The sequence below is a fragment of the Pyrus communis genome, chromosome 3 (genome assembly GCF_963583255.1).
Source record: "Pyrus communis chromosome 3, drPyrComm1.1, whole genome shotgun sequence".
NCBI classification, from domain to species: Eukaryota; Viridiplantae; Streptophyta; class Magnoliopsida; order Rosales; family Rosaceae; genus Pyrus; species Pyrus communis.
In genome coordinates, this window is record NC_084805.1 from 5,274,315 (window position 1) to 5,334,878 (window position 60,564).

At 35.1% G+C, this 60,564-nt stretch overlaps 1 protein-coding gene and 1 pseudogene across 1 annotated transcript; one reads left to right on the forward strand and one right to left on the reverse strand.

Annotated features, from left to right (window-relative positions):
• The first annotated feature begins 9,712 nt into the window (after nt 1-9,712).
• LOC137727851 (L10-interacting MYB domain-containing protein-like) lies at nt 9,713-10,696 on the forward strand (annotated as a pseudogene).
• Nucleotides 10,697-23,157: 12,461 nt separating this feature from the next.
• On the reverse strand, nt 23,158-30,920 carry LOC137728750 (squalene synthase 2-like). The gene is made up of 14 exons (XM_068467507.1): nt 30,536-30,920; nt 30,131-30,173; nt 29,829-29,918; nt 28,543-28,618; nt 27,376-27,445; nt 26,580-26,723; nt 26,371-26,475; nt 26,035-26,181; nt 25,379-25,454; nt 24,734-24,822; nt 23,902-23,993; nt 23,764-23,803; nt 23,599-23,665; nt 23,158-23,518 (listed from the first exon to the last, which is right to left on the reverse strand). The coding sequence occupies exons 1-13, from the start codon at nt 30,728-30,730 to the stop codon at nt 23,600-23,602; spliced, it is 1,233 nt and encodes a 410-aa protein (XP_068323608.1). The 5' UTR covers nt 30,731-30,920; the 3' UTR covers nt 23,158-23,518; nt 23,599.
• Nucleotides 30,921-60,564: the final 29,644 nt, after the last annotated feature.

A 60,564-nucleotide genomic window follows, 5' to 3' on the forward strand; every position in this document is an offset into this window, starting at 1 on the left:
TTTTTGAGACCAACAAATGAACATTATAACGAAAAGCAAAAGTAGATTATATAGAAGAAGGTATGATAAAATCACCTAGAAAAAATAGGATTCCATATTTGAGAGGGTTAGAACAAATTAATATAGCTGACAATATATTAAATTTAGATAATGTAGATCCACAAGATTGGGAAAGAACGATTGAAAGATGGGAAAAGGGTTGTGTACATACAACATTAATGTTAGATTTTAGCAATTCACAAAATATGTTAGATTACTTTAAGCATACATTGGATGGTTTAGTTTTTTGATTATTTCCAGTCATGGAAAGTCCAAAATCTAGAACAGCATTTGATAGCTAAAACACATTTTAATATAGATGGTTTTGTTTCTTTGATTAAATAAGAATTTTTAGATCATAATAGGTTAAATGACAGAAGTGAACAAGAACAAATAAGGACAATTAGAAATTTAGAACAATTGCAAATTTGTAATTTACAGTATATAGCTGAGTATACTATAGATTTCTTTAAATATTTATGAAGAACAGGTAGAATTAGCGATATTAATTTATTAGATACTTATATGACAAAAATAAAAGGACCAATAGGTGAAAAGATTTGGAATGAATGGCAAAAGCATCCAAAGAAAAATGATATTGCAATAGGACCTAGAATTCAACATGTATATGATATATTTAGACAAGAATGTTGTAGTCAAATAAAAGATAAGAGACAAATTAGGAAACAATTTTACATGAGTTGTAAAAATATAGATTTACCGCAACAGTATGGATGTCATAAGAAAAATAAGCATAAGAAAATATACAAAAAGAAATATAAATCATATAAGCCATACAAACAACATAAGAATTTCAGCATAAAACCTTCAAGAACATATAAGAAGAGAAAATATATTCCAAAACAATTTAGAAAAAGAAGTGGTAGACCTTGAATTAGAAAATATAAAGCACCAAAAGATAAGAGTAGTTGTAAATGTTATTCATGTGGAGAAGTTGGACATATTAGACCTAAATGTCCAAAATCAGGAAAACAGCCCGAAGAAAAAGTACATTTAATGGAGTTGTTTAAGTTAGAAGAAGATGAAGATATATAGTCAATATATAGCTTAGAGGATTTAAGTGATAATGAGAGTATTTATAGTATACAAAGTATAAATGTAACAGCCCGTTCCGAAAATTTTAAAACGTACGCGTGAAAAGACCATTTTGCCCCTAGTGCGATTTCTTTACGTTTTGTGGTTGTTTTTGGGTTTTTGTCGGCATGTTTTGGGCCACACACACTAACCTACACCCCACACCCTTTCCCCTATCCCTGCACCCTGTCCAGAGTACCCTTTCCTTCCCATTTTCCATTCAAACGTACGGACACACACCCAAAACCCATCAAATCTTCACAGATCGAAGAAATAAAGTACATATCCATGCTCGTGAGGTCCATTGGAGTCTAACCATACCCATTTCAGGTAAGGAAACCTTCGTTTTCACGTCGAACTCGGGATACCCGATTTTGGGTACTGGTCATGCACACGTAATTTCTTATGTTTTTGGGAATTTCAAGCTTGTAGGAAGCTTGGTGAGGTCCTTAGGAGGTTCGGGGTGGGTCGTTTGAAGGTTTTGGACGTCGGGATCACGAGTTTCGAGGTTGGCCGGAGTTGGGGGTATTTTCCAGGCGAGATTTCGTGGATTTTAGCACTTGAAAGTGGTATGATCTTGTTCCTCTCGTTGTAAGCTTCATTTTGGTACCAATTTTGTGAAATTTGGTTGAAAAACGAAGAAGATATCACGATTTGAAAATTTCCCGATTTTCCGGCGCCGTCGCCGGCGCCGAAGCCTTGCTAGAGAAGACGACGGAATATTCCGTCAATTTGGACGGAATATTCCTAAAGCCGTTAACGGAATATGTTAAAGATAACGGAATATTCCTAACGGCGTTAACTGACGCCGTCAGCGTGCCAGGCACGTGCCTGTGCTTGGCCGGCGCGTGTGGCCGTGCATTGGCCGGCGCGTAGGGGCGCGTGTGGCGGTGAAAAAATATTTTAAAAATATGGGGATGATCCTGAGGTTGAGTAGATCACGTTGGTGTATTCATACACCCCATTTGAGCATTGTATGAGAAGTTATTTCTTAAGTTTGGTTATGTGCTTTAAAATTAACGTTTTTATAGTTGTTTCGCATATAGGTGAATCCTATCCCGAGGATGAGCGTGGTCACTCGAGGCAGGGGGGTTACGACCCTTCCACTTACCAGTGAGTGGGCTTTTGGTTTTCCGTATATATCTATATACTTATAGTTTCCCAGAAGTTGATTTAAAACGTTTATTCGTTATATGCCATAAATTATATTGCCGGTTGTTATGCATGGTTAGTTGCATTTATATATGTGTATGTATTGGTGTTGCGGGCGCACAAGTAAGTGTCAGGTAAGTGTAATTTATGTTTACATTCAGTAGTGATTGAGATGCATAGAGAGCTCATAACCTGCACCCCCGGTGTTAGTGCTCCCGCCCAGAGTTGGGTACAGTCCTTCACGTGATGTTCACCTCTCGCACCACACGCTCAGCTTGGATCCAAGTTAGGTGCACAATCCTGTCGTACAGACCACTTTAGGTGGTTCCGACTCGTAGGTGACCCGCGACTATTCGTCCAGCCTTCATGTGATCGTAGCACTTGAGCGTATATATATATATATATATATTACACCCAGGCCTGTCGTACAGACCACTTTAGGTGGTTCCGACTCGTGTGCAGGTCTAGTTACTGAGATTGAGATTTGAGCTCTAGATTCAGCCGTACAGGTCACGTTAGGTGACTCCGGCTGACAGTTTATATGATATTGATGCGATATTACCTGAGCACTTGCATTTCATTTTGAGGTTTTGGCATAGTATATTCTTGAGCATGTTTAGTATATATATACATATATCTATTTTCTGGGAAGTATACAGGTTTTACGACGAGGGGTTAGAACTTATTTATTAAATGGTTTTCGAAAAGCTTTGTTTTTGCCCACTCACGCTTTTGTTTTGCGCCCCTCCAGGTTCTAGTTGGCTAGCACATTTGGTGGTTTCCCTGAGGATTTTCCCGGCATATCTGACAGACGATCACCAGCGTAGGACCACCTTCGGGTGTACTTTTGTTGCGTCATTTTCTTCCGAACTGCTTTAGGCTTTATGCTCTGAACTTAGCGTCACACTTATGCTTGCACTTGTTGTTATTACTTTATGTAAGACTAGTTTTTATTTATTCGTATTGCTATTTCCATTATTATTTTTATTAGCTTCCGCACTGTGCACATGGTTACGTCACTTCCACGTGACGGCCAGCATGCCCTGATCTCGATTGAGGTGTGTCAATAAACATGATAAATTCAGACTCAGAAGATTTAAGTGACACAAATAGTGATTTAGAAGAGTATATGTGTGCATTCATAAAAGAGCAACAAGAAGAAGAATATAAATACATTAATTTAGGTTGGCCAGAAAAATGTCATAAGTGTAGTAAGTTAGTTGCAAATAAGTACTATAACACATATTCAATATTATGTGAAAAGTGTAAGAAAACACTGAAATATTAGGAAATATTGTTCATAGTATAGATAAGCCAAAAAATAGTTCTTTAATTAGCATAAATTGTGAAATATAATTAGCAAAAGAACATAAAATACAAACAACAACTATGATAGATACAGGAAGTACAAAGAGTGTCATAAGAGAAGAATTAGTATCAGAAAAATATAGACAAAAAATAGCAAAACCAGTAAAAATAATACAATTTGATGAGAGACCAGTTTACTTAATACATTGCATTAACAATGAGTTTATTAAAGTAGAAAAACAACAATTAATTTACCATTAACATTTGTTTCACAGTCAGAGTCATATCCATTCATTTTAGGTTTAAATTTTTTTAAAAGTTTACAAGGTTTTTTATTTATGAATCCTAACATAACATTTTTCAAAAGAGGTATTACAATAACTGATCAAAGTAATACTGTAGAAGCATACAAAAGCATAAGTATAGAAGACTCTAATAGTTAAGATAGTTATTATTTAGAAAACTCAAAAGAAAATGATGAGCATGATAACATAGAAGAGTTTGATGAAGAAATATTTGAACATGAATATTCGATTTTAGAAGAAGGAACTCGTACAGAAATATTACAGTTAGATAGACCAAAGAGTTTAGAAGAATTGTTACAATTAACAGAACAAACTAGGATTATAGGAGAAAACCCACAATTACATTGGAGTAAAAATAAAATATTAGCAAAATTAGATATAATTAACCCATATTTAACCATAAAAACAGCTGATATGCCTTGTAATTTATTAGACAAACAAGAGTTTGAACAGCAAATAAAAGAATTGTTAAATTTAAAAGTAATTAGACCCTCTAAGTCTAGACATAGATCATCGGCATTTATAGTGAGAAAACATTCAGAGCTTAAGAGTGGTAAGGTTATAATAGTTTATAATTACAAGAGATTAAATGATAATACGTATGAGGATAGTTATAAGTTACCAAAAAAAGACAAGGTTATAAATAAAATTCAAGAGAGTAAATATTTTAGCAAATTTGATTGTATATCAAGATTTTGGCAAATACGATTAGCAGAAGAATCAATTGAGTGGACAGCTTTTACTTGTCCAAAAGGATATTTTGAGTGCCTTGTTATGCCATTTGGACTTAAAAATGCTCCATCGATCTTTCAAAGAAAGATGGACCAAATTTTCAAGAAATATGATAATTTTTGTAGTGTTTATGTGGACGGTATCTTGGTACATAGTAAAAATAGAAATGAATATATGAAGCATTTAGAGATAGTTTTACATGAGTTTATCAATAATGAAATTGTGATTAGCAAAAATAAAATAGTATTAGAAAAACAAGACATAGAATTTTTAGGAATGTATATTAAGTCAGATACGATACAATTACAAGATCATATAGTTGAAAAGGTCTTAGAATTTCTAGATAAGTTAGAAGATAAGAAACAGCTACAAGCATTTTAGGATTGTTAAATTATGCAAGAAATTTTATCCCTAATTTAGGAAGAAAAATAGCAGTATTACGTCATAAAACTAGCAAAACAGGACAAAAGTATTTTAATAATGAAGATATTAAATTAGTCCAAAATATAAAGGAAGAAATTACTAAACTTAAGTCATTAACATTACCATTAGATGATAGTTATAAAGTAGTTGAAACAGATGCTTCATCATTAGGATGGGCAAGTATATTATACCAGAAAAAGCATAAGGAGTCACCAAAATTTGACGAACAAGTTTGTAGATATTCATCAGGAAAATTTAGTGATGTAAAGTCAACATTACCATCAATAGATTTAGTAATTTTAGGGATAATTAATTCACTTGAAGCATTTTCTTTATTTTTACATAATGAAGTATTTACGATTAGAACAAATTGTCAAAATATAGTTTCTCATTATAACAAGATACATGCTAATAAACAGGCAGCTCGAAGATGGGTTAATTTTGTTGATTCAATTACAGGAAATGTTTTAAACCAATTTTTGAACATATAAAAGGTAATGACAATACATTAGATGATATCTTATTAACATTAATTTGTTGAACATGCATGGAATATCATGGACCATCATCCTCAAATAGCATAAGACCACAAGGCAGAAGAGCACTTTTCAGTAGCACAATGATGCATCATGGACCTCCACCGTTCAATGGATTTCAAAATAGCAGACCAACATCACCATCAGTACATACTTTCAACTTTAATGGCAATATTGTTGAAGGAATCAGAAATTCAACCCTAAGATATAGGCCAAGAGTACCATGACTTTCTGATAGGCAGCATGTTCTCTTAGATAATTTTTGGAATATCCAAATCAAACAGTCAAGCATAAGGTTAGGTCATGAAAAACTAATTAGAGCCTTAGAACAAGAGTTTGATAGTTTTAATTTTAATTTCCATCAAAGCTAGCAGCATATTCATTTTCTTGAGCACAACCTTCAAATCATCTCTAGGGACCATGAGTCATTACTTCGTAAGTTTACTAAAATGAATCAAGAACTCCAATCTCTTATAATGCAATAGAAGGCAAGTGATACCCTGAAAAGAGAATTGAAAATAGGTTTGAAAACTAATCAGCATAAGAATAAAAGAAAATCGATTATTGAACCCATAGAACGAGAGGCTAATGAGCCCATAGAAGAAATTAAGATTGAGCTCTTAGAAGAAGACATTGAAATTGAGCAACATCAAAATAATGAGTAGCATCAGCTTCTGAGTGACAAAGAAAAACAAGAAATATATGAAAGTTTTCTTAGGAATATATCGTTAGACTTAATAATAGATGCTATTTTATTACAAGAAATTTCAAAAGAAAAATTAAGAATAATGCCACCAGATATGCAAAATGAGATCCTAAGCAGAACATCACAGTCTATGAAAGAGTTGTAATTACAATCACAATGTGCTTTGTATCAGTCCATCTTTGATTCAAAACTAGGGATGAATATTATTACAAAGATGTATCCATCATGTCTTTATGATAGTACAGAGAATTGTATTTGTACACCAGATGTTAGCATAGTTGTAGCCATGATTAACATGAGAGATTATAGATCATGACATTTTAGTTATGAGTATCAGGAAAAGCATAATGTGATAGAAGTTACCCTAACCTTACTATTAGAGTTTGACTATCTTGATAAAATATTTATCAACCATGTCTCCCAACTAGAATTATTTCCTGAAAAACTTTTGAAAGTAGCAGAAGATTATCTGAAAAGATGGAAAGAAATTTGCATAAGTTTTATTAGTAGTCCTCCAGATTGGTATGTACATATGCATAAGGAAAAAGCTAGGCATATAGCCATGATTAATGAAGAGTCATTTAAACTATCCCTTATCTCCTCGCACAGGTGGACTCCTTCATACAAAAATAATCTAAAATTCCGAGGGATCCAAATGCTAGCCTTAGATGATTTTGAAGATTTTAGTTATGATATGGTAATAGTAGCAGAACAAGAAGAAATGTATATTTACAGCAAGAGAAGGATTAGTCATCAGCCCTATTTGAATCCTCAAAATTTCAAAGCAGCAGAAATGTACTACAAGGTGAAAGAAGAGAGAGAAAGAGATGCAGAGCTTGTAGAAGGTGATGAACAGTACTAGAACAATTTGACAGAAGAAGGTGCAGTTTGGGATTGAGGTGATTAAAAAAAAAGCTAGGATGAAAAAAAGCTAGTAAGGATTTTGGTGTTTGGTAAACATCCCAAAACAACTTTATTTCAAAGTTTCACATAAAAAAAAGCCAAAAAGTGGAAGCTGCATTTTGCAGCTTCAAGAAGCCGTTTATTTTTCCAAAACACGGAGCTACAATACCCAATTAATGAATTTTTTCAATTTGCCAAAACTGCCCCCTCCTTTCTCCTTTCTTCTTCTCCCGATCCTACACTCTGCACTATCTCTTTCTTTCTCGCAAAAAACTCCTACGCCCCTCTTCCCTCCCGCCGCTGCACCTCTTCCTCCTCCTCATTTTCCTTTCTCTCCGTCAATCTCAGTGCCACACCGCTGTTGCCTTCCAGGTACCAGGTACTCAACTTGTTTTCAATTTTTGCTATAATTAATTAATTTAATTTTTAGGTTAGGGTTTGGCTGCTCTCTGATGATGAACTCATTTTTTGGGGTTTTCTGAAATAGGGTTTTGTGTGGCAACCAACGAACGAGCTCGATCTCATTGATTAGGTAAACATAACTCTTTCTCTCTCCCTCTCCCTCTCTCCCTCTCTCTCTCTCTCTCTCTCTCTCTCTCTCTCTCCCATCGTTATGGGAATTTCAGTTTTGGTGTTTGAATTAATGTTCTAATTTTCAGTTTTGGGGTTTGAATTAATTCTCTAAATTTCAGTTTTGGGGTTTGAATTAAGGTTATTATCATGAGATCCATGAAGCAATTTCAGTTCTTAAGGTTTGATTGGCAACGATGGTGTTGTTTTGTTTGTTGGAGTTTTATTCTTATATGCTATTACCTTAGGATAATTTAAATTAGAAAAGAATGCCCATGTATCTTTGATTTTGAAACCTAACTATATTTTTTGATTTAACTTCTTTTCTTTTCTTTTTTCAAGTTTCCTTACAAGACCAAATAAAGCTCTGTGACTTGTTAGTTGTAATTTTGCATTAGATTGATGTGACTAGTTTTTCTTCACGGAAACACCAGACAAACTTAAATCTTGGAGAAGAGCCTTATAAACCACATGTTATAGCAAAGAGGGCAAACAGCCCCTACATTCCAAGGGGGTGTTAACTGTTAATAGAACCAACCTCTTTAGACTATGACAAAAGCACACAATCACAAACACACACATCATTTTGAAAGGTATATGGTGCAGAGATAAAATCGTTAAGAGAAAATTATAGATGAGAAGAAGAGACTTCAATTGCGTAGCCACATAAATTCTTACATACGAGGACGTGGGAATTTCGATATGATGATATGGTTTCTCATAGCATTTGTTAAGTCAGGAATACATCATTTTATTAATCAGATGTTGTTGTGGCTTCCTCTGCAAAGCTTGTAATTTGTAGGGTAAAACTTTTTATTTTTAGCGTCTGACTAATCTTGTCTACTAGCCTGTGTTTTCTCATGGTATGCAGAAATTTGGCTACTACATTTTCAGTTAGATCACAAAAGCTTTTTGAAATAATTTGAAAGTGCAATGATTATATTTTCTTTTGCAAGTCTAATTAATTAAATTACATGTTAGTTAAAGGTCCAAAAGTCAAACAATTTTTTAAATTTTTGGGGAACCCAAACTTAATCGTTTAATTGACTTGTTTGTTATCCCGTATAATAGATATGCATGGATTTGCAGTTCCATAGAAAACATGCTGCTAACTGGCCTTCTCTCTTTAACCTTGTTCTGGCTTTCTAGTTTCATATATATACTTAAGTTGGCTTCTAGAAATAGATGGGAGAGAAGAGAGAGGAAAAAGAAAATTTGAGAACTAGTGATTGGGTTTTCTTCTTGTGGAATACAAGCACTTTAGCTAAGCTGGACAGTTGTATAGGCTCGTACTTTTTTTCCCAAATTGTTACAAATAAAATATTTAATACCATCTTTTACCGATATATTCTACAAACCAAACAGAGTTTGTCATTCGGGGATTGCAATTCAGTCACTAAACCCACCAAATGCTAGTGAGGAGCACTGTCTACTCTTTAACCGGTGGTTTATTGTCGTGTTTTTGGAATAGGGAGTACAAGAGTATCAGTTATGGGAAGTTTGTTTGAGTTTCACATTTACTCTATCCTTGTTCCTTGATGGAAGATCTAATGAACCCATTATGAAATTTCTAACTGTACTAAGACTTGCGAACTGTTGTGGAGATTTAGATGGCATACCATGCACTATGCAACCCCAACCCTCATGTATCCCAGGGAATTCCATTAACTCACATGGCATTTCCACATAACCCACCAGGTTTACTTCTGCTTGTGAGTTGCAATTGTAGTATCTATTAGGTTTACTATGGTGTATGCCCAATCATATGTTCCTATTACTATGGTGTCTGTTAGGTTTACTACCTTTTTTCTGCTTGCGAGTTGCTTCTGCTTATGTTAGGTTTACTACCTGTTTTTTGCTTGGTTATATTACAATATTATTTGTTCTTGTTTTAATATATATATATATATATATGTATATATACAAATCACTAGTTGGTATCGATGGCAAAGAAGGGAGCATCTTCGTCAAATCCTACTGCTACATGGAATGCCCACAATATATCTATATTTTGTGATGTATGCATCAAGGAGGTTGAGGCCGGACATTGTTCAGGCACTCATTTTGACAAAGAAGGATATGCAAATATTAGAGCTAACTTCAGGCAGAGACAGGGCATGATTATGAAAGAAAGCAACTGAAAAATAAGTGGGATGCACTTAAAAATGAGTAGAAGTTGTGGAAAAAGCTAGTTGGTAAAGAAACTGGCCTAGGGTGCAATTCGAGCAAGGGTACCGTTGATGCCTCTGAGAAGTGGTGGAATAATAAAATTCAGGTTTATGCATTTATCATTTAATATGTATTATGATATCATGCAATATGTATTAACTACTATTCTTTCTTTACTTGTAGATAAACAAAGAATACGGAAAATTGCGAAAAAAAAAAGCATTAGTTCTGAGATGGAGGAAAAGTTAGATAGGATGTTCTCGAACACAATTGCTACCGGTGAACATGCATAGGCACCTTCATCTGGAGTACTACCACCAGAGACAAGAGAGGAATCCATAGGACAGATTGATTTAGATGATGAGGAAGAAAGTGAAACTATGCAGGATCTAAGGCAAGCTACTAGGAAAGGAAAAAAAATAGCGGCTAACCAAGGAGAATTGCAAAAGAAGGTTGATAAGAAAGGAAAAAAAATTGGAGGTGCTGCAAAACTTTGTGGTCAAATTGATCGTCTTGTTGAAGTTTATGAAAGTAGGAGTTCTGCAAACTCATTGATGAGGCCGCTAAATTTAGGCAGTAGTATTGCGGAAGTGATAGCCTCTGTTGCAAAATTGCCTGGTTGTGAGCCATCTAGTAAGTTATGGTTGTTTGCTACATGTTTATTTTGTAGTGCAGAGAAGCGAGAGATGTTTACCACTATGAAAGATCCTGAAGTGCAGCTAACTTGGTTGAAATATACGTTCAACAAAGAACAATAAGGAGCTAAAACTATGAATTAGGACTGTGTGGTTTGTATTTATTGAATGTTGCTTGTACTTTGTGTTTATTGAATGTTGGATTATGATTTCTTATTAAACATTGGATTATTCTTGAATGTCAGATTATGATTTCTTAGTGATCGTTGGATTATGACTTGTGGAATGTTGAATTATGTGTTATGTTACAGGTGTATATTCAATATGAACACCTATGATGATGATGATGTTAAGGATTTGAAGGATGGTCTAATTATATGCGCTGTAGCAAAAACTGTTGAAACATATTATTTAAAATATGTCCACAAAACTCCGTGTATGAATTCTTCCCAAATAGGTAATATTTGGTTGATGGAAGTACTACAAGGACATCATGTGCGATGCTATAGAATGTTTAGGATGAACAAAGATGTCTTTTATAGATTATTCAATGACTTGCAAACTAATTATGGATTGAAAGGTTCAAGGAGAATGAGTGCAATTGAAATATTAGGAATGTTCTTGCATATGTTGGGACATGGTGTGAAAAATAGATTCGCGCAAGAGAGATTTCAACATTCTGGTGAGACTGTTAGTAGATATTTTGGTGCTATGTTGGATATCGTATGTAAAATGGCAATAGATATTATCAAACCTATGGATTCGAAGTTTTGTGGAATTCCCCAAGAAAAAAGGAGATATACAAGATACATGCCTTATTTTAAGGTAAAATTTGACTCGTCTTCTAACTTATTTGCAAACTAGAAGTGTAGGTTGACGGTTTTCTTCTATGTTATTATTTTTAGGATTGTATTGGTGCTATAGATGGAGTACATGTTGAGGCTTCAATACCACCTTCAGATCAAGTTCCATGCATTGGTAGGAAAGAAATACCGACTCAAAATGTTATGGCTGCATGTAATTTTGACATGCAATTCACATTTGCTTATGCCGGATGGGAAGGCACTGCACATGATACAAGGGTTTTTCTATCCGTGCTACGGAATCCAAATTTAAACTTTTCTAAGCCTCCAAATGATAATCTTCATACTTGCTTTGTATTATTATAACATTTTACATACTTGCTTTGTATAATTATTACAATACAAAACAAAATTTTCAATTTTCAGGAAAATATTACTTGGTAGATGCGGGGTACCCACAAATGAGAGGTTATTTGGGACCATATAAAAGTGAAAGATATCATCTCTCGGACTTTCGTAGGGGTGCTAAACCAACGGGTCATAAAGAGGTATTCAACCACATGCATTCTTCTCTTAGAAGCATCATTGAACGAACTTTTGGCGTATGGAAGAAAAGATGGGCAATTTTAAGGGATATGCCTAATTACCCGTTCAATAAGTAAGTGAAGATTGTCATTGCTACAATGACACTTCATAACTACATATGGAGGTATTCTGAACGTGATCGTCATTTTGATGACCCTAGGGACTATTGTGAAGAGAGCGATAGTAGCGATGATGATGATGAAGAATACCAAAATTATGAAGTTGAAGGATCACATGAGATAGAAGCATTAAGAAATTGAATAGCGGCAAGTTTGATGAATGCATCTAATTAGATTACTTTTAAGTACATTAACAATATTGTACTAAGGAATTCTAGCTATTCAGTCTAAAGTATTTCAATTGAAGTAGTTTGTCATACTAATTAATATTTAAGATAAAGTTTATAAATATGTTTCTTTTACAAATAAAGTATATTTAGTAATTCACCTTTATTGGTTAAGAAAATTAAATTAATGGCACATCTAGTATTATACCTTTTTTGGTCATTTTACACAATCACGGTTGTTTTAAATAAAAGTTTACCAAACACTATCATACTGTCTTTTTTTCCAAAAACACTTTTACAAAAAAGTTTACCAAACACTCTGCTGCTTTATTTCACAGCAACTTTTTTTCATAGCACAGCAGAAGCAGCTTTTTTTCAAAGCACAACAATGCCAAACCAGCCCGAAGAGCTGCATAACATCGACAACATGATGGAAGTATGAGGAGTTGGTAGCAAATTAGCATAAGTTGAATAACATAATGTAAAATAATGTATTTCTAAATGGAAATGTCAACATCATTGTGAACTCCACTATAATAATAAAAATGGCATAAGAGTAAATAAAAAAAAAGAGTTTGATCTATTAAAGACTTTTCATACACAAAATGTCATTTTGATTATGAATGAATAGTGCCAAGCCCTTTTCATTAAAACTCCCAAAAAATTATGCCCAAGGAATTTTATGTTTGAAATTGAAAGATTGAGTCACAATCGTTTGATCTTTAGTGAACGGCTAGGATTAGTTGATCTCTATGGTGGATCCTCAAATAAAGAATCCGGAGAGGATCATTAATCGACATAATCAGAAAAGGAAATTACAGGAAAGGGAAATGCAAGAAAAGTAGAAGAAATTAGAGTAAATTTATATCATTTCATTCATAGTCCCTCTACATCATAAAAGAGGTTTGAATACATATAAGGATACTTATCGTTTAAAATGTAGATGAGTCTTATGATATTACCTATATAATGGACCTAATGGATAGCAATAACAATAGGTAGTCCAATTGGTCCTAACAGAAACCCAACAGCCTACAATCGCATCAGTCCAGCTTGAATATTACGAGATAGGGCAAGGGCAGCATTTTCCATCAATGTTGAGAAATTAATAAGAATATTTGTGAAGCTGTAACATCATATAGTTTTTATGTTCATGCGTGACTCTAACCATATGAAATATATGATAAGTTGACCATCAAAACAATGTATTTAGACTCAAGATGAGCAATTTTGGAATTTTCGGAGCAGCTATATATTAAGAAACTGGCTACAATTGTAACAAAGACAAATGTTTCAAAAATTTGCAATCATAAGAAGTTAGATATTGGAGGAAACTAATACTTTATTTGCCTTTTGCTTCTTTTTTTTGGTCATGGAGCTTTTTGGCTAATCCTACTAAAGTTTCTCACAATGATAAAGCCTGATATTAATGAGGAATGAGTTCGAAAAACCAAACACTGAACCAATGTCCAATAAAACGAATTTGAATTAGGCAAACCGAACCAATCTGGTTGATTTGGTGGTTCGGTTTCAATTGCAAGGGTTCAAACACCGAACAGACCCGAACTGATTCTAAAACCAATTAAAACGACGTCGGTTTATGTCTCTTGTCAACCCTAATTCTATTGAGCACTGTAGTGTGAACTTTGCTACAGTGCTGCTCTCAGTCTCTATGACATGGTTTCCTTTTTCTTTGTTTCTTTGTCTACTGGATTAGGTTAGATTATATTTCATAATTTAAATTACAACGGTTGTGAGCTGTAAAAAAATGGTTGGTTTGATCGTGTTGGCATCTTATCTGATCTCGTTTTCTTTTCTGGTTTAACTTTGTTTTCTTTTTTTTTTTTAATTTTTTTTAATTTTTTTTTATAATAATGTTTTCTTGAAGGAAAAATGCAATGGCAGTGTTTAATAAGTTATTGGAATTTTTGTTGATAAAATCCAAATTTATCAAACCCCCGAAGCTCACATCAATTGGATTTTCTAACGTCGGAGTCGCCAATCAGCACCAACCTTGAACAGATAGTCGTAGTCATCACCAGCCCTATATGCCATAGCTGCCCTCCTCCCTCACAAATTACAAATTCGACTTGGTGGTTGGGTTGGTTCTGGTTTTCCAGGTCGAATCCAAATTGGATCGCCAATTTATTCAATTGGAAGAGCGACTCGAACTCGGAGACATGGAACAAAGGGAAGAGGGACTCTGTGAAAAGGGGAAGGACAACGACTTTGTGAGTGTTCTGCTAGGAGTGATAAAATGATGGGCTGAACTGACTTTTCAGCCTGAATTATATTTCTCATCAAATTTTAAATTAAAGTTGCGAGACATTTTCAATGTGATTGAAACAAGGATGGTACACCACGTGTGATTATACTAATGGTGAAATATATGTTCTAAAAAGTTAATAACTTAAAAAATTTAATTTCCCACCACTTATATAAAAACACGTGGTGTACGACACATATTCTTATCACAATGAAAATTTTCTCCAAATTTGCAAACCAAATAATGTGTGACTTCTAAAAAAACAAGCACATTAATCGACACTTAATTAATAGTCCAATCATCTACAACCACATCATTTAGTTAGCAAATTTGGTTTAAAAAATTGGGTATCATAGTCGTCCGAAGGCCGGTACCTGTCCATCACCCGAAGGTGAAGCTGAATAACCTATCCATCACCCGAAGGTGAAGCTGAATCAAATAGCATACATCCACACCGACACTAGCCGTAGCTAATGAAGCTATCCGACACCGCTTTCGGCGGTGAAGTTGGGGGGTATATAATATATCATATTTCACTCCTCCATCATCTGTGTCCTATGGCCATAGACATAATACCCGTGGTGTGCAGATCTACCATATGATAACCCACTAGATAAGCACTAAAAACATGTCTAAAAAATTCATCTTAAATCTCGGAGTTCAAATGCTCAAAGTATCTCATAAAATCATATAACTTTCTACTTCAAACCATCATCATCACCAGGTTTGGTTGACCAAAACCAAAACAACAAATGAGCATTTCTATACAATGTCACTCCATCAAAAGGATGGTAAATACCGATGTCTTTCTTGTAATCGTGATTCCATCCATTCAAAGTTCGGTTCAACAACCATACACTACCTTAAGTCATTAGTTATTGACAAAAAGAGATCCAACTTCACCAATGATGGTCCAATATAGGAACTTTCACATGCAGAACTATCAAAATGTTGAATGGTAAAAATTGCACACAAAAAAAAAAAATCAGAAGTCCTGAAAGTTCAGACTCTAATACATGGTCATTTGTTTTACAACTGCTGTCCGCAGACAGCATATTTTGTTTCAACTAATCTAACCAAAATTCAAGATAAGTAATAATGCTCAAGAACGAGATTACCTAAATGATAGCATATTAATACAATGTCTCATAGCAGGAGGGAAAAAAAAAAACAAAAAAAAAAAACACGCATCACCAGAAAAGCCATCACTTTAACAACACAACTGTCAACTGTTAGTAATTGTCAGACTTTTGAAGAAGGAATTCCTACTTTCTACCAAAGCTGCTGTAGTGAAGCCAATGTTGACCTTTTAAAGCTGTTCAGAAAACCAGACCTACCCGACTTGTCTGACCAGACTACTCTGAACCAGCTTGCCGCCAGTGTCTTAACTTAGAAAACAATTACCCAACTAACCGACAAAGACCAGGAAACCAGTCTGGAGTCGAATAAGTATGCTTACTCTGTTTTTCTTCTTTGAAGAAAACATTATTTTGAGATTGTAAATGCTGTTTTCCAAATAAAGTGTGCCTTATTCCTAGACAAAGAGACATTTCTGCCCTTGATTTTTGTAAAGCTCCTTGATTTTATTTTCAATTTCTTGCAATCAATCATTCTCTTCCGGTGCTGTCATTGTTATTTCATTCAACTTCTTCATCCCAGTGACAAAAAATTATAATAGGGTTGCCATAACATTAGCAACTACAATTTTATAAAAATCATATTAAGATAATGTTATTACTTCACTAGAACAAATTTTTACCTGTACCAAAGGAAGCAAGGCCTGCAATACTGGGGGCGTGGAGTGAAGAGCAAGCCTTAAATACTTCACTGCATTCCTGAAACTGTCATTAAAAATTGTTGTCTGTGAATTCGTGAAATCCTCCCTATCTGTAGATTCTGGCAATCGTATGGGAAGTAACAGAGATTCCAAGCCCTAAATCAGGTATATATCACAATAATGAATAGAACAAAAACATACTTAGGAAGTTAATAAACACCTAAGAAAATACAGAGTGAATGGAAACAGTGATTTGTTAATTTTTAGTAAAAGTAACAGATGTATACTACAAACACGCACACACAATATGTTGAGTAATCGACGCATTCTGGTTACAACCAGTATCTGGTAATTGTAGTCAAGACTAACAGACTAAACAACGCATCTACTATTTTGAACTGTGCTAATTTAAATCAGCTGGAACTAGATTATAAAACTTATACCTTCCCCCTTTATAGCAACTGCATTTACAGAAACTCTTCATCATGAATATGGATGAGAAAAGGGACAATGTTTATATTTCCTTATACAAAGAAAGAAATTCAATGATTGAAAGCCTAACACATAACATCAATTGGGAGAATGCAGGAAACTAGTTACTCACCAAGGGCATCAAAAACGGGAGCATACTGCATTTCACCATCATTTTCATTTTCTGTATCTTCATCAGGGTCCGCATAAAAACTTTGGGTCCCAAAGTTTGGTTGAGAATTTTCTATCTCCATGTCATCAACCCCCATAGATATATCTCTATGTATGCCACCATCAGCACCAATATATGATACTTTATCATTCATTACAGAGGTCTCTGAACCACATTGAATGCCAGTACCAGCCTCGTGAGTATTACCAGCATAACGCCCCTCTGAGTGTGGAAGTAGTTCATTTGATTCCCTAGCAGTGTAAAACTGGTCGGACTCCCTCCATTTCATTTCATTTGGAAGATTGGAATACCAGAGTTGCTGGTATGCCAATCCTACAATCATCATTAACAGTGGTCCATTTCCAAACTCCTTTAATTGCGTGAGACTGGAAAAAAACAAACATGATTGATTAGGTGACGTCTTGCATATCGTATCTCTTAAAAGCCGCCATATTTGCAGCCTAAGTCAGATAAAAAAAAAAGGAAAAGGTAATTCAAAACTAATACGGAAAGTTGAAGACTCATTTCTGCTATCCAACAAGCCAATTTTGTCTTTCGTTTGTTAAAGTTTGTACTTAGCCAAATAAAAGTGGCAGAGAAAGTCCACCTATAACAAATATCAAGGATATAAAAACTGCATGAAAATGAATTACAGGCGTGAGATGCAAAGAGACACAACACAGACATAGGAAAATAAAATTCTAGAAATAGAGCATGAAATAGCAGGGACACAAAAAAAAGTATACATTTCCCTACTTACATAACAAGTTCAAATCCAATCAAATTATTCGAAGGGCTATTTCGCCCTTGATAAAAACACTTCAAATTCAATACCTAAGAACTCAATTAGAACATGACAAGTGGATAAGACCAACTCTAATGGTAGGCTAAAAGCCAAATTACCCCCCAAAATTTTCCCCCAAACCCACTCCAACTCAAGAGGAAATTTTGAGCTAAATGCTAAATGTTAAACCAATGTCAAATTCCCCCCAAAATTTAGCCCAGAAATCGGGGTGGACTCTACCCAATATTTATCGGAATTTAAATTTTTTTAGATTAAAATGTTCATAAAATTAATTTACGATAGTCTACATATAAATTTTTTTTTAAAAATTTAATTTAACAAAAAAAATAGCCTAAGTTTATTCTTTAATAATCCCGGGCTAAAATTTTAGGGTAGAACGGTTGGAGTAGAAAAGCTGTTTTTGGGCTAAAAGCTAAATTTTTCGGGCTAAAAAATTTGACTTTTAGCCCAACCATTGGAGATGGTCTAAATGACGGATTTTTTTCTTCTTTTTTTTATAATTGGGCTTTCAAAGTGTTTTTCGATAAAACTTATAATTATCAGAGTGTTTCTTCTAATTTACTACTATTCAATTTCAAACACCAATTAAAGCCTAGAAAGCTTCAAACTTTAATCTCATTACCCAATACTTGAACCGGTTGTTCGCCGGCGACCTTTCTTTCTGGCTGCCTTCCAACAACACGCTTAGGACTCCACTGGCTTCGACCCAGTTGCGCTGCTTGACGAGCTTCTGCATGAGCTTGGTGAGCCGGGCGCGGTGCTCGGCTCAGGGTCTCGTGGAGCCAACACCGAGGAGATAGGAGGGCTTGCTCAGGGACAAAACAATTCGTTTGAGGAGTTTTTGAACTTGGGGAGGCACTACGGGGTGAGCTTTGCCGTCGTCGTTGGACTTTCTTTTGCGGCTGTTCAGTTTGCTTGGACTGTTTGGAGTGTTTTGGTGCGGTTGTGGTGAGTAGAGTTCGGGTTCCGGTGAGAGAGCGTCGGCCATGGCGGCAACGCCGCAGATTCAGAGATCCAAGTCGCTCAAAAAAAAAAAAAATGAAAACAGAGGATTTAAGTCGGGAGGGTTTTGGGGTTTTCAGAATTGGGCTGCTTGGAGTTTTGTTGGGCTCTTTTGAATAATTAATGCATTTGCTTCATATGCCACTTTGTGGCACCATTGATCTTGGGATTTCACCTGGAGAATGAGAACCACCTCAAAATGAATTTTAAATATTTTTAATTTTCTCCAATACCTTAACACAACTACTAATTAATAAAACACTCATTATTAATTAAATCTTTACGAAACTCTACTAATTAATAAAACACTTATTGTTAACCAAAATATTATAAAATTATCAGTTTAACCCTCTAATTAAAATAGAACATGAATAAGAAATATGAGGTATAAATATAATTTCACACAGCCAAATTTTACTTTTTTTTTTCAAAACTTACATACATGTAATCTTAACATATCTCTAATTAAAAATTAAACAAATTAAAAAAAAAATTCCACTCTCACATTCTCTATCACTCTCTTCCTCTCTCCTATTTCAAAAACAAAAATAAAAAATTTTCTCACACACTTTGCCCATATGCTAGTATGTACAAACAGAACTGAAATCGAACCAAACCATCAAAACTGAACCGAAACAAAGCGAAAGAAAAACCGAATTGAACTGAATAGTAACTTTCGTTCGATTTTCAATTTCGGTAAAATAACAAACTGAAAGGAACTGAACCCACCCTACGTTAATGGGACATAGATGTTTGATAAAGAATTCAATAGTGGGTGGATTGGAAATTTGGAAGCCATTAATGCCTGAGGGTGCATGAATGCCTCACATTTGCAGTAAATATTCATTTAGCCATTACGTTCTACATAAAGACCTTTATATCCTCAAAAGTAGAAACTTTTTTAGGCGTCTTGTAGGGCCATCTCCAACCGAGGGTTGGCCAGAGGGCTCGTTTCAACCCTCTGGCCCTCTAAGATATTAATATTTTAATGAACAGTACAGGGCCATATTTGCCTCCGTCTCCAACTGAGGGCCATAGGGCTTGTGTTAGCCTTGTCACAAAAAACTGTTTCCAACCAAGGGTCAAAGGGCCAAACATAATTTATTATTTAAAAACTAAAATTTAAATTCAAATCCAACAGCTAAGTGACATCAGCTAGCCGTTGGTAGATGACATCATGCTGACATCAGCTAGCCGTTGGATTTGAATTTTTTTTTTTTTGCTATAAATAAGGTGGATATTGAGTTATAATTCACACAATTTTGAATTCAATCTCTTTCAATTCAAGTTTGCAATGAATTCCAACTTTAGATCCTCTTCGGATTCCAACTAGGGTCCTCATCCAATTCCAAATTGGAAGCAAAATGGGCGCAAATGAGACGAGAAGATGAGGAGTCTAATGAAGAAGTTCAAGTAAGGCGCAACAAACAAAACAAAGCAGCAGCCATGGCTGCAGCCATGGTGTGTTAGCCAACTGAGGAACAACCTCAATGGGGTGGCTCTGTCGCTGGTCGCTCTTACAAACCACGAAACAAAGCGATGACGCATGGCAATCTGATGAACAACTACTTCAAGCCCAACTCGGTGTACACATAAGAGGATTTCAGACATCGCTTCCGGATGAGGCGTCATGTCTTTGAGCGTTTACTTCATAATGTTTAGCAAGTCAATTCATACTTTCCACAGAAGCGGGACAGAGCAGGCCTCCCTAGTTTCTCACCTCATCAGAAGGTTATTGTTGCACTCCGAATGAAGGCCTATGACTCCCCAGCTGATTCGGTGGATGAAACCCATGGTATGTCTGAGTCTACATGCCTTGATACTCTTGAACAATTATGTGACACAATTGTTCAGATTTATAAAGACGAGCACCTCCGTGAGCCAAATCAAGAAGATTTGAATCGGCTCATTCGCAAAGCTAAAGACCGTGGGTTTCCAAGCATGATAGGGTCATTAGATTGCATGCATTGGGATTGGAAAAACTGTCTTACCGGATGGCAATGAGGCTTTAGTGGAAGGTTGAGAAAGCTAATTGTTGTGTTAGAGGCGGTTGCCTCATATGACATGTGGATCTGGCATGCTTTCTTTGGAGTCCCTAGATCCCAAAATGACATTACAGTTCTTGGGCGTTCACCCCTCTTCAACAACTCGACGGAAGGTAAAGCACCTCAACTTGCATCAACAGCCGTCAATGCAATATGGGGTATTACTTGGCAGATGGAATCTACCCAAGATGGGCGATACTTGTCCAAGCAATTCCAAACCCTAGGAATGACGCAGAAAAGTTGTTTACCATACACCAAAAGGCATACCGCAAAGATGTTGAAAGAGCTTTCGGTATTCTACAAGCACAGTGGAAGATCATCAGCGAATCGGCAAGAGGGTGGAGTCGAGAAAATTTGGACTCCATCATGATGTCTTGCATCATATTACACAATATGATAGTGGAGGATGAGCGAGATGGGTATATTGATGGAGAGTCCGATGACGACCAAGAAGATCCAAATAGGTCAAAAAGCGCTCGTGCAAAAATATATGATGGGGCTAATTTGCCTTTCAATCTAAGAACTTGTAGTATCTCTATAAATGAGTACATGAGGCACTATAGAATGATACGTTCTCGTGCCACAAACAAGTACCTACAATAGGATCGTGTTGCACATCTTTGGGCCAAAAGAAGCATGAAGTAGGCGTTTAAGTTTTATGTTGTTAAATGTTTTTTAAAATGTTGCTTAAGTTTCATGTTGTTAAATGTTTTTTTTTATGTTGTATAATTTGTATGTTGGTTAATGTTATTTAATGTTGTTTCATATTGTTTAATGATGTTTCATGTTACTTAATTTAATTTAATGTTGTATAATGGCTTAGGAAGTTATAGGAAAAAAAATATAATTTAAAAAAAATATGAAACAAATTTTGTGAAATAGAAGTTATAGGAAAAAAAAAAATTTAAATAAAATGAAATAAATTTTGTGAAATAGAAGTTATAGGAAAAAATGGAATTTAAAAAAAATATGAAACAAATTTTGTAAAATAAAAGTCATAGGAAAAAAATAGAATTTAAAAATAAAAAAAGAATTTATAGGAAAAATTTTGTACAATAAAAAATAATAATAAAACTGCATAAAAAAAAAATTTTAATGCAACAGCTAGCTGACGTTAGCTAGCCGTTGCATTTGAATTTTAGCTTAAGCATTCATGTCGGTTATAACCGATAGGCTTAATGTTTTTTTTGGCCAGCCCCGGGCTGGTTGGCTGGTTGCATGCATCCAGCCCTCCAGCCCTTTGGCCCTTTCAAATTCCGTGGAACCCTCTCAAATTCCATGAGCCCTCTGGCTCTGGCTTAACCCTCGGTTGGAGACGGTTTTCAGGCTATTTTCGACCCTCTGGCCCTTTACACCATTCGGTTGGAGATGGCCTAACTCGTTGGTTGCAGTTCCTGAGACACACACGTACTTTAGTGGCAAGTTTCAATTTTTACATTGTTCCTTCATGTTTCTTTTGCAACTAATTTGAGCTATACTTATTGTCTTGCATATGTGAATTAATTTGGTAGTAACTTAGATTAATGCTTTCTTATTTTTCCGTATAGTCCTCAAATTCAAATAAAAAGTGCATATTGCTTCATTGGATGGGTTCTGGAGAAGTGAATGGTGAAGGTTGGTGGTCGTAAGTGATCTGAACGCTTTTGTTCGTTTTGTGCCAATTGGACCACTTGCAATGAGGGTGTGGGTGGATGTTGTTAAAAAGCATCCGACTCACTTGTTCGTTTTGTGCCAATTACACCCACATAAAATACATGCGGTCAACTGTTTACAATCCTTTTTACCCACTATTGAATTTACTGCTCTATCTCTTTTTGGTTTCAGTTTATATTGTGAAATTGAATGTTGCATACATATTAACAGGTAATGAAATATATATCTATATAGATGGATAAGGGCTGGATACATATTAATAGGTAATTAGAGATACATGCCCTTTAGGGAAGGAATTTCCATTTTATTCAAAACATGGGGATTAGTTGTGGGATTCACTTCACACCGTATTTTAACGATCTAAACCGTCTATTTTGTATATCTCGATTCATAGATCATCCTTGCAAAAATTCAATTCAATCTGAAACTATTTGTCTATTTAATTATCACGATGAAATTTCAATGTTTTCTTAGAATAAAATGCTCGTCGATTTCTTTATACTCAATTAGATGCCTCAAATATTTCCGATTTGGTTAATATTTTGCAAGGTTGATCTACAAGGTGCAACTTACAAAATAGATGATTTAGATGGTTAAAGTTCGATGTGGTGTTGGCCTTAAAAGCCTCCATGAGATATAAAGGTTGCTTCTACATCATAGTTATTTTGTGTCATTTCATGTCAAGTTAACGAGTCGTGCAAGAAATTACTAGGTATATATCTATGGATTTAATTTCGGACAAATCAGACAGAATACCATATAAGCATTGCCATTATTGTATGCACGCATAAAATACTACATTACTTTCATATAAACAAGGTACTCTTTTCTTAAGTAGAACAATCACATATGAACTCCAGAGAAAAAAAAAAACACAGACTCAATTGTTTGGCAACGGTAACTATGCTAAACGGCGTCGAAAGCAACGGCAATAATTTAGGGCAACTTCATACTGAGTACATAACGGCAGCAGCAGCAGTTCCGTTATTGCATACAAATACAAGAAACTAATATAGTCAACGAGGCACGTACTTTTGTAACCAGCCATTTATGTTGAAGAATATATAAGAAATGTAAACCCTGCACAACAAGAAGAAAATTGGTGTACGAAATTAAGACTATGAAATCAGTTATGGATTGATCAACTCGACGACACTTACATTAAATTCTTGGGCTAGCAGAGAGATAAGCGTAAACGATCGCCAATATAATAAACAACGCCACAATCTGCATTCAGAATGTAGACTAATCAGTATGTGTATTCTGCAATGATTCTAGTTTTCTGAGTTTTTTTTTTTTTTTTTTCCATCTAAGATGAAACTCACCAGAGTTGAATTTTGTTCGTTGTTGATGATGTAAGATTTCCTGGTGTGGTCCATAGATACTTGTCAGATAATCAGTAAATAACTAAATATGAATGCTCAATATTCAGGAAGAAGAGCTAGAAACTATGAAATGCATACCTTTTGCTCAAAGCTCCAGAGTCTCTACATAATTTCTGTACCGCTTCCACTCTGCTCAATGTTTTTGTGGCATGAGGATCATTCTTGTCAACCTGCAGCCAATATTAAATCTTTAATGAATCTGATTGGTTTATAAAACCATAGATAAATCCATACTGGGAAAACTAGACAAATTGGCGCATCCAAAAGAGTTTATTCTAAAAGTGCAAATAGTCAGTTTAGGCGGGCTAGAAGTCTACTCATATTTACCCAATTTATAGAGTTGATAGGAATACACACACACACACACACACAAACTACGGATAATGTTCCCCTGCCAGACTTCTGTTGCTACTTGCTAGAGAGAGTTTATATTGTCAGACCTGATATGGACAAGACATTCAGCCAACCAGATCAATGGTCCAGATTCATAGTCTACACAAGATAGTCTGACAAGAGAACATTTCCAATAAAATACATTCATATCATAATTCCTAGGCCTGCTTGGGTTAAAAATTATTTACTGTGTTTGCTTGACTTTTAATTCAGGTTAAAGATGAGTGCTGTCATTGGCACTCCAAAAAACTCATTGGGCAGTCCTCATACTTGTATTTTTCTTTCTAAATAAAGAAAGCTTGGAGTGCACAATGACATTTTTCGAGTGCCAATAACAGTACCCCTAAAGATATATGTATAAAGATGTTTACTCAACTTATCAAATTCCCAGGTCGTCCACAACTCGCCAAATCTGGGTTGGTTGGGTTCATCAAACCCAACTCTCACCTAAGTTTAGTATGCAGTAAAGCTATCTTGCTACGAGATAATACATATCTAGTTTCGTGAAGCATCTTACCTTGGACTTTATAACGGAAGCAAAATCAAAGAAAGCACCATAGACATCATCCATTGATTTTGTTCGGTCAATAACTTTTGCTGTAAGACCTAGAAAATACAGCAAAGAATTGAATACTTTCAGTAAAGAGTTATGACAAATCATGTGACCAAAACCACACAACATGACAAGTATTCTATCCAAACCATCGCAAACCCCAATAGAATGAGAGAGGAATTCAAATAATTAACCAGTAGTGCATGAAGGGTTCAGAGGTGGAAGGCAATAATCAACCAGTAGTCGCAGTACTTTCATTTTTCTAACAAATAATTTTTATCATGATGTGATTTCATAGAGCATTTCCCTAGTAAATATATAAAAGTACTTGTAGTTACTAAAATGTGCTAGTCTATAGAGTAGTCTCCAACAGCGCAAGCTTCCAAAATCTCAGATAAAATCACTATACTAAGAAAACAATGTTGCTAGGATTTGTGGAATTCTTATAGAAGTATCTACCAAATGACCATCTCACGGCACATGCATACCACCGTTTTTGACAAAGCTATTCTTTATTAAATACAAGATGCAATTATTTTTGTTTTGATTATATCAAAATGTGTCAGTTATAACTGAAAGGAATACCGTGTTCATAGATTAAAATCTTACCTCTCCTCATTTTGACTACACCTCTGAAGACCTCAATGTTGTTGTAGCACAATGCTAGGGTGCCAATTGCCATGATCTAGTAAAGGCAGCACAAATCAAATGAGATTACATGAAGATGATCTTGATTGAATAATTAAACAGCAGACTATGAAGTCACAAAACGTTATATTGAATTTTGCTGAAAGGGAAAGAGAAACGCAATCTGAAGAGTTCCTGATCAAATGAACAGTTCCAATGGGAATTCCAAAGGTTTGAAAATAAAAACAATCCAGATCTAGACCACCAAGGAGGAAACAAAAGCACATCCAGAAATACTGTTGAGCCAAGACATTTTGGAAGCACTTGGATCAATTTCATTCCACTGGTCCAACTTCCAATCAAGTTTCAAGTCAAAAGGATCTCTTATGACTTGTACATGGGACAAGAGGGTCATTTTGGAAGCAACTAATCAATCCTGATGGTCTAACAGTGTAAACTTCTCTTATGGGAATGAATATCAAGATTACACCATAATACATTTGAAAATACTGTTAAAATCACTCAATTCATCCTAATAATGTTTTTATTTGTTCTATAAATCTGTAACATACACATGTCAGATTATGACACACACCACAAAAGACTAACTTTTGTGATAAAGGTGAGGAATAATCTACCTGAGGGATGGCACAAAACTTGAATATAGCAGGATCTCTTAATGCAGCCATGTACTTCAAGCAATCTTCCATATGTATCAAAGCATTAGTTACCATGTCGTTCAAGCATTGCACTGCCTTCTCTGAGTTTTTCTCATATTTCAAGTCCTGTGTTGCAATATCAAAAAATTTTATTCAGACAAAAATTCCAACTGTGTGGTGATGCATAAATCCTTACATCACCACCCCACTTCCATAGGTTTCCACTAGACTAGAAAGAAAATAAGTGACTAAAAAGGTGAACTGGTAGGAATAGCATAGGAAGCTGTTACAATTATACAAGTAAAGAAGAAGCACCTCAAGTTTATCGACATATTTACTCCAGATTTGACGTGGCCAAAACATGCGTGACTTTGGTATCTCATTAATATCCTCCAAATAATCCCGAATGATGTTTGTCTTCTGTTGTTTATCAGATCCAGACATTGTAGAATCAGAATCAAGCCATGAATAACATTTGATACTGAGAACAGATAGCATTTCTAGCTTTAATATTATTGTTAAACCTGAAGAAATAAGCCCATCGAATTTGAAAGAGAGTCTGAGGCCAAATCTTCCTTTCCAGAAGCATGGAAGAGCTTGGACAAACCTAAACCAACAAGTCCTGCCACATAGTGGCAGTATTCATCGTAGTCATCAATGGTTTCTACCTGCAAGATGAGGCAAAATACATCCAAGTCGCATAAGAAATACATCTCTCCTTTCTGCACGTAGTGCAAAACGTACACTGATAATAAGACTTGGAATATTGTAAATGGAAATCATCCAATGAAGAATAATTCAAATTTTATTTATGCTTAACAACTTCGTTGCAGAATCTGATTTCCCATAGTGTAAAAACATTAAGTAAGCTAATGTGCCTGCTTATATGCACAAATTATGGTCCGTAGACACTTATAAATTGTGGAAACCAGTTGACTGCAGAACATCTTTTTTTCTATAGTTTTAAGCTTTTAACTTTTAAATTACTTAAGAAAATCCTAGTTTAAAACAGATGCCAAAATTCTTTCTATGGTTGATGTACTTTTAGTCTTTATTTTCTTTCAATTAGCATTCAAAATAACTACACATCCACAAACATCCATAATAGCATTTACAGATCAAAATGATTATATACATATTTGTGAATATGTGAAAAAATTGGAATATATTTCACAACTATCATAAATATATGTCAATAAACAATGCAAACAATGTCAGAAAGGTTTTGAAAGGAGTTTATTTTAATTGAAGCATGAGAAACATGAAACAATAGAGCATATCCACTCTTTCTTCCTACAACATATATCATGCATCACAAACCTCCTTCAAGATAAAATTTTTCATTCCTGCACCCATTCTTTTGGTAATATCCTCAATTGCCTCCTGATAACTGCAAGATTACAACCAATCGCTTATCTAAATATTGTACAATGAAACTTCCAATCATATATGAATATTCCATAAAAGAAAAGAAGTGTATGCAGAGAGTCGTTACAACATGAAGATGAAGAATGTTTTAAAGAAACAATTCCAACAAGCCAACCGCAAAGCATGCACTCATTGAAAAGAACAAGAATTAACATAATTTTCCAAGGGCAAAACTTACTCCAAGAACCTGGATTATCCAACAGTCAGTTGGGTTGGACATCACCACTCATTTTAGGTGTTTTAATTAAAAAAATATATGAAGCACCAGAATTACCCAGTTATCAATCATGTACTACATGATTGACATATTAGAAAAAGACACTGCCCTAAATGATCAGATGTCTTATGCTAAGTAATTTGGTCAAAGTTTTCATGCATATAGCCAAAATGTTGGGGAAATTTTTGTCCCATGCACTTTCTCTTATAATCACCAAGAACACTAGGATGTGGAGCTATCATTATTAACAGAAGCGCAGACGCATTACTTAGTTGAATTTCTTGGGAAACTCTCCAGACATCATAAAGGAAGGACAAGGATTTTGTGCTGGAACATGCAAGAGAATTCAGTCAATATCAACGTCATGAAATCCATAGAGTAGAACAAATTTCAAGAATCCTATGTAAGAATCTTCAATAGAATGGGAAAATTGATGCTTATATCTGTTGAAAGTGTTTAAAGCTCGACGTCTGAAATCAGTTTTTACATTCACTAGATAAATATAATTCATGACTAGGATTTGTATGTGTGTGTGGGGTAAGTCTCTGCATATGTTCCTGCGGGTGTGTTAGCACTTAGCAGTAACTGGTATGAACCATCAAATTCATCAACCATGCTTATCACCTATGAATTGTTTATAAGCTACATGTAATAACTGAGTGGCGTTCCTTTTGGATGAACCCTCATAACAGTAACAAGTATGAAATGACTAAGAGAAAGAACCAAAAACTAGATTTCCAATCAGTCCATTGATAGAGAAGCTGCACCATAAATTATTATGAATGAACAGAAAAGATCTTTCAAATAATTGAGCAATGAAATATACAAGGATAAGAAATTACCCTTTCCCGAGTTCCAAAAAAGCAGTTGAAACATGATGGAACTCGTCCATGAGAACTTTGTAGTTATTTGTACCACCTAAAGACAAGGACGAAGGTAATTGAGCAAGCAGACAAGTCTCATCAACATAGTAACGTGAGAGTGTGCATGTATTATACCTACCAAGGATCAACAACAAACATACCCTTTCCCTATGTTCATCTTTATTATTATATATATGTATGTATGAATCATTTTTTATAACAAGAACATGAGACACGTTTTATAATGCATTGAATGTCAACTGGCAACGACAGCATCGAAAGAATAGCCTTTCGTAAGAGGCAAGTAAAGAAATTAGTCTGATTTTTTCTGGTTACTGTTCGAACTATTGCCATAAAGTCAAGCAGATCACAAATTTTATAAGGTTCACAATACTATGATGAGGGTGTAGACTAATATGAGTGTGAGCATCTCCAAGAGATGCTGTAAACAATCAAGATGTTGTAAAACAACCAAAACTCTGTTTTAAAAAGCCAAACTCAAAAAATTCATCTCCAAGAGATGCTGTAAAAGAGTCTATTATAGCAAAATGAACGGTCACACTTTAAATTTATAGCGCAACTATTCACTTGCTAAATATTAAAAATAATAAAACTCAAGGGTGGACCCTTGAGCAAGGAGAAAAGGAAGAGAGAGAAGGTTGTTTTAGAAAATGGGTGGGTTGGGTTTGAAACGTTAACAATAAAATATTCAAAGTTTGTTACTAGAGAGTGTTGTTGGAGTTGAAAAGTTAAACTGAATAGCTAAAATACTTTTTTGACCCTGTTCACTTGCTAGTTTAAAAAAAAAATTAGAGTTTCTCCTGGAGATGCTACAAGTTACTAAGAATTTCTCGATGGCATATCTATATGCATATGCACTCCTATATTCATTTCTACGTATATAAGTATAAGCTAATAAACTCTTATTACAACCCCATTCTTGGCTGTTACTTATTATATCAAATATGGGTATTCTAGTGCAATAATTTGCATTTTATTAGGACCCCTGTGCATGTTAACCCTCCAAATGATCAAAGGGCTGAATATCAAGTCCTTGATAAGATAAAATTCCACAAATGCGCTATGTTATATATAGATAATTAAATATATACATGTATATGTGCTCTGTGTGTGTGTGTGTGTGTATGGAATTTATTAAAACAGGATATTGGCAGCACAATAAGTTATATATCTTAATCTCTTCCGTAGGATACAGGACAACAGCAAACATTCAGAATGTAGTTTTGGAATGCTAAACCACTCACATGCAAAATGCCACTCGGGATGATATATGTGCTCATGAAATGCTAACAAGATAGGGACTTTGACGTCCGTTGCAATGCTTGTATCATCCTCTGTACATGTCCACCAGAACAAATTATATCAATGAAACGGTGAGTTAATAAATTAGCATCATAAGTGCCACACTGAAGAAAAAGTTAGATTACAATATTGTGTCACTTGTAACAATCACGCAGGTAATCCACAGGAACAAGACTACAAGAGGCATGTACAATTGATGGGAAAGTAAATAGGAAGACAAGAACTAAAGATAATAGAAACACACCGACAGTGTCTAGAGCTCTAAGAACCAGATAAAATATACAGATCTGCAAAACCGCAAAAAGTCAAACATTAGAAAATCTCAACAAAACGAACAAAAGATGGAAAGTCAACGAAAAAAAAGGCCTCCCTTTTTTTCTCGTAAGCAATAAAACTCTTATGTGAACCATTATCATCATCCTTCAGTAAAAATCGAGAATAAGAACACTAATAAAATTTTCAATTCTACTAAGAACAATATATCTAATCAACAGTCAAGGCCATAACCAAGAAAATTCCTCAAAACCCAGAAATCACCACTTGGAAAAACAAAAAACAAAAATAAAATCAGATACAGAAACTAACACTTCCGTACATATACATATATATATATATGCATATATGTGTATATAATATTATATTAACTTACAGCGTTGCGGAGCTCTGTACCGAGCTGTTGAATAACGAGAGCGAAACTACGAGAGACCTTCTGGAGCATGGTGTAGCAGAAAGCCCAATGGGGCTCTGCCGGGATCTGCTTCTCGACGTGCCTCGATGCAATTTTGAGCTTCAGAAGCGGGTAAATGTCGTCGGGGTGTTTGATCATGGTCGACAAGGCACCCATTTTTCGATCTGGACACGAGACCAAAACCCAAATCACAGAATTTGGAATCCGACGAAGAGAGGTTGGATTTGGAAGGTGGGAATTTTAATTCGATGATATTTTCGGAAGTGTGTTTTTGTAGTTGTAAGGGTCTGGTGACAGGAGGCTTGGTCCAAGCTGGCGTCCTTAACTTTTAGAAGTTCTTAAAGAAATAGGATTTGGAGCCAAAAGCGGGTCGGTCACTCCGTGTGTCACCGTCTTATTAATTTTCTTGTTTGTTTTTACTTGCAGCTCACTCCGTGTGTCGCCGTCTTATTCTTTTTCTTGTTTGTTTCTACTTGTATTATTTATTATTTTTCTTTTTCTTTTCTTTGAAAGCTTGTGCTGTAAAAACAAAGAGACAACTTTCTACTCTAAAAAATTTGCATCGTCTCTCAAAATATTTCTTAAGAATATAACTTGAAATTTTTTTTTTTTAACTCAAAAACTTATTTAGTATAAAATTTAAAATTATTTTAAATTTAAATTGAAAAAAAAAATTCACAGAGATGTGGTCGTATAAGGGTTATAAAGAGAAGATATGAGAAAAGAAACACTAAAAGAGAAAATCGGAAAGAGAGAGATGAGGAGAGAGAAAGAAGAAAAAAGAGAGAGAGTGAGAGAGGAGGAGATGGAAAAAAAATGGGCTTTAAGTTTAAAATTTTTTGAAACTCACTTGTGGTAATTTAGAAAATCAATTATTTTCTTAAGTTAATATTGAGTTCAGTTTTTAAAAATAATCTTACCAAACAAGTTTTTAAGATCTAAAACTTAAAAATTAAAAAAATTGAATTCAAGTAAAGTATCAAGCAATCCATTGTTATCTAAAAAGAAAAAACAAACTGTCTGTTTGGTATTCTACTCAAAAGAATTTATCCTTTTCTAAAATTTTCTTAAGACTATTTCTTGAGAACAACTTTTAATAAGATTCAAAAACTTATTTCATATAAAATTGTAAGATTATCTTTCAAAGTATTCACAATTAAAAATTAAAATCAACTCCTGGTGGAGCTGGAGATAAAAAAAGGATGGTGGATGGGAGAGAGAAGAGAGAGGAGACAGGAGAGCGGGAGAGAGATAAAAAAGTGATGAGGGATAGGATAAGAGAGAGAAAGTGGAGAGTGAATTGATTTGAAAATTTTACAAACTGACATTTTGTGTTTCTAATTTATAAGCTATTTTTTCAAGTTGGCTTGAGTTTAATTTCTGAAAAACAGTTTTGTCAAATAATAATTTTTAACTTGAATCTGAGTTAAAAAATTGAATTCAAGTTCAATACTAAATAGATTCTTAGTTTTCACATATTTATACTTTCTACGCATTTTTCTTACTTTTTCCACACATCTTTTATTCTTTATTATTAAATCGAATGAACTGGAAATTATTAAAGAACAAAAATTGACAGAAAATGTGTATAAAGTAAAAAAATAAGTGGGAAAAGCATTATTCTTAATTTTTTATAGAATTTAGGTATAGAAGGTGAGGTCATTTCAAACATGCCAAACACGAAATGCAGGTTATTATTTAGGGCTCACCCGTTTCATTAGGTATTTTATTTTCTAATTCCTTAAGTCACTTTCCACGTAACCATCAAATTTGATTTGTTTATATTTTTAGGTTCGGTTTTGTCAATGTTCAGTCATATTTGTACAACTCTTATCATATTTGTTTACAGCAAATAAAGGATTGTTTATTTTTCAGTGTCTTAATTGTTTCGTCTTTTGATTTTTTTTTTTTAACAAATGATATTATTTAATAAATAGTTGAATAATACTTGTATTTCTCTTCGAGCAAATGAGCTCATACCTCAAAAAAGGAATGTAAGCATTATTTTTTAGTGATTCTATTTGGTGTATGTGTTGATTTTGCGATTGTTCAATTTTCTACAGTTAAAAAAAGTTTTTCTATTTTTAATGAAGTAACGCATAGGCTAGACAACAAGCACAAACACTCGAAACGAATAACCTTCTGTATTTTACCCTTTCTTCCTCATATTACGCAAATTGTTATCATTGATACCTAAGAAATTATTGAGTATGTGGAAATATGGTAAAATATTAAAAATAATATAAATTTTGTAAGCCACACATAGAGCGTGTAATTATAAAGAAAACTGATAGAGAGACCAAACATTTAAAGTATTTTTTGTAGACCACATAATGTGGTGATTAATGATTGAATTTTTTTTTAATGATTTGAAAAACGAGCCTAATCATCAACGCTACGTAATATTGTCTACAAACAATGATTTAGAGATTTAGAATCTCTAGCATCACTCGACAAAAATTGTATCTTGCGTACTAGTATAAAAGAAAGTGTAAATAATAATTTGGAGAGCAATGAAAGGAATGAGGATCCTCTCCAGATCCTCTTTGTGAAGATCTTGGAGATCCTCCAATCATATATGTTCATCGTATATCGTGCGGTCAATTTTCATTATGTATTGTTTATATTCGATTTTAAATAAAAAAATTTACAATGATTTTTCACCATACAATATACGATGAACGAATGTGATTGCAAGATCTTTGAAATCTTCACACAGAGATCCCAATCCTCTCTCCAATGAAAGGGACTGAAGGGTGAGTTTTAATTGGTGGGAGTTAATTCTCTTTTACAGTATTCATCGGGCAATAAACAATTTTATATATATATATATATATATATATATATATATATATTTTTTTTTTTTTTTTTTTCATTTTGGGTGAGCCTGGGGCCTCATTTGTTTGACTAGGGGAGTGGATATGCCAAATGCGAACCACCGAAGTGTGGACTTCCAAAAAATTTGAACACTTATGTTGAAATTTTTTAATGTCAACTTTAAGGGGTTGCTTGGGTTAGGCATATATCATGCTAAGTGTGAAATTGGATTAGTTTTAGTGAAGAGTTCGGTTGTCACTTAGTATTATAGTTTAGTGATATTTATCTTTATTTGTAAATGAGAGATCTAGGTTTGTTTCTCACTAAAATCAATTTCGAATCAAATTATTATGACACTCACTCCCTAGCCATTAGTGTAAATAATATGATATGTATTTAAAAAAAAATAAAAAATGGTGAAATTTTCGGTTGATAATTATTTTATTTTTAACTTTTTGAAATTTAAAAGTATATAAAGATTTAAAAACAAGATAGTTGTTAAACAGACTCTAAATTTATTTCCTTTTTTTTTTTTGGGTTATTACAAAATAGTCCCTGAGATTTGCATGATCAATAGAAATGGTCCCTGAGATTGAAAAATCAATAGAAATGGTCTCTGAGATTGTCCACCATCCATGATTTTGGTCCTTTCGTTAAAAACTCTTTGGGCAATTTTCAAAGCTTCGTAACTCAATCGATTCTTAACCAAATTCAACCCATAATATATCAAAATGAAGATAAGAAAGTGTAGAATAAGATTATATCTATTTGGAAGCCCAATGATTGCCGGAGATGGCCGGAAAATAGCCTGAAAAGTGACTAGTCCGCGGGAAAACTGGAAAACTCGCCGGAAATTGGGTAAACTTTAAACGTTCATAACTTCTTCAATACTCAACGAAATCAAGTGATTCAAAAATGAAAATCATACTTCTCTATGAGACAAAGAGCATGGTACTTTCTTTACTGCTAACTCGCCGTGGTTTGGCCGGAAAACTGCTCGAAAGTGGCTAACTCGAAAATGGTTAGCCAATTTCGAGCCGTTGTCCGACCAAACCACGGCGAGTTAGCCTTCGAAAAAGGTACCATTCTCTTCGTCTTGTCAAGAAGTATTATTTTCGTTTTTGAATCATTCGATTTGGTTGAGTATTGAAGAAGTTATGAACGTTTAAAATTTACCCAGTTTCCGGCGAGTTTTCCAGTTTTCTAGGAGACCAGTCACCTTTCACGCTATTTTCCGACCATCTCTGGCAACCATTGGGCTTCCAAATAAGAATAACCTTATTCTACACTTTCCTATCTTCATTTTGATATATTATGGGTCGAATTTGGTTAAGAAACGATTGAGTTACAAAGCTTTGAAAATTGCCCAAAATCGTTTTTAACGGAAGAGCCAAAATCATGGATGGTGGACAATCTCAGGGACCATTTCTATTGATCATGCAAATCTCAATGACCATTTTGTATAATAACCCTTTTTTTTTGTATAATCATTTCAACCTTGAACTTGGCCATTACAATTTAGCCATCCCCTTCTCCCTAGGGTAAAAAATTTTAATGCAAAAGAACTCAGAAAGCAATTCTAATTCCCTTGGCATCAAAAGGACTTGAAAATCAGAGTACACGCGAACGAAGAAATGGAACATCAGTTCGCGAATAATACTTTATTAATTGAAACAGAATAAAACTCTACAAATTCATTAGGACGATTACATAACCTAGAAGACTACATTGCTACTAACTCACTTCTAATTGAGTTACAAAGCACTCTATTTACAGGGACTAACCATAAACCTAAATAGACAAAAAAATCTAAAACTTAACGTGTAACAACCCGGCCCGAATTTTTTGGAACATAAGGCTATTGTGGTAATTTCCTTTGGGTTAGGGGATATTTTTTTAAAATATTATTTTTGGGTTTTATAGGTGTGCCCATGAGGGGCCTACCCTTGTTTTGTTCCCCGGCCCAAAACACTTAACCTATCTCTCTCCTTCTATCCCTCACTCTCTCAGACTTCTTCTTCTTCTCTGTCGAACTGAGGCCCAAGACCCCCCTTCACAACTCATCATTCCCTTCGGCGAGCACCATAAACCACCACCATCTATGGGCTTTCTTTCATTCTCCCTATCGTGACTCTCCTTCCCGAGCCTCACTGTCTCTCTCTCTCATTGGGAAGCACATACACCGAACTTAGCATACCTACCACGCCTGCGAATGTTCCCCTTTTTTTTCCAACTAGGTAAGCCTCGAGCTTTCCTTCCTCTGTTTCAAGTTTGGTGTTTGAGTTAGATTGTTAAGTTGTTTACCGTTGTTGTGAAGGATTAACACGATTCCAACTCGAGGACTCCTCCTTAGATTTCGGTAGAAAACCCGCGAGTTTTGCAGGCATTTTCTGGCCACTTGCCCACCACGGCTGGCCACAAAATTGGTATGAATTGAATCCTTGTCTCCCTAGCTTCATTTTGGTATATTACATACTAGGGATAGTTGTGAAATGGAGCTCGATCGGAGCTCGACAATTCCCCGGTCGATTTTTGGCTTTCTCCTTCTTTGGGGTCCAGTGACCCACAAACCTAGGCCCAATTAAGTACCCCGACCTAAATGTAAACTCGGCCCAAACCCAAAGCCTAATCTATTAACCTACTTAACCCAACCCAAAACCTAGGCCCTTGGGCCATGGAACCCAACCCAAGCCCAATTCTCACAACCTTGAAATCCCAGATCTCAGCCTAAACCTTTTGGGCCGGGCTACCAAGCCCACTGAGCCCAACCCAAACATAAACCCTCGCCCCAGAAAACTAAGCCCAAACCCTAAACCCACTACCCGACCCAACCCAACCCATTTGACCCAAATAAACCAGGTTAACCCACTAACCGTTGACCCAACCATTGACTTTAATCGTTGACTTTTTTTAGGTTTTGTCCGAGACCCCTCTTAGGTTAAGTTCGACGTCCTGAATCCAATTCCCATGTCCGTTTTCCCAATTTCAATCATTTGAATAGAGTTTTATTAATTGGAACCTTTATGTGCTTAGGTGCATTTATTGTGGTGTTTCCATCTTCGCTAGTTTGCGTGGCTCCTTGACGGTGAAGTATCTGTGAGTGGACCCCTTCTAAAGTGCATGTTTTAATAGTAGAAATGCATACATGAAAAACATGATTTAATGGTTACGTTTTATGAGTAAATTAGATTTACACTTTATGATTATTATGCTTTACTAAGAATATTTTGGAATACCATCCTTCATCAAATTTATGTTATTTGTAGTATATATGATGGATGACTATATACTATTTATGAACATGTTTTTACACTCTTTGTAGTATATATGATTTATGACTATATACTATGAAGATGTTTTGAGATATATGTACTTATGTTGGAAAGATTATATTCAACGTTTTGTGCTTATCTAGTGGTCACTATTCTACGTACAAGCGATGATATATATTTGGCCTACGGGTCGGAAGATATATTATATTTGGCGTATGGGTCAAGTGATGTAGTGGCTTCGGTCGATTATGATACCACTATTTAGCACACTATATACGATATATGTTTTACGAAGGTTTTATGGCATGCTAGGGTTTTCGGAAAACCTACTACATACTATACTATTGAATTTTCATAAACTTTGGGGGTTCGTACATTATTGAATAATTATGCTAGTATTATTTATATATCAACTTGGTCCACTCATGTTTGTTTTGCCCCCCTCAAGATTTAGAATCAAGGCGTACAACCCCGGCGTCAAAGCACTTCCGCATCGGCATCTTCGAGTCCTCTCGGTGTAAGATCCCCTCCTTTGTTCATTAAATTTTATATTATTCCTTTTAGTATTTAAGATTAGTTGTATGCTCTTAACACGTTCCATAGTTGCATAATCATTGTATTTAAATATATAAGTATTGTTTATATTTATTATTTCTCCTAAATCCTAATATGGCTTCATCACCTTTAGGTGTCGGCTAGCACGTGTCTACCCTGATGTTTGGTGACTATCAGGGCCAGGCGTGTCATAACGGGTAAGGGATCCTAATTCTTGTCCCATAAGAAAACAAATAAATTAACAAAACTTATTTTCCAACAAAAGGATCTCAATGGCATCTAATTTATTTTAATTTTGTTTGCCAATAGCATCTCTTTTATTAAGCAATGCTTTGTTTAATTTTGTTAACAAGTACTACATAGCCACATGCTTATTTGGCCCACGTCGGAAAACTTGTGAAGTTTAGGGTTAATTTAATTTTCTAAAACTACCAATCAATAAAAAGGGAGTTAATTCGAATTTGATGCTTCTTTCGATAACCAGATGCTTGACAATAATTCGAATTTGATGCTTCTTTCGATAACTAGATGCTTGACAATATTTTTGAAAGAGACTAAGGCGGGGTAGGGATACTAAAGGCAAGTAATCATAGTATTAAGAAGTTGTTCTCATGTTATGTCATTGAGAAATGACAATTGATATTTTCAGACAAATATCTTAAACATCTATTATTAAATACTAACGTGTCAGTCTGTTACATATTTTTTCCACAATCTTTTATATTATAAGGCAACAAATTGCAATCCTTTCTAATTGCTTGATGTGACCGTTGAATTGCAAAAATCTTTTTAAAACCTAAAATATTTTGACTAATTAAGATCTTAGGCCATCTCTAACCGAAAGCTGGTCAGATGGCTAGTTCTAGCCATTTGGCCCTCCAAGAAATTAATATTTTAATGTACAGTGCAGGGCCATATTTCTTACCATCTCCAACCGAGGGCCAAAAGGCCACATGGCTCATTTTAGCCCTGTCATAAAAAAACCATCTCCAACCGAGGGCCAAACATATTATTTAGGATAAATTACATAGAACTACCTCAACTATTAGGTCATTAACAGTTTCATACCTCGTCTTTAAAAAGTTTCAATGTCAGACCTCATCTACGAATTTGTTACAATTTCATACTTTCCGTCATTTGTCTATCAATTCATCCATTAAAAAAAATAATAATAAATAAATAAAAACGAAACCTATATCCCATCACCCCACCCCCGAAACCACACCCCCTTCATCATCTTCATCTTCCCGTCCACCCCACCCTAAAAACCTTCCTTCCAAACCCAAAACCCCACCTCCCCCGCAACCCCCATGTTCTCCATCCCGAGCCTCCCACCCACCTCCCTCTCCTCCACTCTCTTCACCTTCCCTCCTATTCAAAATCTAACAAAAATAATAAAAATAAATAAATAATCAATTGAGGTGGTCCGACTTCGACGGGAAGGATGAGGTAGTCTGGGGAAGGAAGGGGTTGGGTGGGGTACGACAATTTGGACAATCTGGGTTCAGATTTGTTTCTGAAATTTTTTTTTTTTGGGTTAGATTTTGAATGGGAGGGAAGGTGAAGAGAGTGGAGGAGAGGGAGGTGGGTGGAAGGCTCAAGAGGGAGAAAGGGGAGGTTGCGGGGGAGGTGGGGGTGGGGTTTTGGGTTTGGAAAGAAGGTTTTTATTTTTATTTTTTTTTTGGGGGGGGGGGGTGCGCGGTGGACGGGAAGATGAAGATGATGAAGGGGATGGGGTTTCGGGGGTTAGGGGGTGGGTGGGGGTAATGGGATCTGGGTTTTGTTTTTTTTTTTTTTATAATTAATATTTTTTTAATATAAAGTGGGCCCTGCCTCATGCAACGTCAGCATTTAACGGAGGAATTGACAGACAACTGACGGAAGCTATGACATTGCAACAAATTCGAAGATAAGGTATGACATTGAAACTTTTTAAAGACAAGGTATGAAACTGTTAATGACCAATAATTGAGGTAGTTCGGTGTAATTTACCCTATTATTTAAATTTAAAAACTACAACAAGTTAAATTAAATGCACATTTACCATCTCTAATAGGAAGCTTATATTTGGGACACCTATTATATTTGTCCCACATCGAGAGAGAATTGAGCAAGCAAAAGCTTGCATATGTGGCACCCATTATATTTGTCCCACATCGGCTGTGTGAGAGGTTTGAGCAATCAAACATGCTTATAAAAGCAACATCCCCACATAGAACCAATCACCTTTCTGGGCCTTAATTAAATATTAAATATTCTTTTTAAATTTTTGGTCCAAAAAAAAAAAAATTCAAAAATAACAGCTAGCTGACGTTAGCTAGCCGTTGAGATTCAAAATTTTTAGCCCGGCTCTAGGCCGGCCGTTTGGCCCTTTGGCCTTTTTTTTGTCTAGTGGGGCCCACGAGCCCTTCGGCCTAGCCCTCGGTTGGAGACAGTTTTAGGGCTATTTTTGGCCCTTTGGACCATTCAGTTGGAGATGGCCTTAGGTTTGATTCTCGCCAAATATGAGTTTAAACAACATTATTGCTAGCCATTGTAAGGCTAAGCCGACCCCCTCCCCTTTAGTGTAGATAATATCGTTTGTTAAAAAAAATAAAAAATTGGTGTTCGAATATGCTCTCCTTGTTTGAACAAAAAGAAAAAAAAAAAAAAAATCTTCTCTTTGATTTTATTTTCCATTTACTAAAATAAGTAGTCTAAAGTTCGGAATATTTTAGAAACATTAAGGAGTGAATTAAGTCGCCATTTAGCACTACGGTCTAATGGTATTCCTCTTCACTTGTAAGTGAGAAGTTTGAATCACATTATTGCTAGCCTATTTTGAGCGTTGGAAGAGGTAGGTTTTATAGCCAAACTCAATCGAAATCTAGATTTTATTACCCAAAAATATCATTTGGTTTGCATTTTATTACCACAAAAATATTTATCTAAGTTCAGTAGGTCTTGGCCATTTAGTACTAAAGTCTAGTAGTATTCCTCTTCACTTGTAAGTGAGAGGCTTGAATCACATTATTGCTAGCCTATTGTGAGCCTAAGCCCACCCCCTCCCTCTAGTTAATACTGTTTGTTCAAAAAAATTTACTAGAACTTGAAAATGCCTCCACTCCAACCCCCAGCTGTTTATTTGCAACTTCAGTAGGCCTTGAACACTGAAATCATAATTTCCTTGGCTCCCAAAGCGATCTATCATTATTGTTCCAATGCAAAGAGCTTAATGCAATTAGTGAAACGAATTAGACTACGTGCCAACATACCCAACCTCTAATCAAATTAATCAATGTTGATGCCCCAAAAGGACAGTTCTCAGATTTTTTTTTTCTGCTAATGCCAATAAAATTCTAGGATAAAATTCGAAGTTGTATGCATTTGAATGCTAGGCGTGCCATTGTTGACTCATGCCAATATATACTTACATAGTTAAGTATTGCTTGTACCACAAGTTATCTTACTTGTAATCGGAAAATTGTGACATGAGTGGGGTATTGAACAGTCTTTATGCCTTGTAAGCTATGAGCTTAGTATATTTCTTAGTGAACCACCAATAATCCAAATATTAATTGAATAAATAAACTGGTTTCAATCGATTCATTCTTGTTTAAATACATAGAGATTGAAAGAAATCTGCAAATGAACTTAATTAGATTGCTTAAACTTGTAAATAACATGTAAACCACTTTAACATTATGAAGTGATCGAAACAATTAAGTCTTAAACCGCTTTCAAAACATACGAACTCTAATTGCCAGAAAACCCTAATACTCGTGAAGGTATCGACACTTACTTGCAAGAGTGGACATGATAATGATATCAGGGATTAATCTCTTCTCTTCTTTTAGATTGTTTTGTGTTTTTGCTTTCAATAGGACAAGCACCAGGAATGAACAATAATAATCCTTTGTCGTAATGCCTAGACCACGCAATCTGTCCACTTTCCGGAAGAAGAATTGTGCGAATCATCCCTTCCCAGAACCAGTATGTCAGAATACCGATCCTCCGTGTCTTGTCTTAGATGGAAAATCAGAGTACACGACGAATGAACAAACAAAACATAAAATCACAATTGAAATTTTATTAATTGAAACGAAATAGAACATTACCAATTCATCAAGACTGCTACATAACCTGCAACACTACATTGTGACTAACTTACTTCTAATTGAATTACAAAGCACTCTATTTATAGAAAACTAACCACAAACCTATTAGAATTCCTCTGTCCCACATCGGCCAGAAGGCTTGCGAACAGGCCCTTAAAATAGAATTACCTAACTATAACTAAAATCGAGGCCTTTTGTATTAAAACTCCACACCTGACGGACATTTACAGAATTGTCCCTAACTCTTCTAACTAGTTACAATAAAGACAATGACATATACATTATACATTCTAATTAACTCTCTTTACAATACAATCTCGATTAACCCGTTTTATATAAGTTGTTCTTCTAAACAAATTTGGTTTTTTTTTCTAATTTAGTGAGGACAGCCAGAGAGTTTATTATGAGAAACAAATCTGGTCAATAAAGCAATATTTTTATTTTTATGGGGAGAATTGATATAAATACTTTTTGTGGAGCAAAGAAACCAAACATCTGCATATTCACGATAATTCGAAGGAAAGAATCTAAGCTAGGGTATGTGGAATTGATTTCATAAGCTCTTAGTTAATGATGAGTGAGGCCTTGGCTTCATTTATATAGAGATTACATGGATATGTTTATTACTGATAATCGAAAATTAAGAGAAGTGTGTAGAAAGAAAAAAATTCATTTCATTCCTATATGCAAGATCTAACTATAGAACTTGATTATTAGAAAAAAGCAATGATTTTTTTTTTTCTCCAATGAAACTGAAATTATTGTTTGCTCATAATTTCCTTGGCTCCCAAACCAGGTCATATCTATCATTATTGTTCCAATGCAAGGAGCCTAATACAATTGTGAAACGAATTAAACTACGCGCCAACACATCCAACTTCTAACCAAATTATTTAGTGTTGATGCCTCAAAAGGACAGTGTCCCCTTCTCATAATTTTTTTTTTCTACTAATGCCAATAAAACTTTAGGATAAACTTCAAAGTTGTATGTGTGGATGCAAATTTTTTCGTTGTCTCCCTTGACGAAAATGCACCTGCAAAATAAAGCCTCATGCGCCCATGATAAATGTGGGGTAGGGGGGGCTTTGGCCGAAGAATCTCCAATACCAAAGTTAGAATTTAAGAGAGAAAGTGTTTAAGAATTTTTGGGGAGAGAATGAATTAGCTTTTTAGTGGGATGATAGAGCTGCGCCCATGATGAATGTGGTGGGGGGGGGGGCGCTTTGGCCGAAGAATCTCCAATGCCAAAGTTAGAATTTAAGAGAGAAAGTGTTTAAGAATTTTTGGGGAGAGAATGAATTAGATTTTTAGTGGGATAATAGAGCTATTTATAGGGGAGTGGCCGACCCTTAGGGTGGAGGATGGGCGGCCATATATGGTGGTATTTGGAGAATAATTGCAAGATATTATGTGAAATAATATCTTGCAATTAACATGACAATTATTCTTAAATTAAATAGGAAGTTTTGGGAGTTCTTTTGAATAAAATAAAAAAGGATTGATGAGGAGTGATGAGAGGGATTTGAATAAATAACATATTGATCACCTTTGACTCTTCATTGATTGAGCTGTTATTGTCCGTTGCATGCGTGTGGGAATTCCGGTGTTCCTCGAGAGTAATTTTGTCTCAAAAGTCTGTGTGTCACCTTCATAATTTTCTTGATTATTTTTTACTCTACAGTATGCACGATGTGCTAGGCATGCCACTGTTGACTCATGCCAACGTATACTTACATGGTTACTTGTAATCAAGAAGCTGTGACACGAGTGGGGTATTGAACAGTCTTTATGCCTTGTAAGCTACGAGCTTAGTATATTTCTTAGTGAATTACCTAATCCAAATATTAATTGAATAAATAAACTGGTTTCGATCGATTCATTCTTGTTTATATACATAGAGAATGAAAGAAATCTGCAAATGAACTTTATATTGCTTAAAATTGTAAATAACATGACCACATTAACATTATGAAGCAGTGATAGAAACAATTAAGTCTTTAAACTATGTTCAAAACATACGAACGCTAATCGGCAGAAAACCCTAATACTCGTGAAGGTATGGACACTTACTTGCAAGAGTGGACATCGTAATGATGTCTGGGATTAATCTTATTTTCCTTTAGATTCTTTTGTGTTCTTGCTTTCAATAGGACAAGCACCAAGAATGAATGATAATAATCCAAGAAGAGTTGTGTCGATGCAAATTTCAGTCATCTTCAGTTTTGTCGAAAATGCACTTGCAAAACAATCAACACCTTTAATCAAGGACCAAAGCCTCATGCGCCCATGAGGTTTTGGGGGGGGGGGGGGGGGGGGGGGGTTGTTAGGCCAATGGATCTCTGAAGCCTAAGTTAGTTTTTCTGAGAAGAATAAAGTGTTTAGGGCTTTTAGAGGACACAACGAACGAAACAATCAAAACATAAAATCACTATTAGTATTTTATTAATTGAAACGAAATAGAACACTACTAATTCACCAAGACGGCTACATAAATGGCAAGACTATATTGTGACTTACTTCTAAGACCATCTCCAATGGTGACCTAAAACCTAAAAATATTTAGCCCATAAAATTTAGGTTTTAGCCCAGAAACAGCTTTTCTACTCCAACCATTCTGACTTAAAATTTTAGCCCCAGATTATCAAAGAATGAATTAAGGCTATTTTTTTTTTAAATTAACTTTTTAAAAAAAAAAAAATTATGTAGACTATCCTAAATTAATTTTATGAACATTTTAACATAAAAATATTTAAATTCCGATAAATTTTGAAAAATCACTAAATCAATACATGAAAATCAAGATAAACCACATAAACTTAATACCAACGACATTTAATAAACCACATAAACTTAAAAAAATAAAAAAGACAATTAATAAACCACATAAACTTAAAAAATAAAAAAAAACAATTAATAAACTACATAAACAATAAAAAAAAACAATTAATAAACTACATAAACTTAATACAATCGAAAACTCATAGACTACATAAACTTAATAATGATATTCACCATCTTGACTTGGTGATGGACTTGGGTGATAGTCTTGAGATGAATCATCATCTTGAAATATACTCCTTGTGGCATTCCTTCGTAAAATTTCCTTTTGCTTACCACGTAAGTATCTCTTCCTCTCTGGAGTGTATTTGTCGAGGTCCTCCATTATCAAATTAGTTTCGTACCTTTCTTGCTCCCTATCCCCTTGTTCCTTCATGGCCAAAAGCATTTGGGCCGATTCTTCTTGCCGACGGCACTAGATTTCCTTCATTATTGCCATTCCGCTAGCAAATTGTGCATGTGTCGGATCTTGGGACTTCCCTTTTCTCTTTGCTTCCTTTTGCTTATCTCTACCCGGGGGCCTTGCAAAAGAAGAAGTTGGGGTCATTTGTTCGACACCTTCATTGTCGGCAAAATTCACACCTTCATTGACATCATTTGGGGGTGGGGCTTCATTATGAAATAATCTTCCACATTGTTGGTTCGCATCGGTTCCCCACCTCGGACAATCCTTGAGGATGTTCCAAGCATGATGCAACTTAAAAGCTTGATTTTTTGGTGTAGTTCTTGTCTTGTAAATTGCCATTGCTTTGTCACCCTATGCAACAAATACATAAAAACAATTAGTTGCAAAATACTATTATGTACATGACAACTAAAATATCAACAAATAAACTCACAATTTCTGAGGCGCCCCTTCCACTAGGCATGTCAACCATGGCTCTCTCCAAGCTTCCTTTCCACAAAGTGCACGCTTTGTTGATAATCTTCCACCGATCATAAACACCACCAACTTCCCTTCGACCGGCGTTGGAGTTTTCATGGAACTTATCAATAATTTTACCCCATAAAACCTTTCTATTTTGATTGGTGCCGACGGCACCATCTTCGCTAATTGAAATCCATGCCAAACATAAAGCAATATCTTCGTCAAAGGTCCAATTACGACCTCTAACATGCTCTTTTGCCATCTTGAAAATTCTAGAAATGAGAATAAATGGTATAAAGAAAAATTGGAAGAATTGTAGGAGAAAAGTGAGTTTTGTGTGGATGTTTGAACAAATACATAGGTATTTATAGAGTTTTTGGTTGAATTTTAAGTTAAATAATTTTTTTAAAATTATTCTAGCCGTTGGATTTAAATTTGGACCGTTAGATCTTTTTTTTTACCGTTATATGTAATTATATTTGATCTAAGCCGTTGGATTCAATAAATATATAAATATAAAACTAAAAAAAAAAAATTTGAACCTGGACCGTTGGATTAACCAACGGCCCATTAAAATTCACCATTGGATTACAAAAAGTAGCCGTTAGGCTACTTTTGCATTGAAACCGGAAGGAACAGGCCCACGTGGGGCTGTCGGCCATTCACTTCTCTCTGGCGCGTGCGGCGCGTGCGCGTCTGGAGGAAAAGAAACTGGGCTTCACAGCCCGTGTTTCACTCACAACAGGTAGGATCCATAATGAGTTTTGGCCTAAAAACGGGCTGGTATTTGGCCTTCTTTTAAGTTTTGGGTTTTAGGTTTTATTTAGCACATGGGTTGGAGTGAGTTTTGAGGGGAAAAAAAGGGGAATTTTAGGTTATAAGCCATTGTTGGAGATGGTCTAATTGAGTTACAAAACACTATATTTGTACAAAACTAACCACAAACCCAAATAGACAAGAAATTTAAAACTTAACTGGTAAGGAATCTTAATTCTTAACCCACAAGAATGTAAATATAATTTATTCCAACAAAAGGATCTCAATGGCATCTCTTTATTTTTTATTTTTTTTGCCAACGGCATCTCTTTTATTAAGAAATGCTTGTTTAATTTTGTTAACAAGTAATACATAGCCACATGTTTACTTTACTCCTCGTCGGAAAACTTGTGAAGTTTAAATTTAGTTCAATTTTCTAAAACTAATATCAATAAAAGGGAGTTAATTCGAATTTGGAGCTCCTTTTCATGACTAGATGCTTGACAATACGTTGGAAAGAGACTAGGGTATGTCCAGCTGGGTAGGTAAAGGATGCTCATCAAAATATAAATGGTGCTCATGTTATTGTCATTGAGAATTGACAATTGATATTTTCAGACAGCATGTGTTATTAAATAGTGACGTGTCAATCTGTCGCTTTTTTTTTTATCACAAATCTCTTAGTTTATAAGGCAACAACTGGCAACTTTGGTGACACTTGCTAGTAAATTTCCCTTCTGATTGCTTTATGTGACCGTTGAATTGCAAATGTCTTTGAAAACCCAAAACATTTTGCTTAACCTTTTAACCTAAACTTAAAAATTTAAGAGATTATAATCACACACCCAAATTACATTTTTTTTAAACTTTTTTATTTTTATTTTTTTTAGTACTTTTTGATATTCTACACATCACTAACACTTGATAGAAAAATGAATGTTCCAATATGTTTGAATATGCTCTCTCCTTTTAATTTTGAGTGGTGAATGAGGTAGGTTTTATAACCAAATTCAATCGAAATCTAGCATTTTATTACCCATGTATTTACCTAAGTTTAGCTAGGTAGCATGCCTATTGAGATCAAGGTTGGTGATGCACATTGGGACCAAGGTTGTCCCAAGACTACTTGGAATCCGAAAAATGTGAAGGTCTTCTGATGGCTCGTATGGGATTCTTTTTTCATTTTTTTTTTATTGCCCACCAAGTATTTGATGTAATGCCTACTAGGCGTCAGTACTTGGCTGGTTGCGTTGAGAGCACTCGATAAATTATTTCGGTAACACTCGTCAGATTGTTTCAGTATATGTTGATATCTATTGACATGTGCGCAACATGATTTGACTGACAACAATAAGCTCACCAAGTATTCGACGAAATTTTCGACAAAAAAAAAAGGTATTCGACAAAATGCCTTAGTGAATAACTAAATTTCTTTGCGCGCTTTGTGCTCTGTTCTATAAAATAAAAAAAAATAAAAAACTTAGACCTTTAACACTAGGATCTCCAAATGTTCAAATCCTAAATTCACCATTGGCTCCACCTATTATAGAGGAAGTTGCTGTCAGTTCTAAGAGTTGGTTATCAGCTCTTAATTTCAAAATGAGTTCACTTAAGTTTTCACTCTCGAAAACTAGTTAGGGTTTAGGGGTTGTGCACTAATTATTACAAGTCTAATAATACAATTAATTCTACATATTTGTTATTGACATACTCAACTTGATTTTGATCTTACTCACAATGGGAAAATCTCTTACACAACAAATTAAAACATACATTTAAATGTTAAACAAGGACGAATGAATCACTTTGGGAAGTGATTGGGTTGGAAGTGATGTAGAACAAATGGAAGATTTTTTTTTTTTTTTTTTGTCAAATAATAGATTTTATTAGATTAGATGTTAAATTAGCCACCAACGAAGTTTGAACCCTTGCCGTCATGCAAGAGTTCAACACCTTTCCACCACTGTGGTAAAGAGTCACTTGCTAGAACAAATGGAAGATTGGATTGAAGAGGAAATGGACTATCGGTAGACAAAAGGATGTTGGGGGAATTTGCAGATTTGGCATCTGAGCTCTGACTTGGGCCCATGATATCTTTTCGAAAAGGGAACGACGCCACGAGATCAACCCACTACTTTGTTGTGACAGACAATGAATTTTGGCCATCTGATTAATGCTTAATTATGTTGTTTTAATTCCTAAAAGTCTTTTGAGTTGTTCCAAACATCTATAATCTTTATTTAAGTCATTGGAAGGAACATTTGTAATCATTCAAGAATTAATCAAACATAACCCTTTGAGATTTCTCTAAACTTTCCGGTGAATTCCAAACTTTGTTGTATAAGGAATTATGTTGGTAACCCTTTACTTGCTTCGTGCTATGAAGAAAGAGTGTACTAAGCTCGTCGGGTCGAGTTATTTCTAGTGTTAAATTCCTTGATGGAACAAAGAAAGTGATTTCTCAAACACTTGAATGCTAATTGCGTTAGTAGTCATATCGATCATGCTTACTAGTCTATCAGGAAGCATCACCGGCTGAAAACTCTTGCTGCGCAGATCAAAAGACGGGATGCAATAGCGATGTGGAGAGAAGTCCTCAACAATCCCATACACAACTCCATTCAAGCATGCACATTGAAACCGAACTGTAGTGTAGGAAATGGTTTGGTTTCGGTTTTGTCTTTTGAAAACCGCAACAAAACCAAAACCAGACCTCAAATAAAATGCCATGTTTAGGTTGTTTGTTAAAGTCCATACATTTAGTATGGCCTCAACCACAATAGAATGTCATCCCCATCCACCCCTATTAGACAGACTGTCATCCCCTTCCACCATTTTCTTGCTGTGATCAAATGTACATGAGAGAGTGGGGAGACCAATAAAGAAAAGAATTCTCATGTGGGTTGGTTAATTAATGTATTGTGTGGAAAATGAGATTGTCTCATGCGTAAATAGGTGTAAATTTTAAATTGTACATTTTTTCTTAAAAAAAACTGAAACCATTTGAAACCACACCGAACCAAACCAAACAGTTTTGTTTCATTTCGGTTTTGGCTTCAAAACTGCACCGAACGGCACCGCACCGTAATAAAAGTTTCAGATGCGGCTTTACTCAAAACCATACCAAATCGAACCGCGTCCACCCCTACCAAAAACCAAGGGAAAATAACCTGACAAATCTCAAATTAAAAGTCCCACCGCAAGACTCGCTTAGCAAGACCAACCGTATTCCTTTTCACAGTAAGGAGGCTGCTAAAGAACCCGAATAAAAGGAGCTTTACATAAAACTCAAACGAGATCCAAAACAAAATTATAATTTGTTTGTTCAGTACACCACGAATATGACAGGAAAAACGAAATAGCCAAAGTAGACCAGAAGCTGCGAAAGAGAAACGGGTTGTTACGAAACTTCATTTTACTACGCATCTTCCAAATGGCCATTAACAGGAAAAAACGACAACCAGCGTCAACGTTATGAAATCATGAAGAAAATCGCTTCTGTCTGAGCCAGAACTAGCTAGAGGAACAATAGTGCCAAACTCAATAGCAAGCCAAAGTCACACACGTTAAGCAAACTCACTGCTAAAAAAGTAAGGGAGCAGTGGCTTCAGAATTGCTATAACATAATTGGCATACTGTAACCGGAAAATACTTATTCGTTCTAGTTGATCCTTCTCCGTGTACAATCATTAATACTAGAGACAAAGTTATAATCTGTTTAGGTAAGGAAATTTAAGATTACTAAGAAATTTTAAAATGACGGAAACAGAAATGACAAAATTTTATTATCTAGAATATATAAATTTTCTTGTTTGGTTACCTAAAAGAACAATAAAATTTTGAATACAGAATTTCTTATTTTTAAACACTCACTTATAGAAATTTTGAAATGACACCTATTTATATAGAATTTAAACTTGCGAATTTGAGGTCGCAAATTCCTTTCTTTTTTTTTTCCCACGTGGAAATTCTTTGTCTCTGAATCCAAACAAGAAAATTGGTTCATGTCAATTTATAAATTCTGACTTTTGTCAAAATTTCTCCAAACATTGAGTTAAATCGTAAGAACAACATAGTATTATAATCATGAAGATGCATATTACTTAGGGGTCCATTTTAACACGATCACAATCCGTTAGTTAACGGGTCCATTTGTTTAAAATGATCAATTAGGTGTTAACCAAATTATTGAATTTTTCATATCGTTTCAAGTCGCTTATGAATATGATTTTGTCATGTCTAATGTATATGCATTATGTAAAGAAGAATGCTAGCGACTTTTTCACTTGAACCTTCTAGTTATCCCTAATTGGCTTTCCTTCTCATCATACAATGTTGTTTGTTGATTGGAATCGTCTACTTTCTAAATCACGATTTAAAGATTATCTATGCAAAATATTAACTAAATTTGAAACTGTTGAGTCGTTTTATAAATAAACGAACCCTATTTTTCATTTAGGAAAGTGATTTTTACACATAATTTTTATCTTCTCATGCATTCCTCTTTATTTATGGACATTGAATTAAATACAGTCCCCGTGTCCCTACAATTTTGTTTGTTTGTTTAGAAGAGAAAAACAAAGATTACATTTCAGGATTCTACTCTCGGCTACTTACGATCCAACCGAGTCTCAGCGAACAAAGAATTCCAATCATACCAAGTCAAATACAAATAATATAAACAGATGGATGGGAAAAATTGACATTTGTGCTCTCGTATATTTTGCTTCTCCGACATCTTACGGAGTTTCCCCCTATGACGAACACGTCCTAAGAAAGACGAAGGCTGTCTAAATTTATATTGAAACATACAACATGGATAAATCCAATTCACTTACCTAGTTCTCTAGAATAAGGCCACAATCATCCTCCAGATTACGAGCCAAGGGTGTCGGTGGAAAGAATTCTTCATCTGGATAAATCCTATGGAAAATCTGTTAATAAGTACAAGCATCAAAACCAAATTTTACATATCAGATTATGAAAACCATTAAAAAAAAAAAACATAAAAAAAAAAATATTTGAGACTTTTCATTCCAATTTTTGCCCCTTTTCATTCCAATTTTTTCGTGGGAAGCCGTCATATTTCAGACGCTCACAGCTGGCAAGACATTTAAACACCCTCTTCTGGTCCAACACCAGTATTTCCCAAAGGTAGGGGAGGGGGATCCCAGGGTGCGCCATAAAACAAAGGAATAAAGCGTGATCCTACCATAGAGGTCAACGATCCCAGCAAACACAACTTACAATTTTCATCGTATTATGTTCTCCACAGAGGTGGTGTAGGAATAAGGGCCAACATCAGGCGATTATGGCAACATGCCAACAAGTAACAATTAAAGTGTATTTCTAAATATATTCATTTAGTGTTAGAAATGTTACATTTGGTATATTTATATTCATGGCTAAACTTTGTATCATATATTTTTATTTTTAGTTTGTATCAATTTTCAACTTGCAAGCCTCTTTTTAAAATGTACCTTTTTTTTTATGTAAAATGTATCCATTTAATTTATATAAAATGTACCAATTTTCTGTATGATGTAACCACATTTTTATATAAATATACCAATTTTTATATGTAAAATATACTCAAATTTATTATAAATTATATAAATGTACTCATATTTTATAAGAAATAAAGAAAGTGAATTCTTTTTTATAATCTAGAATGCACCCATAAGCAATTTTCAATGAGTAAATTGGTAGTGTAAATGAAAGCAAAATAACGGTTTGAGTCTTTATTTGTATTATTGTATTTCTTTTATTATTATGTCATTTATGTGGCATGAGAAGGACTCCAATCTAAAACCTAAAATGCATAAGGTTTGAGTTTATAACAGTTAGGGATCAGGGACCGCAACTAAACTATCCATTTTTACTTCTCACACATCCTTTGTTAATTTCTGTCCATTGATCTTTTTCAATTCATTTGATATGTCGGCCAAAAATTAAAAAGGTGTGTGAAAAGCAAAAAGGGGTGTGTGGATATCACACCCCTAAAAATATATACCTCTGCAGTTGTATCTAGGGGTGGTTCGGTATGGGATCCCATACCGAAACCCTTGTCCCGATTCCCAAACCGAAATTTTTGGGAATCCCAAATTCAATACCAATCCCAAACCAAATTTTCGGGAATCCCAATTTTCGGGAATCCCGAAATAATTTCGGGATTTCGGGACAAATCGGGAATCCCGAAATGTTTTTGGGCTTTTGGACTAAAATTTGACATATTATGTTTTTGGGCTAAAATTAAGTTTCAATCTACCCACTACCCATTTGTGCACAAAGTTTCAATAATAACAAAGTTTCAATTTGCCCACTACACATGCATCATGCATGCAATAAAAATAAATTATGTACCAAACCCAAAACCAAAAATAATAGTTACAAGCCAAGGTTTTAAAATAAATAAAGTAACAAACTCAAAAGCAAAAATAATAGTTACAGGCCAAGGTTTTAAAATAAATAAAGTAACAAACCCAAAATCAAAAAAATTAGTTATGAGCCAAAGTTTCAATAATTAAGTTACAAACCAAAAGCTAAAAAGCAAAGCTTAAAGTCTATAAATATTGTTGGCCTCTTCGGCCCCTTCGTCCCCTTGATCTTATTGATGCTTGTGTTTGCTCCCTTCTTGTTGGTACTTGTACTCTTCCCCTTGATGTTGATGGTTGAGCCCTTCCTCTTGCAATGGGTGGAGGTGGAGGTGGAGGTGGAGGTGGTCGAGGAGGTCGCCGTGCCTAAAACAATAAACCACAAATCATTTAAAATGAATTATAGTCTAATAGATAATAAATACTAAGAAAATAAAAGAGGAAATTAAATACTAAGAAAATAAATACTAAGAAAATAAAAGAAGAAAATAAATACTAAGAAAATAATTCTCTTATAATTAAAAAATAATATATATATATATAATATTTATTTCTATTCGGTATGGGAATACCGAAAAAATGGAGATGTAATACCGAATCCCATACCGAAAATTTCGGTTTGGTTCGGGATGACATACCGAAATTTTCGGGAATTTTGGTTTGGGATTTTTTTGGTTTGGGATCGGGATTTTTTCGGTTTGGTTTGGGATTTTTGGGATTTTTTTCCAGCCTTGTAGTTCAGGTTTCCATCTGGCATGGTAGTTGGGATGAAAAATTCATGTTGATCCTTAAATCAAAGTGAATAAAAATATTCACGCAGGTCACACCTCTATCAAGATTATACAAAATCCACGGCCACATTTCAACAAGAATATATGGTTATTTAATGTCTTTGATCTACTACATTCCTTGTTTCTCATTTTGACCCTGAATCATGGTGTCTCTGTGGGCGTATCACTATAGGAGTGCATCATCGCCATGCAAGCAGAACTAGTGAGAAAATAGTGCAGGCGTAGAAAATCAAGATGATCGGCATACTATGATCAGCTCCTGAATATACAAAGTGCTCCATACTAAGGTTAGTTTTACTTCTGCGTCTTCAATGTGAACAGTGGAACCATGACGAAGATCATTCGAGAATCTGGATTGATGGGGAAGATGCCCAAGAAGCCGGTGCTACTCGAAGCTCATTCGAGAATCTGGATTCGTCAGTTGGGAAGCACTCAGCCGGCCACGGACATCCACTCGCATGGCCGAGACCAACGCAACGGTAACAAAAGATTTTCAACCCCTTCGTATTTGAGTCGGATTATTCTGGACCCAACCTGTTGACAAGGGATGCGGCAGCAAGTAACAACAGGTTTCCAAGCATCGAAGTCCACCCGTACTCGCAGAAAACCTCGAAACCCAGTTTCCAGAGGATTTTCCCCTTCGAGGACCGCACCAATCCTCTCTCCCAGGCATCGAGCGTTCTTTAGCGTGCAAAAATGTCTTGGTACTCCATGAGCCTAGATCCAATAGATAGCCCTATTTGGCTCGATGTCATCAAGAGAGTGAAATGATGGCCAGAGTTTCACAGAAGACGTGTAGTCCTAGATAAACCAAGATTACCCTCAAGAAGACACCTCGCCACAGCTTCCTCTCCAACGGAAATAGTAAAAACATTAGGTTTGGCCTACAGAACTTTGACCACACCCATTTTGTTCCAAGCATTCCGTAAGACCACTTTCACAACATGCTCCGAGGGTTCATTATCAGCAATCAGCCGGCCCACCGAGTGGATTTGGTTCCATTGAAAGACCTTTGGTTATTTAGGGTTCCTCAGGATTAGGGTTTCTTGGTATTATCTAGGTAATATGTTAGTTATACCCTTAAGCTATATATTAGGACTGACTCAATATCAACCTAACCACTAACCTGTGGAAGACATCGTCTCAGGAACTAGGGCAAGGAACTGAAGTTCTTCTACAACTCTGCACTAACAGAAAGCAAGGCTCACTCAATGGGGCTAGAGTATTTCTATAAACTTGCTTGTTTAATGAGAGTGTAGGGACCTCAGTTATATACCATATGCGATGGTCTTTGATTAGGAGTCCTCCCATCAAGAAAATCTCATCAAAGATAAACCTTATCACCAAAAATCACTTATGCATAAATCAGCTAGAAGAGTTCTAGTTTATCTAAGAACGTTTCTACCACATGTGCTAATCCTAATCTCCATGTCGTCCCAAAAGACTTTGTACAAATCACAAAGTGTTTGCTCTCAAATAGAACTTACATTCTCCCACTAGAGTAAATACTTTGTAAAGTCGTTTAATCATACTTGAGTTGGGAAAAATCTGTATTGGCCATGAGACTAGCATTCGACACTTCTTAGTTTTCCAGTCTTTATCATTGTTAAGCTTTTATGTGAACTATAAGGCAACACACTCATTTCACTAATGAGTACCATCCCCATAATAACTTACAGTAAAGCTTATCAACACATAAGACTCCAACAAGATATATGGCATGTAGGACACAGCTGAATGTGTATTAAATATGTCAAACATTTGGTCCCTTTCATAATAGAAAACGATTCATGTGCTTCTATATGAAGCCCTTAGGTTGTCTAACACTTTATAATGAGTAAAAACATAAAACATCATGCAAAACATATACTCATGCATTATCATAGCCAGTAGCTGAACACTTTAAGGGAACTTGAACAACCTTTCAGCATTGTTCTTTATTAGCTAAGAAAACTTCATCATTAATACTCAAAACTTATCCTCCATAAACTACTACTGAAACTGAAAATAACATAAAATTAAACCTGTTGTGTGGCTCCACTAATTCGCTGCATCAAAATTAGCCAAGACTCCCATGCTTGTGACTTGCTTGTTGAAAACAATGGTGGGAACTGCTTTATTTAACGGATCAGTAATCATGGATCCAGTCTCCAAATAATCAATTTTAACCAAACCAGCCATCACCTACTCTAGAGCAATGAGATACTTTATATCCAAGTTCCTTGTTGCATTAGACCTCTTATTATTCTTAGTAAAGAATATAACTACATTATTATCACAGAAAATCTATTTAGGTCTCAATATAGAATCCACGACATGAAGTCCAAGTATGAAGTTCTTCAACCAAATAGCTTGATTCACTGTTTCACAAACTGATAAATACTCTGCAACCATTGTTGATGCTGCCACAGTTCCTTGTTTCACACTTTTCCAGGAAACCACACCACATGCCATTAAGAAAACATAACCTATAGTCAATTTCATATCATCTGGACATCCTGCAAAATCTGAATCACTGTATCATTCCAAAACCAAACTCTCAGTTCTTTTATACACCAACATATGATCCATGGTTCTTTGGAGGTATCTTAAAACCCTTTTGGCAGCATTCAAGTGAGCTTCTCCAGCATTGGATTAAAACCTCCCAAGTACAGAAATGGTGAAGGCCAAGTTAGGCCTTGTGCACACCTGTGCATACATTAAACTTCCCACCAACGATGCGTATGGTTTGTCCTCTATAACCTTCCTCTCTACGTCTATTTGTGGGCACTACAGTTTACTCAATTTATCACCCTTTGATATAGGCATTTCAGTAGTTCCACACGATGACATGTTAAACCTTTTTAACATTTACTCTATATATGCTCTATGTGACAATCCCAGTAAACATCTCCTTTTATCCCTTTTAATCTCAATGACCAAAACATAAGTCGCTTCTCTCAGGTCCTTCATTTCAACATGCATCTGCAAAAATGTTTTTGTGTCATCCAACAAACTGTGACTATTCGTGGCAAGCAATATATCATCCACATAGAGAACTAAGATGATAAAGTTGCTCCCACTAAACCTTAGACAGATGCAATTGTCTGAAGGGTTCTTGGTGAAGCCATGTTCTTTCATGATTCTATGAAATTTCAACTACCATTGTCGTGATGCTTGCTTCAGACCATATATGGATTTGTTGAGTTTGCACACTAGGTTTCTTTCTTCTCCCTCCTTAAAACCTTCTAGTTGTCATATGTAAATACACTAAGTCCCCTTTTCAAGAATGTCGTTTTTACATCCATTTGATGTAAAATTAAATCAAAATGAGCCACCATAGACATGATAACCTTAAAGGCATCCTTTGTTGATACAAGACTGAATGTTTCTTTGTAGTCGACATCCTCATTCTACGTGAAACCTTTTGCAACGAGCCTGGCTTTGTGCCTCTCTATGTTTCCATTTGAATCCTTTTCGTTTTAAAGACCCACTTGCATACTATGGGTTTTGTGTCTTCTATTTGTTCCACTGATTCCTATACTTGGTTATTCACCATCAAACTCAATTCGTTCTTCATCGCCTCTATCCATTTGTCAGCATTTGGTCCTACAACTGCTTCTTTGTAACTCAATGGATCATTAAACTCTGAAAGGTCAGTGTCAGCCTCTATCAAATATACAACTACTTCTTTATAACTCAATAGATCATCAAATCACTTAGGGTTGTAGGTTTTCGAACCCTAGATAACCTTCTTACATTTATTGCACTTGCAACCATGGAACTGTCTTCTTGTGCATGTTATGGTTAATGATTTTCTCTCGCAACATCCTCAATAACATCTTGTACAACTGCATTATTAGGCAGTTCAGTGTCCCATGCAGTGTTAGGTTCATTGCATGGTTCATCAGAATTGTTGTTTCCCATATTCTCAATTGCTATAGTTATCGGTGCCATCATCTCTGTGTTACAATCAACTTCCTCAACTGCAGCTTCTTTGCCATTAGTTTCTTCTTCAATAACAAAATCATCAACCCTTGTCCCAGAATCAATGCTTGCATCAAACTCCATGAAAACTGCTTTTCCAGTTTTGATTATCCTAGTAGTTTGATTAGGGCAATAAAATCTGAAACCCTTTGATCTTTCAGCATATCCAATAAAATAACAACTAGTAGTCTTGGGATTGAGTTTCTTGTAGCCTAGATTATAAATCTTTGCCTCTACCCTACAGCCCCATACATATAGGTGGTTCAAACTCGGTTTTTTGCCTATCCACAGTTGAAAGGTGTCCCTTCGACAGATTTTGAAGGTACCCTATTTAATATATAATTTGCAGTCCTCACTGCTTCACCCGACAAACAACTAGGCAAGTTAGTTCTACAAGTCATGCTCCTCACCATGTCCATGAGAGTTCTATTCCTCTTCTTGACCACTATTTTTTGCTTCGGAGTACCTGGTGTGGTATATTGGGCTACTATTCCACATTCTTGCAGGAATAATACAAAGGGTCCAGGATTTCTACCAATTTCAATATATCTACCATAGTACTCCCTCCCCTATCAAACCTTACAACCTTAATACTTCTTTCCTACAACCTTAATACTTCTTTCCAATTGATTTTGACTTGACTTTTATAAATTTTAAAGGTTCCAAGTGCTTTAGATTTTTCTGATATGAAATAAATGAAGCAAAATCTCAAGAAATCATCAATATAAGTTATGAAGTATTTGTCTCCTTCCAAGGTTTGTGTGGGAAAAGGGCCACAAATGCCCGTGTGAATGATCTCTAGAGGCTGCTTACTCCTAGTTGAGCCTTCTTTTCTAGTGTTTGTCATTTTTCCTTTAATGCAATCCACACAAAAATCAAAATCATTGAAGTTTAATGGAGGCAAAATTTCATTTTTAATAAGCAGCTCCATTGTTTATTTAGAAATATGACCGAGTCTCTTGTGCCATAATATTAAAGATTGTTGAGTTTTGACTTTATTATTTTGTACATTGAAAACACATTCAGTCTGATTCAATTTAAGTTGAAACATGTCATCACTCATGAAAGCATTGCCTACTTGAGAAGACTCATAAAAAAAGTTGAAGCCCATTTTATTGATAGTAAAATAAAAACCCAACAACACTAGCTTTGAAATAGAAATCAACTTCCTTTTCATGGAAGGAACATAAACAACATTGTCTAGCTCTAAATAAAAACCAAATTCCAACTTTAGCCTAACACTTCCTAATGCTTTGACTTCAACTCTTCTTCCATTGCCAACTAAAACCTTGACTTCGTCCTTATTTGGTGTTCTCCTTATTATGAAATCCTGCAATGAATTTGTAACATGTATAGAAGAGCTCGAGTCAAGCGACCACTCAGTGCTAGGTATATTGATTAAATCGGGTCATTATCTGGACACCTGTTAAGAACCCATTAGGATCACGGGTTCTACGTGACACGATTTGTTCAAATAGTAGGTATGACATGAACACGATAAACATGATCCGTTTACCAGACCTAGCAGTTCATAATAAGAAATGATTTGAGCACAAATAAAATATTAGACTCATTAAAAAAATAAGTCGGGTCTGACCTTTGGGTTATTCGACTAATAAAACTCGTGAACAACTGATATCTTGTTATGAGGTCGCTAGAGTGGTAACTTTGGTTCATATTTGACTCATTATTAAATTTTTGCTTATTAAGGTTAGACAATTTAACCTTATTAGCTAAAAAAAGAGTTTTTATTTATTATTATTATTTTTTTTATTTAAATAAAACCTCTCATTTAAGTTCACTCCATTACTTAAGAATTTCATTTTAAAAGAAATTGATTGCATTAAAAAACGAAAGATGACATATTACATATAATGTTTCTATCTACACTCAATAAATCCTTATTTTTGTTAGATAACAAAAAAATTGACAGAATTCGACGGAATGAAGAACATTGATGTACGATACTAAACTTTAGGCCGAAACAATATCAAATATCAAATAGGTGGTGGCCCTCTATGGGAGGGATTTTAGCAATAAGTCGTGGCTATAAAATCCTCGCCAATCGTGTATTGGGGTTGAGCGCACCCAATGATAGGTGGTGGCCCTAAATGTTATGGATTTTAGCTAAATAAGTCATGGCTATAATATCCACACTTCATTTGGTCAGTGTTGGATAATAGAAAACTCCTGTTGTTTATAGCTGACATAAGATATAAATGTTGGATACAACCAACATAAATTTTGTATAAACTTAGTATAATCGCTAGGACTTTTGAAGTGCAAAATTCCCGCCCTTAACAAGAATTCCTGGCAGATAGTTTCTATTTTTTTAATATTTTTAACAAACCTTGACAGTTATAAAGTTAATAATGGCGTTTATAACCAACATCATTTGATTATTTATTATTTTAGTATTATGTCGATTATAGTAAAATTAATGTCAGTTATACCCGACATAAGTGGTTTACCTTATTATTTTTAAATTTCTATGCCGCTTTCTTCCTTCCCCTCGCCCATCTTTCTACTTTCTTCTTCATCTTCATTTATTCTTCTTCCTCATCTTCATTCTACTCATTTCTTCCTCCTTATCTTCAATCTTTTTCTTCTCTTCACCTCATTGTAAGCTTTTCAATTCTTTTTGCTTCTATTCTTTTCATCTTCCTTCCATCAAGTACCTCATGGCTGATTTTTATTTTCTAATTTGATTTTATAGTGGTTTGTTTTAGTTGGCTGAGTACATAAAGAAATCAACGACGGAATTCTTCAATGATTCAGGTTTTATTACTGAACTTATTGATGTTTAAAGTGTTTATTCAACACACAAGATTATTTCTTTAGAGATTTTAATTTAATTAGTAAGATAAATTAGGAATATTTATGTTCAATTAATTTATTTTATTTACTTAACTTGTTATGAAGAAATTGAAATAAATATTATTTATAAATAATATTTATGTTAAATTGACAATATTTAATATAACATAAATTGGTAATATTTAGTAATGTAGGTATATATTATGTTAAATTAATTTAATCCTTCACTCTAATTGATAAGGGGGTATACAAAACTTGAATTAATAAATAATCAACAGTAGATAAGCATATTTTTGTTAACCTTTTTTGTTAGGTTAATAGGAATCTAAATCCTTTTTGTGAGGATCCTGGTGATCCATGAATCGTCGGATCCTCTTTGTGAGCAGATTTCCCCTTCTCAGCAGATGAGCTAGTCATGGCAGAAGGAGGAACAGGCCCAGATGCCACCTTAGCAGCATAATCCACATTCTCGCCCTTCATAACGATAAGCCTCTCAGAAGCTGAACCAGACTTAGATCCCGACAGACGATTCGAAATAAACCCGGACATCGGGGGCACTTTTCGTTGGGCAAACCTCTCAGCAATGGATGCGATCACCTTCGAAACAGCAGATTTTACACGTTCAGGCTCAACAGACTTTTTTGTCCCCTTTGGAGAAGTCAAGTTAATGAAAAACTTCTCAGCAGCAGACGAGCCCCCACGAGCAGCAGAAGAAGTCATTGGCTTCTTCTCGGTCGAAGGCTTTTTAGCAAGTGAGGAAGATTTATTCTTTCCACCCTTATTGGCAGCAGGCTCTACAGCAGCGATCGGACGAGCAAACGCCTCATCCTTTATCTGCT

Excerpts from the sequence above, each read along its gene's own strand:
- LOC137728750 (XM_068467507.1), bottom strand. The coding sequence starts at position 30,730 with ATGGGTGCCTTGTCGACCATGATCAAACACCCCGACGACATTTACCCG. Across the intron at positions 25,455-26,034 it reads AGTTTTGTGCCATCCCTCAG|ATCATGGCAATTGGCACCCT; the intron begins GTAGATTATTCC and ends TGCCTTTACTAG. Across the intron at positions 23,994-24,733 it reads CTTCCGTTATAAAGTCCAAG|GTTGACAAGAATGATCCTCA; the intron begins GTAAGATGCTTC and ends TATTGGCTGCAG.